Here is a 59328-nt window from a genome sequence, read left to right as displayed (position 1 = left end):
CCTCACTTCCACTCTCCCCTTACCATTGCTGGAGACAAGCACAGGATACAGCAGGACTGCACCTTCTGCATGCTTTGATGAATATAGATGTATGTACACACACACACACACACACACATATATATGTAGCAAGTCTGTAATAAAATCACACTAACAAGTGTTAATTCTGTTCTTTCAAGGGGGTGAATGAAATAAATTCTACCAATAAACTCCTGGAAACTCCTGATGAGCACATCAGTAACGCTTTCCTCATGCATTAGCTGCTGCTACTCAGGCCAGGCAAGCCTCTCTCCAGCCACCCTACCCCATTATACCTGGAAAGGTTAAACCTGCCCCCTGGATTGCTCTCATATTCCTCTTTAATGCTCTGTTTGATGTTCAACTGCAAAAAAAAAAAAAAAAAAAAAAAACCAAAAACAAACTAAAAACAAAAGCAAACCCACAAAACAGTGAGTGGATGAGATTCAGGTGATGGATTAGAAAAAGTTTGGAGGAAGTAGGAGAACTTGCCTTTGAAGACTAAACAAGGGTCCCCACTGAGCTCAGGGCTCCTGTGTGCCTCAGCCAGAGAGATGAGAGCTCCCTGCGTCCAAAAACCCACTGCACCCCAAGGCTGGGATGGCGGATAAGAGCATCTACATGACCATATTGTCACCCTTGACATGGCCACCTCAATGATAGCCATGGGCTGGTGGCTGCAGGGTGGGAGTGGCCTGACACCCTCAACCTTTTCCCATGGATGGAGGGCTTTTGGAGATTAGCAAGGCTGCACTGGTTTGGGGCAGTTCGAGAGCACACGAAGGGGATGTGTTTTGTGTGGATCTGGGGAAGCCTAGATAGCTCCTGATCCCAGTCCTGTACTGGCTGTGTGGGGACAGGGAAGCAAAGGAGCAGGGGAGGACAGTTTAATGGTGAAGAACTACCCTCAGGCACCTGATCCATTCCTGGCAAGCTCCCTGTCCCCTCCCCACTGTTGGGATGACCCCTACGACCATCACCCACTCCACAGAGCCAACACTCTTGGCAGTTTCACCTCCTGCCTATGTGATTTGCAGAAAACCTGAGGGCTGGTCTGAGCAATGAAGAACACACTGTAAACAGAGATGTGACATGGCCTTGCAAAAGCCACCACATATTGCTGCTCAGTGTGGAAAACCACAGGAGCCACCAAACCCAGTCATCTTCAGGCACTCAGCAGTTTCTGCAGTGCTGGCTTTGCAGTTCAGCATCGAGAACCTTGTCACCAGTTACAAGGTTAGGAAACAACTTCTCTTACTTTTCCCGAGGTAGGCATTGCTAGAAAAGGCAGACAGTGACTCCAGATGTAAGTCAATGCTGAGCATGACAGAGAGTGTTCACCTCTTCCACCACAGCTTTTACTGCAGCTGAGTGGGGGGAGGGCAGAAATCACCTTCCCTGAGCAGTGAGGCTTCCTGTACTTCCATGTACTTTTGGCCCAGACAGCTGCTGGGGCTCCCCAGCTTCAGCACAAGCTGAACCCCTAGACTCACTCATGTCCCTGACCTATACCTAGAGGATGTATTTCTGTCACAGGGAAGGGGGTTTTAACCTGGCATTGCTTCCCTCTCCACTCTTCTCCATTTGGTTGAAAAAAAAATCGTTTAAGTTTTCAGTAAAGTTAAAGCTGTCACCTCAGAGAGCAGACATCACATGCTGCTGTCAAAGCCTCCCCACACCCAGGATTTTAATTACAAGGAGCTGAATTAATTCACATTCTGTACACACTTGTAAGGTGCATCTTAGGCCATGGTTTGTGTGTTGCCAAGCATTTAAGGAAAGCAGTTTGCAAGCATAGCGATTGTTGGGAGGGAGCCACCAGTGATTTGGGCAGACTCCTTGTCACCTGGGGAGGCTGATGGGCAGCTGAGACTGTTTGTCATGCTTCTAATCTGTCACACCACTCCCCCCACCTTGTCTGACTGGTAACCTTTGAACAGGAGAGAAGGATCAACAGACAGCAACCTCTGAATACCACTGGGTTTGTGTGAGGGTCAGCATGGGAACAATGCAGAGCTTTCTTCAAACATACGTGCAAGAAGTCCCCACCAGCTTCTTTGCAAGACACCCACTAAAGGTGGTGAACACCTTGGTTTCTCTGCCACCATCCATGATGTGTGGACAGCTTGCACGTCTAGCCACTGCTGGGAAGTCTTGCAGGATCTCTATCTCATCACATGGAAACAAGAGGCTGCATTGTGCTACTTTCTTCCATGAACTGCAGCAGCACAGGGAGAAAAGAAAAAAAACCCAAAAGCTGTTCAAAGATGACAAACCATTCAGTTGTCTGAATTTATTCATTTATGTTTAATGTCTTGGTTTTCAGCATGCTTTATTTGAATGGGTGTTATCCTGAATTCTCCCATATCAATCACCCGTGTGCTTTTCTACATTCCAGACATAATATTGCTGGTATTGGTATTTATATTTTTTCCAGATTGGATTCTTCCCCTGGTCTGGACATCAGCATAGTTTTGTGGTTGCCCATTTGCATGGCTACTGTAAATTTGCATCACAGCCAGGCATGTGTGTGCAGGTAAGGAGCCATACATGCTTCTTAAGTGCAAAGCAGCATACAGACTCTTGTGCATCTCTAAACCAGCCCTGAAAACAAAGACAAAAGCCAAAATTTGCAACTCCTAAAAGAACTGATTTTTACATATAGCATGATCAACCCGGGGTGGTGCTGGTTTTCTTTGTGCTCTTCAATGACTGATAACTCTGTAAAAGATCATTACTGCTGCTTTGTAAGTTGTGGAACTTTCTTCATTGTATTAGAGGGGGGTTAAAAAGAAACAGGTTTTCAGCATGCCCTCACTTCCTGCCTCATAAGGCTATAAAGTATTAGGGTGAACTATTCATGAGTAAAAGGCCATCAGGTGTCCTTTCAATACAAACTATAGCCAGCCTCAAGAAGTTGAAGCGTTTGTCCAAGTCCCTGTACCTTTCCTGACACCCTGCCAGAAGTAGTAAATTCTTTCTGGGTGGTTCACCAAACAGTTTTAGCTCCTCTCCTGTTTCACTCCCACAGGTGCACCTGCAAAGCCTGGGTGTAGGGGGATGGCTGTCTATTGTTTTATCTGCGTATTGTGCTTTAAAATTATCAGAAATCTTGATCCTGCAGGTTCTGCACTTGTAACTTCTGATCAGGATGAGAACAACATCATGGAGGTTTCCTTGAGGATCTCCTAATATATCAGCTTAGAGTTGGTAATGGAATGACTAGATGCCCCTAAAAGAAAATATTTTAGGTCAGAGAGGAAGGTAAAATTTGGTGCTGTACCTTTGAAATCTGTTCCTTGTAGGAAATTTCAAGTGTTTGTGAGCTGGCGTGGTACCGATGCAACGTTAACACTGTGCTAACCAGCAAAGGGCACAAGGGTAAGAATTAAATTTGCACACACAAATGTGATTGAGTCACCATAAAAGAAAAAAGCTTACAAAGCAAAATATATGACCTACAGCAGGATGACCTACAGTAGGTTTTTAAAATGCAGCTTCTTCCCATATCCCTTTGGTTCAACACCAAAAAAAAAACAAGGAAAAACAATCAAGAAGAAACTGCAAACAATATTGTGGAGTAGTAAGAGCAGCCCTGATTGTTAGATGTCCTCTGTATTACCAAGAGCAGCCTCCTCTATGGGAGGACACCTGGGGAGCTGACACTTGGGTTATGTCAGTCAGGGTTACAGAACAGCAAGCAAGGGGCTGCCTAAGAAGGAGGATGTGCTGGTAAAGAGTTTCAGGGCAGACTCAGTACGTGCGCACTTGATGTAGCATGTACTTTACTTTTGAAATGTCAAACTGAAAAGGAGCTTTCTGATCATTTTTTTCAGTGTAATTTCTTTTAATTAAGGATTTGCATTATGTAGTAGGGAGGGGGTTTTGCACATTTCCCTACTAAGTGCATACCTTTTGATGCAGAGTATTTAAATACTCCTATTTTTTATTTTTATGTCCAAGACCTTTTAGTGAGGCAAACACAAACCTTATAAAAAAGCATGTACACAACAAAAATCACACACATTAATTTGGGAAGAGAATGTAGAAACTGCTTTAGGTCTAAAGTTTACCCTTGTGCTCCTATGTTAGTTATCATTCCAATACTGCATCCACAATAGCATCCACAGCTTAGTTCTCTAAGGTGGTTGGGCTTTTTCCAGCAAAGCTGACCTTGAATCTTGGGAGCGATTTGTGAAGTCCTTATTCAGCACCATTCACAGTTGAAATGCTCAAGAGACTGGAAAAGTCTAGGGCATGTAATCAAGGATTAATTGTTGCCAGCTTTCAAAGAAAGGAAGGGAAGGGGAGGGGGGAAAGGAGGGGTGTAGTAAACACACCAAACAAAACAAATCAGGAATTGAAAATAGAATGGAGCATCTTAGAGGAAAACTATGAATTCTGCAGCTGCTTAAAGTGTCACTGTGTTTACAAGTGAATCAGCAGTACTGAAAAACTGAAAAGTCATCACAGGTATTATCTAACACATGCCAGCACAGTTCCTCAAAATCTGAGTTTCACTTGAAGAAGCTCCTTAAAATCTTCAAGAGCTTTTAGATCTCAATGCAGGTACGGCACTGAGTTCATCAGAATAAGCTGTGCAAAACAGTATTTTTGTGTACAAACCCCCCCACCCTATTGTTTCCTATATAAAAATAGAAAGACACCAGTAACAGAAATATTTTTTTCCCTCTTTCCTGGCCTTAATTGGATCTCACCCACAGAACCACATATATTCTTAAGTGTCTAAGAAAACCCAGTACCTGCACAGTAATTGATTTTGCTTTTGTATAACTAAGTCCTCTTGTCTTTTCTGTGTGCTAGCCTCTGCTGAAAGTAAGTGGTCCAAACCTTAAAGATCAAATAAGGTTATAGCCTGAGCTACACAAATGCATAGCAAACCCCACCTGATGAAAGTCAAGACTTTAAGGAGAGCCTTTGTGGTTTGTGGTGAAAGGTGGCAGTGGGGTGCACAGAAAAAGTGGCATACAGGTCAGTCACTAGTTTAAGTATGACCTGTGTGGTTTTCATTACTACTAAAAATCTAAGCTTAAAAATGTTTGGATCTTAACAAAAATGTCTCTAAACACTATTATCACACTCACATTCAGTGTATGCATCAGTTTCTATGTAGGACTCAGTCATCAACTTTACAAATGTACTAGGAATAATGGTCAGGAGTAAGACCAAGAGCCCAGCCTTCTGACTTGTGCTAGTAGTGGCAAAGAAATCCAAAACCCAACACAGAAGAGAAATACTCATAGTAAAATTTCCCTGATTACTTCATCAGCTTTAAATCACAGTTGCATCAGGAAGACAAACCAAGTCTGACTTAGAAAGGTCACATTGTTTTCACATTTTAGCAGGGCATCCAAATGGTGCTTTGTCACATTTGGTTTTTAAATACACCACAGGCTTGATGCTGCACACCTTCCATGCTCTCAACCTGTAGAAAATACAGATTTTTAAATAAATAATATAGCACCTGGTATCTGTCCCAATCTGTTACTTTTTACAGAATCCTCACTTTACACTGTGTTGAGGATGCCATTTGGGTTTTCTACAAAGAGAGGTATTTAGAAACAGTCCTAATTCACACTAAGGTTGGTTACAATTTGTTGCATACTAAAGAATTACTGATTTGTAAGCAGGTTCTCCACAAAAGCAAACTGGCTCATCAGTTACTTATGAGACTATGCTTCTAATTCCTGCAATGCCTTCCTGAGGGGGAGATTCATCATTGAAACCAGCAGACTAGGAATACATTATACAGGACATAATCTAGGTGAAACAATATGATTTATAGTTTTTGGTTTTTTTTTTTTTTTTGTAACCTTGTTTTTTATTCTCTTCAGCACTGGAATTAAAACTATTTCCAATGATTTCACCAGAAGCTGCTCTCACTACTCTCAGGCACTCCTCTAAGGTCAGGCAAAGAAATTATCAAATACTCCTGTGCCTGGAACACACATTTGCTCAGCTAATTGCAGATTAACCCTGTAACAACAGAGTGTAATCCAAAATTCCTGGGGACATGCTCTGGAGTAAGTAAACAGCTATAAAAAAGATCATTTTCTAAGAAAATGGACAATGATGCTCAGAACTACAGGTTCTTTAGGGTATGAGAAAATCTGTTGTAATGTTGGTCAAGAATGCTGACAGAGACCCTGGACTGGTCACCTCAGCAGTTTTGACCTAGCCCATGAAATTTAAAGGAAGGTGCCCACACTCTGCCATGGCTCCCATCCAGCTGTTACTCAAGGGGATGTAACAAGCAAGGCACAACATCACGAGCTTGTCCCTTCAGCCATGTGTAGTGGGCTCAGGGATGCACTGTTTGGGGATCACACTTGGACGTCGCAATGTCAGATGCTGGGGAAGCAAGAGCAGGAAAACGAAACGCTTCAGTGATAAGCAGAAGTACATCTTATCTCCTGAGCACCTGTGTCTGGCTTCATCTTTGCTGAGCAAGACTTATACACAGTGGATGAAGCGAGTTTGGGTTTCTTGCCAGAGAGGAAACCTTAATGAAAAGGCTGCTCATTTCCTGAAGACTTCTGATCTAGTAGAACATGACAATTTTAGAAATGCATCACAATCCATCTGGATGGGACTTGTACAGAGGAAGTATTTTCAAATAAGTTGCTACCATATATGCTTGGAACCATTACTGAAAGTTTGATGACCATGCCATTTTAATTAACCATTTTGAAACAACAGAAAAAAAAAACAAAAAAACAAGACAACCAACCCCAAAGTCACACACACGATGGACTATTTACCTGCTAATTCTTTCTTTCATTGAAGCTGATCCTGCATTACAAAGGCATAACAAAAATCCCCATACTGGTAAGGACTAGTAAACATTTTTCTTCATTTGCAGAAACAAGTAAACCCACACAAATGAAAAGACCAAGGCTTATCTCTGGCCAAGAACTAGTTAATCAGTTTGATGAAACTATGTTCAAGATTTCTTGAAATGTTTGTCTTTCAGCCACACAATATTGTTTAAAAATGTGCTTTTTCAGTTCACAGGGAACAGTAGTGTAAAAATAAATCATCCATAAAGCATATCTCTAAATTTTATCCTTTGATAGATCAGTTGTTTGAAAATCCCTTAACAACCAAGGGAAATAATGTTACAGGGCTCACACTTTGAAGATTGCTGATTGTACAGACCAAATGTTGCTAACCCACAGGAATATTTATGGGCCACTTCTATCATAATTCCTGTTAACTTGCAATTATCTTTATAGTAGTCTACGATGTTGGTAAACCATTTCACTGCTTTCTCACACCTTACTTTTCTCTAGCAAAAAACAGCTGTGATCACTCAGCAGGTCCTAAAAAAAACTAAGTCACAGATTTTATATTCCCAGGGGACAAGAATGAACAAATAGCACAATTTGGGTAATCACTCAAGAGCACATTAGTGTCAGTTTCACTACACTTCATGTTGGATGTGCAGGTTGCTTTAGGAATTAAAATTAAACTCAAAATCTACTTAAAGGAGCTTAGCAAACCAAGGGCTGACTGAGGTGGAGGGAGGTGGGGGAGAAATCCACACTTAGTGAGTTTGGCAAAAAGAACCTGCTTTAGTCTTCAGCTACACTGAACAGTGAAGAGCAAAGTGTATTCAGCACAAGGCTGCTGCTGAATACATTGATCATTTGCTCACTGCAATTAAGTGTGCACTTTCATGGACGTGTTCTGCTTTTAGGAGGTGGTGAGAGTTGGAATTTATTATCAGGGAATGAAAACATTTCACTAACTGTTCAACATGCGAGATTTTTGGGATGGCATGAAGGTTAGTTACATTTCCAACAGGATTTCAAAAATACATTTTGCCCCTTCAGCTCCAAAACCTAAGCTGGATAAAAGGCTGAAAGGTTTAAAGGACTAAGCAAAGAAACAGAAGTCAGAAAGACAGTAACAATACAGCACCTGAAAATGGGTGATTCACACATTTTTCACATTTGCATAGACAAATATTTTTTTTTCTCCCAAGACAACTCAGCTCCAGAAAAATCAATCTTTAATTACAATTCAATGCATGTGTTCCATTTTTTCCCCCAAAACACCGGGGTGTTTTGTTTTTTGAAGTGCTACAAGCCCAATAGTTTTATGAAACTATCATCCCTTGGGAAGGTTTTGTTTCCTCCTTTGGGCTGTCAAGTTCATAAAGTCAGGAAGCTGAACTGCCTTCAGTTCTTACAAAACCTCCAGATGTATTATTTGTACCTTATTCTTTGTGGCCCTACCCTGCCTGAATATCCATAAACCTGAAGGTACTTTTAAAGCACACAAACTGGGAACTAATTCCTCAGTGCATGTCTGCCTTCTAGTCATATTTGAACATCAAAACTGGTACACACTAGATCAACATGAATTTCTGCCCTTCTAAGCCCTTCATCCTCACCCTGCTTTCCACTGGAAGAAAACCTACACATGCAGACACGATGAAGTTGTAGGGCTCTCCCAGTAGTGATTGGTGACCAGAACAAGGAACCAGTTCTCTGCATTTCACAGCCTGACATGCATGCAGCCTTATGGAGCTTCCCTGAGGTCAGCAGGACTTCACTTTGACCCAATATCCAGATCTAGAAACTCTCTGCAGAGCCACAGAGATGCTTGCCGACATTAAATGTTTTCCACTGTGATTATTTCTTCGGAATAGTCGTTTAAAAATACGTTCTGATTTATTTGGAAATGATTTACTAAAATGCAGTGTTCCTGTTAAAGAACAGGAAATTGCCTTGCCTGTTACAGAAATCTTTGAAAAGCTGGACTGACAAAGTTGGTTTAGGTTAACAATCTAGATTACATTATAAAAAATGTAAAGTTTTCTGTCCTGGTTTTGGATGGGATAGACTCAACTTTCTTTCTAGCAGCCAGTGCAGTGCAGTGCAGTGCAGTGTTTTGGATTCCGTATGAGAATAATGTTGATAGCACACTGATGATCTAGTTGTGGTTTAGTGGCACTTGTCCTAAGATAAGGATTTTTCAGTTTCCTATGCTCTGCCAGTGAGGAGGTGCACAAGAAGGTGAGAGGGAGCATGGCCAAGACAGCTGACCTGAGCTATCCAAAGACCTATTCCATACTATAGAACATTATGCTCAGTATATAAATTGTGAGGGAGTTGGCCAGGAGGTGCAGATTATATGGTCCTGCTCTGGCAGGGAGGTTGGAGTTTCAGCTCTCCAGAGGTCCTTTCCAACCCCCAACATCCTGTGATCACTGCTTGGGCACTGGTCAGTGGGTGGTGAGCAACTGCAGTGCGTATCGCTTGTCTTTTTCTTAGTTTTAATTTTTTTTTCCTTCCTCTTTTAATTATATCCCTTTTAATTACAATTACTAACATTTAATTGTTATTATAATATTTTAGTTTAGTTATTAAAATGTTCTTATCTCAACCCATGAATTTTACTGTGGGGTTTGGTTTTTTTCCTTCTCAACTCTGCTCCCCAACTCATTAAGAAAGGGGAGGAGCAAGCAAGTGGTTCCACGGTGCTTAGTTGCTGGCTGGGGTTAAATCACTGCAGTTTCAAGAGTCATAACTGAAGAATTACACCGATTTAAAAAAATAAATAAATTCCATTACATATAAAAATGACTTTAATTGGGGGCAGGGGAGGGATTATACATGGCTTTAAAGTTAGGTCCTCTATAAAGGCTTTTTACTAATGTAACCATGTGTTAATGAAAGAGTGATGCTTTGCTGAAACCAGTAATCTTTCTTACACAGAAAAAAATGAAAGACATTACTTTCTTTCCACTGAATTAAAGGTATTAAACATGGTTTGAGTTCCATAAGTTAAGCAATACCTTTGAGTATATTGGTAAACTCTTCTCAGTTTTAGGAATTCATGTTCCTACTTTTCTATCTGACTGTAAAACTATTCCATATCCACCTTTTCACAGTAAGTTCTTCCAACTTCCCTTTTCAGGTGCTGATGAACTAGCTGAAGACAGGGTGGCAAATGTTTCAGAAGAATAAAATGTCACGTGGGGGGACTAAAAAAGCGAACCAGATAATGTTTGCTTTCTGAAAATCAAACTTACACAAGTCTGCAAACCCCAATGCCTCGTTATTTCCAGTTTTGTTCCAAGTGGCACAAACTACACCTTCCTGAACCCTCTTCCAGACAGCTGTGTAGACAGATTGTTTTAAATGCCTTTCTTTTTCAGATCTCAGTTCTCCTGGTGTGGGCAAATGCCCATTGCTGCATCATCTCCAAACCACTGAAGTTTTGCTCATTTTGGTTTACCCTTTCCTTCACTGCTGGCTACTTGCTACCCCAACAGACCTGCTGCCTGAGCTGCTTCCTAGACTACTTCAATGCAGGCCAGCTCTGCTGGTAGATGTGAGAGAGCATCAACTGGTCAGGGAGGGAAAGGAGATTGTGAGAAATGGCCTGTTCCTCCAGCACTGACTAATTTGGAAAAGCACATATCTGTCCACTGGCCTGTACACACTGAGAATGCAGACTATTCACCTGCCTAGATGCTAGAAGTGCAAGGATTAATGCACTATTAAATATGAACCATGGTAGCTGAATAAAAAACCCAAACGAGCCAACAAATATCATCCACTATGTAAGAGAAACTGTGGGGTGATGAAGCACTTCAGAGTGAAATCTAAAAGAACTAAAAAGGAAAATACAAAATCTGTCTCTCGGTTCTAGACACCTCAGGTATCCTTTGTAGGAAGAGTGGGTTGAACATTTCCAAAGGAGCATGATTTGTACATGATAGACGTCTTTTAAAATGTTTTGGGATCAAAATGGATTTCACAGTAGCCTTTGACATAGTTATGACACAGTTATGTCAAAGCCTTCCTAATTAGTTTTTTTCATTATGTATTTACTATCCTTTTTAACAAACATGGCATATTAGTGGCAAATCAGAGAAGTTAGAAAAAAAGGTTCTTTAGAAATAACCTCCCCAGCTGGAGAGGTAATTGCAGCATTTGAACTAAGAAGCAAGCTCCTCAGCCAGGAATAAGCAAAAGCCATAGCAGAAACATCACTTGTGTTGAGTAAAGTCCAACACCAATTTTTTCAAAACAGCTACTAGCCATTGGAAACCAGTATTATTCTCCAGGTATGTATACGCCAAAGGTACAGAAATTTCTTTCTGCAGTTGTTCTTTACACCAGCTTATACTTGACTTGGAAGACAATCTATAAAGGCCAGCTTCCAACCATTGAAACATGTTGAAAAGTACATGCATTGTTCCAACTGAAATCAACGGGACCTAAGCACATGCCTGAGTGCTTTGTGGAGCAGAAATAAAGCAATTAAATATTTGCATCTGTCCAAGGGCTTTGTACAAATACAATGTCTAAAGATCCTAAAAGCTAAGACCTTTTCTCCCCTGTGACATTAGAAATGTGACTAGATTTGCCCTTAAAGCAGAAGGAGTTCTGGCTTTGATCTCACCCAACATTGTGACAAACGGACAGGAGGGAAATATGATGTTGAGCATACCATGAGACTCTTGGAATCTGTTATTTATACTGAACAGTGAGAAATACAAAGTTCCAAAAGTAAGTGTTTTGGATAAAGAGACAGAGACTCCAAGCTTTGTGGGGAAAAAAAAAAAAAAACAAACCAAAAAAACCTGTTACCAAAACCCAAGTGCCTTCAACACTAGCTCTTAGTTTTTAAATGAAACACCAAAGGATGTTCTATTCTAATAAAGCCTGCTGTATATTCTGGTAGTGACCTTCACATTTGAAGAAATGTTCTATAAATCCATATTTCTTTTTGTACTAGGGGAAAATAGTTCAAATGTAATAAAACAGCTGAGTAATAGCAGAATTTGTGACTGTATAGTAGGCAACTTTTCATTTTTCAGATTCAGTTGTACAAACTAATACCTGGAAAAGTAGTGGGTGTTTGAATTTACTTACCTGAATACTCATTTAGCAAACATCTTCAGATACAAGTCTAGATACAGAGTTAATGTCATTTGAATATTAGTTTACACATAATATAAATCAATGTTTGACAATATCAAAATCCCATTAAACAGTGGGCCCTTCTTATGCTGTTATCAAATATAGTATATCACTGTTGGATAGCTGAGAATCATAGAATGCTAGCACAGGCTTGTTTATTAAATTTGGTCAGTTTTCAGACCTTCCAAATAGGAATACTAAACATTATTTTTCCTCTCTGGAAATTATTAGGTTTTTTTTTTTTTTCTTTTCCTCCCTCCTGCTTAATACAGTCATCATCCCAATTCCTAGTGAATTTATAAAAATATTTTTTATCCAATAACCCCATCAAGGTAAAAATAGGAGTTTTTATAGCAAATGATAAACAGGCTCACGGACTATGAGAGAAACTAAACTTATTTAAATTGCCATACATTCGCTACTGGATCACACATCAACGTTTTCTTTTTTTTATGTTGTGTTGCTGTCCACCTCAGACTAGCAGTTTTTAAGGTGCAGAAGCATCTTTCAAATATATGCATCTAACTTAATGATCAAGTTCCAAACACTAGTGTCACATGCTTTAAATTTACATCACCTGCCCATCAAGAGCTGTGTTAAAATACAGCACTGATGGAAACTGCAGAATTCTTGAGAAATTGCAGCACTTCCAATTCAAAGACCAAAGGGGTGCTTATGTGGTTCGTTATATTACTAGATATAATTTTCAGAACTAAGAAACAGAAATGAAAAAAACAAAAACAAAACAAAAACCCCCCACATTTGAAAGAAGTTGCTGCACCTGGAAAAACACTCTTTAAGCTTACTATGGAAATACAAAAAAGTGCACCCTTCTATATCTACATATAAAACATATTAGAAATAAAACTTGTGTAAAATGTTTGCTGTGCAAACTATAAAAACAGTCAGTCAGTCCATTTTTTTTTTCCCTAAACATTTTGTCACACTCTCTTGCTTCCTACTGCAGAGAATCACTGTTATCCAAGACCAGCCCACTGATATTTGTTGTTGAGAGATCTCCTCCATCATCTTCACCGCTGTCTACAGACTCATCCTCACTTTGTCCTGCCATCATAACTTGCTGGACAGCCAAAGTAGCACCATCAGATGACAAAGACTGGAGACTGTCTACATTCATGTTGACTGGAGCTGTGATTGTTACAACAGCACCTGGAGAAGCACAACCAAGGTACTTTAGCACATTTCTTGGTTTCTAATTTTAAGTAATACATATTTATATATAATAGAGTTTGTTTCTAATTAATAGGAAGAAAACCTAAGGAACCAAATTAAAATTTATATAAGCTGTCAAACACTTAAATATCAGGAAATGCAAGAATTAAATTGGCCAAAAATCTTAGACTTAGCTGTGTTATGCACACCCATTACACCAATTCTCCAATCAGATCACCACAAGACCATTTCTGCTAAGTATTCCAGCTTAAATCACTGCAGAAATATGGGCATGTTCTTGGAGATTTAAGGTGACTTAAATGGATAAAGCTAGATCCAGTGGGCACTGAGGGAAAAGCTGCTACAAACTCAAAAGTAATAAAGCAGTAGGCAGCAGGACAGAAAGGATGCTCCTGAGATTAATGTAGTTATCTTTCCTGAGTCCATTCGTTCCTTCTGATGCGAAGGAAGTTACTTCAGTCAATGTCTCTATTACATTTCTCTGCTTCTCTGCAACTCAATGTTCAAAAAGGTAACTCATGCTTCACTGAGGAACATACAGAACTGCAGATGCCCAGTCCCTCCAGCAATCACAAAACTGCAATTGCAGTCCAATCAAACAGAGTGGTACTGATGCTCACACACATACTGAGAGAACTTACTTGAACATCTAACCTTTGTTCTGTTCTGTCATAATTTTTTAAACAAAAGCAACAGTCTCTCAACAGCACTTCCAATAAAACATCCCCCAAAACAGACAATTTTTAAGGAGGGAAAAACTGGCATATTTTTGGTTTGTTTTTTTTTTTTATATGAAAATACCAAGAAATTCCCCTCCCCCTAAATGCATCAAACTCTCCATTTCCCTGTTACAGAGAAACTAACTTTATTATCTGTGATTTAGCCATTATTCCTTACCATCTGACATTGTGAGTTCATTAGATTGCTGCTGAGCAACTCCTGAGGCAATAGAGTCAGGCCAGAACCTCTGAACTGGTCGGTTCTGAGCTGTTTTCTTCTTTGTTTTTGGAGTTTCAGAACAACTGGAATCCAGCATCGGCTGAAGAATTCTCCTTCTAGCATTGATAAACCTAAACACAGTCAAAGGTAAGAAGGACTTACAACCACTCGGCTATAAATTCTCAGATTTACAAAGTATGCAGTGTGTGTAGAAACAATAGAAGAAAAAGAAAAATCACAAAAACAGGGAAGAAAAAATTCTTGTCCCTCTCCTCTTGGCTTGACATTCATTTTGCTGTGTAAAACTGCTCCTAGAACACCAGCATCCTTTGATTTTGACAAACTAGCTAAAAAAGTACTTCCATCATTCTGCTGCTAGCAGCACTTTTTCCCACACCTCAGAAGGAGAAATTCTCCAGGCAGTATAACAGATGTGCACTTCAAAATCTTATTAAAAATAGAGCACCAGAAAACTTGCTGACAGAACAGCTCAGAAAGCTGATACTTCTCTCATTACAGTTCACCTAAAATCTGGCCCCTGCCTAACCTAATTTGTTTGGTCTGGTTTCATTTACTTCCTTAAGCTCCTGCATTAATTTTCGTAAGGCTCCTTGGCTTTCCAAGGTGTGGTTTCTGATTATTGTAGCATGCTAATTGCTACCCTTCCCCTTTCCACTGTCAAAAAAGGAAATAGTTAAACCAGGTCTCACTTAGCTACCAAGTAAAGCAAATCAATTTCAATGTAGCCAGCTGTGGCAAGATGCTACCAGTAAAAATATTATCCCTTGCTAAATCTGACAAAACACATCTAGGACCCTTCTTTACCTGCAACTGAAGAAGTAGCATGTAGCTGGCAGGTCCACATAGCAGAATGCAAAGCTTTGCAGAGACATTAGTCAGATCCCTCTATCATGTCACACAGGCATAACTATGCTGCTCCAGTTTTGGAACCAGTGTACTGATGCTGTCTTGAATATTTCCCTACTGGACCCCTCTGCAGCCATGCAGAGTGTCATCTTTGAAACCTGAGGAAGATCCCTATTATACTTAGCTACAATAATTTTAGAAACCAATACCACAAGCAGAATAGGATGAATGTTGGCACCCTTGCTCCTCTCTCTTGCAGGAACGAGTGTACTACCTTAAATATCTAATGAAGATAAGGCATTCCAGAAGCAAATTGAATCATGAACTAGAGGAGTTGAGCTACTGACACTCTCCATTCAGACATCAGTGCTCAGAGGAAAGCAACCTTTGATAAGAGAGGAGAACTAATACCTGTTGCCAGAAACTTCCTAAACATTTGTAACCATGATCACAAAAAAGCACTTTTCACTACACCTTTAAATGTTAATTTCTTCACTTGCAAGAGAGACAAGAGTACTCACATCTTTTTCAGCAACAGAACAGAATGTAAGTCCTTAATGCTGCAAAGTTTTCTGGTGTCCTTATACATTTAAATGGCACAAGAATTATTATAACTTACTATAAAAATAATACGCTTTTGTATCAGTGCATAAGTTTTGTCTTTTTATATGTATGTGGTCACATATATAATGTTAAGTTCAATTCCAGGTTATACTCTTAACTATTTCTCTAGGTTGTAAGCCTGTAGAGACAATGATAGACATTAAGTAAGAGTTTTTACTCTTACCAGTTGTTAACTTGGAGTAGTGTCAGATTTGTTTGTGCTGCAATCTGTTTCTTCTCATCCTCTGTTGGATATGGATGCTAAACAGAACAAGAAAGCAAACAAAAAAGGCCTGAGCTTGTTTCATCTCCTCATCAAAAATAAGGACTCCTTCATTATAACTGATTAAAGACACTAGATTAAGACCATCTGACTCATTAAAACCCAAACTTTAGAAACAAACTTTTACAGATAAAAGTCATTTAACAAAGAGTGCTTTACTACACAAAATTTATTTTATCCTTGAAAGTGTGTATGATACCATTAAATTGCTGATATGTAATTCAGAGGAAAAAGCTTCTTCTGGCTGAAACTCTTTATTAAACAGCATGATCTCTGGGCAACACAGCATGTGATATGATTTGATTAGTTATGCTGCCTAAAGGCACTGTCATGTGAGAGTACTGAGATACATTTTTTAGTTAAATAAAGCTACTTTAACTAAACAGACGAAGAGAGTGTATGTAACATAAGAAGAGTACATGCAGTTTCCCTATGTCATTTGTCAGTTGTGAAGACAAAATACCAATCAACTCAACACTCTGATACAACTTCAGACCCGTTTATCCTTTCAGGATATGTATTTATGCAAATCAAATCAACTGACATTAGACTGTGGAACCACTCCAAATGTCTTCAAGGAAAACTGAACTGAGATTACACAAATGAAAACAGAGTAAATTATTCTTCTTTATGAAGCAAAATCACAACAGACCACATTTGAGCTACATAAAAACCTGTGACTGCGGATCATGTTCAGTCCTTACCCCTATGTGCTGAAAAAGCCAAGATCTCATCACATTCGTAGCATGCTTGGGAAGAACTCCTCTTTTATTTTTTGATGAGCCATCATCTTGATGCAAGATGCCTAGATCTTGGTTTAATTGCAACTGAAGCTGCACATATAATTTTAGAAGAAACAAGGCAGTTAGCATAGTAACAGCAGTATTCTGTATCAGTGTGTGAATAACTCATTTACAGAAGGGAATGAAAAGAAGTTAGGCTTGGGGTATGCTGATTATAAAAAGCTACTTTAATTGCTAGGGAAAAGGCTGTATCAGGTTTCTGTAGTTTTCACATTTCATGTAACTTCTGTTTTAAGAATTACAGCTATTTTCAGGCTGTGTATGTGATCCTGTGACAACAGCCAAATGTTGATTTGCTGTAATTTAGAAATCCACCTATGTAGCACTTGTCAAGTTAATGATACTCTGCACTAATCTACACCACTCTAGGGATCTGATTGCCTTGCCACTCTATGTAGTCATTCACACATGTGAAGAGCAATTGAAAACCATGATGCTAAATACACTGCATGCAACAAACCACAGAAGCTGTGAAATAAGTGCTGATTTAAACACTTAAAAGTAAAATTCATTATTTTAGTAGAGGTGCAAAAAAAAGATGCTAAAAGTCCTGCTAAATAATAGCATCTAAATTCTCAAATAAGAAGAAGGTATTATCTAGTACCATCCTTAATTCATTTCACAACTCTCTTACTATAATTTTCCTGAAGGTTCACATTTCTTTTTCACTTCCTATGGATACATCAAATAATTTGCACATCAGTTATCTGAACATTAGGGAGTATCTTCTTAGATTCTTACGCAGAGATAAGAAGAAACAGCTATCAACTGCACACGAGAATATTTTAGACACCACTGAAATAATTCTAAATCAGGTTTTTCAGACAATACAGAGCATTTTTTTCAAGTCAGTCACTGTGACTATGTCTTGAATGAAACAAGTCTGAAATGAGGTTTAAGCTATCAAATTACAACAAATATATATTTGAGCATGTTTTTATTTCCAAAATAATGACTTACATTCCAAATAATCTACTTGTATACAGAGGCTTTATAATGAACTTTCAATAGCTCTCCCCGAGTATTTTTCCCTACCTCACAGCATTCTGAAGCCCTGAAAAAGAATTCGGAGAAGAATTTCTCATGGGTGACAAAGAATACATATCCAAACCTATGTATAGGTGGGTTTGGACTTTCCTACTAACATCAAGAACAACCACAGGTGTGTGTATATATTATACATACATATATTATTTATTTTATATATATATATATATACACACACACACATGTAAAATCAAGTCCTTTTTTTTTTTAATTTATAGCTACAGGCATTATTTTCCACTCAGTTGTTTGGGGTTGGTTTGTTTGGTTTGTTTTTTATATCTGAGGTATAAAAGCTTTTTTCTTTAAAACCATTTCAGTCTAGGCCCATAATCTTGCATCTTTCTTTCTGAAAGGTATCTGAGGACAGAACCACTTGCATTCTACAGGAGAACATGGGTAAGTACATATATGTTACAGACAATAAAAAGAAAAATAATAATAATAATACTCTATGCATACTTTTTTGGTTAGAAGGTCAGAAGGGAGAAGAGAAGATGAGTCAATGATTACCAACAGATTTTATGCTGTGGAGATGTCAGCTCCTCATTTACATTTTTAATTGACTCCAGACTCCTTGAATATTTGATTTACTGCTTCCTGACCCAAGAGAAAGCTAGGAAGGTTCTCCATAACTGAAGATAGTCTAGTTTTCATGTTTCATTGTCTTTAGTTGCTTCATTGAGCTCTCTAAATCTAACTCTTAAGAGACTCCCCAAAAGAGCATTGGCCCTTACCTTTATTAGGGTATGATATAACTGAGCCCAATGTGAGGAGCTCTCAGTCTCAGCTGAGTACTTTGGAGTTTTTATGGTAAAACGCTTCTCTAAATACTTAAATTCTGAAATATGTATAGGTCCACAGTACTGATGGTTGTCATCATGATAAAAAGTAAAATTTCTGACAACAGTAGTGTGACACTATAATGTAATATAGTGCATCTATCCAGTCATAAGCCTAGTTCAACTCCTACAGCAGTGCTCATGCAATTTTATGTACGTTATTATACATGTGCACACAGAGCTCATTCTGACAGCCTGTCAAAATTAAATCAAACCTCTTAAAACCAGTGAGATATATCTGAACCAAGAATACTACCTCACGAAGCCCATGAAACAAACCTGAGAGTTCTGGATCCGAATAGTCCCAGGTGACAGTGCTTGTGTCACCACTTGACCTTGTGGAGTGACTACAGTGACTGGCTGATACACTGTACCCCCTTAAAATGAAACAGCAACGAAGATTACAGGTAAGTAAAAGACCTTCAAATATTGTTCTCTTTAAACACACAAACAAATCAGCACTGTAGACAACAAAACAGTTTTTGTTATATCAACTGCATTTTTCTAGTAAACACTTAAGATGGGCTCTTTGCTACACTTTTTTTATTCATTCACAAAAACCTGTATGAAATTAGCTTGTTTCCCTCTATTTTAGGCATTCTAAATCTATTTCCAAAGGAAAATGCTATTACTGTCACGCTATAACCCAGCTGATTGTTCTAACTGAGCTAATTCTTCAGCCAAGAAGGGTCCCAACATCAAAATCACATCAATGTGTGTCAAGCAGTTAGTGCAGTCAGCTGAGTGACACCTATGTGTTCGGGGTCAACTAAGAATCTTGGTGAATGACATAGAGGCACCAAAGCCAAAAAGCACATATTGTGTCTCAGGATAAACCCCTCTGCAAGTATATGCTGAGAAGCAGACTGTATTGCTTTGCTGAATTTGTAGTCAAGGCGTTTTTCTGTTTGTTTTAAAACCTTGCTTAGAAACAAGATAAAACACAGCAGTTCACACACCATCTCCATATAAGAGGAGAACAACTTCTACATCAAGGATTTCACAGATTTGTACCTGTGGTTCTGAACTCCATAGAGCATGAAACAGCTAGCAAATGCAACAGTTTAGACAATGCATGCTTTTGTCAAACAAAACTATCTTTTTGAAGGAAAAAAACAAAAACAACCCCCCCCACCCTAGTCTTTGAAATGTCTTTACAAAAGCAGAATTGCACAGAAAGATCTCTTAATGTGTAACCTCACCTAACATGCATACTTGGTACACACATCAGTTAAACATTCAGAAACCAGTAAGGTGTTTGACTCTGTAGCAACAACTTTAACAGTAGAGTGAAAATGCATTTTAGAAGTATTTGTGTATTTTTGGTAACAACTATGAAAGCAAACAAAACAAAGAGCAAGGTGCCAGTTTTTCTTTTCTGTGTCATACCTGCTACTGTTGCCATAGTTACATTTCCCTGCTGCAATGCTGATGCTGGCACCATAATCCCTTGGGGACTGAGTGTGCCTGCAATGGCACTTGGAATTTGCTAGAAAAATAAAACAATTAGTTGCTTGCATTTTCCTTAATTTTTGGGTTTTTTTGCGAGAAAATAAAGCATGCTTGTGTAATTTTGACTCTAAAAGTACATTTGGAATCTAATCACAGGATTAACTTCAAAGAGAAAAAGACTTCATTAGAGGTTCATCATTACCTACATTAACTTTCTCATTATCACCAACCATTACCTTTGAAAACCCTCATGAAAACAACTGTTAGAAAAGACATAAAAGTGTCTTGAGAAATTTTAGGAGAGAAATGATTCTAGGTATGTAAATACTAAAAGAAACAGTTTCTAAAGGCACAAGGGAAAAAGAACCTATGAAATGGACCTTTGATGCTCTTATTACAAGCATCAAAGCTTTAGAATTTTAGTTCCTGCCTTAATTCCTTCAATTTCAAAATGATGCATGGTATGCTTTATTCTGCTCAGGATAGTTTCTTACTCAACCCTGACCATGCAACCTCTTACGCATTCTGTAATACATATGAATAAACTCTATTGTTACAAAATGCAAATTCAGTCCCTCCTGTCTCTACAAATGCCTGTAATGGACACACACCAAAAAAAAAAAAAAAAAGTGGAAGTTGTTTTTATTTGATATTAGACTCTCCACACTTCAGGAGTCCAAACAATAAAGTTTAAAAGTCACTGAGGCTTTTCAGAATAAATAGCATCAAACATATTAGTATGACAGAGAAGGTCCATCTGCTAAGACCTAGTACCCAGCAGGTACTCAGATGGCGAGGCTCACTTTCCAGCATCTAACAGCAAAAGCATCAACCCTAATGTAATCACTGTTGTTAATTAACTGCTGATAATTTGCTACCAAAAAATGCAATTGGTTATTGTTTTTGGGTAATGTCAACCATACATAATCTGAGGTTCACATGTACAGAAATGGATACTGTTCACAACTACATCTCAAATATTGCAACTCTAATCCACCAGACATTGTCTCTTTGTTCCAGAATACAGACTGCATAAAAAGCATTAGCCATCTCAACAGTTTAATGAAGCAGACTAGACTAAGGAGACCTTCCTAACAAGGAATTACTGTTTCTTCTCCTTTGTTTATTCTGTTTTCTAGCCTTCATCCAAAAGAAAGAGCAAATCCAGACTATTCTGAGTATCTCCATTTGCTGTACCAAGGGAAAATCATAGAAGACAGGCAAAGAAAGTGACTCTCTGTTCTGGCACATTTCAACAAATTTCTCCACACAGGTATACACAAAAAACCCCACAGTTCTTTCTAGTCTTAATAACTGATTTTGAGAAAGTGAAAGACACTGCAGAAACTCTGTTAGTAAACTAATAGCAATAGAAATACAGTATAACTTTCTAAGCTAAAAGCTACTTTTTAGTGTATTTGAAACATACCTGAGATTGCACAGGTGAATAAGGACTTCCAGGCTCTCCACTTAATAGAGTTTCACTGTTCATTTTTGTCTTCAGGCAGGCAATATAACGACTACAGAAATCCTTGCAGAGTTCATTAACCTTTTCTAGCTCAAGTAGATGGATACGTAGAACTTGGATTGCTTTTACCATCTAGAGGGAGAATTGGAAAATAAAAATTAGAAACAAAGTAACTGCTAATTTAAAAACAGTTAATGTGAGATCTAAGCAAATGCTAATTTACAGAAACAATGACAATCCAATTAAAGAAGAGTTACTAACTGCCAAGTGGTGACTAGAGTTCTTTAGCTCTGACTGTTATGTTCCTGAAATGCAAAAGGAATCTGTCTGTGTATACATTCTGTATCCTTTCACTGCACAAGAAAACTACCATACAGGGAAAACAAACATGACAATATAATCTATAGGAACATAAGAGTATAGTTACCGTGCACATGGTACATGAAGCCTGTGTGTCCATCTTTATCCCATCATACAACTGTGGGTCCTACACCACACAAGACCAAAAGGGAAGGAAAGTAATCCCATCTACACATTTCAAAAGCGTGGTTGGAACAGGCTTGGCAAGCGATAGTTGTCCTGAGCTACGTATCAGAAATACCAGGTTCAGTTCCACATTACACCCTGACCCAAGAGAACCAGAAGTGGACAGATGAATTTGGGATACACTGAGAAGACTCTCCTGTGACCTAGCATAAATATATCAGATTGCTACAGAGGGTGAAATGTACAGGAAGTTGCCTCACCTACAACAAAACCACAACAGATTTTACTTCTCTGTAAAATTAGAATAAACAGGTTCCAAAGTTCATCACACTGTTCAACAAAGCTTGAAGTAATCAGAGTTCTTCAGTCCTAAAGCTCTGAAGGTCCTCTGCAATTGTATGACAGAGATTAACAGCTCTGGGTAAAGTAATTTAAGAACTTTCAGGTGAGAAGACCATTTCTGAACTAAAAATCTTTAAATAAAAAGCACTAAACCAAATAATGCATCCATGCTTAAGCAAAAATTTAAGTACAGGAGACATGTTTGCGATAAGAATACTTATCATGCTTGCTGAAGGAAAAAGATGCAGAGGCTTGGATAGCTAATGGTATTACACACTGCATAAAAATAGCCTAGGTGATTGTAAGGGTCATGGCAGAAGACCAAAAGCGAAAATCAAATCCATATGGTCTGAATTTTCATGAAGCAGTAACAACTTGAGGACATTCAAATACATACATAACATATTGGCAAAGTAAAACTTTAATACAGCACGTCATTCCCAACATTTTCTTGCTATACTAGATCTCCAAGAAAAATATCCTCCAGTTTCACCAGACTGGATTATAATTTTAAAACATGGTTTAGAGATTGATTTTAGCATTATTTGTAAAAAAATCTGTCCTGTATGGAAGTTCATTTACCTGGCCAGAACACTAAGTTACTTAGCTTATTAAGCAATCCACTTACTAATTCTAACTGAAAAAGTCAACAGGGACCTGAAGTTGTCTTTTTTTCAAAGCACCTGAAGGAGATCAAGGCAGGCAAATTCCTGTATGTACTCTCTACTCCCCACCACGATGACTTGATCTTCTGTTGTGACAAATCTTTTCCCTCTTTTTTGCAGTAAAAAGACAATTTACTACTCCATTGCAGGGATATCAGATTATACAAAAGGAACAGAAAAAAATACCAGCGTATGCAGCAGCAGGGGAACAGACAGAATGTGAACAGCCTGTGGACAGTGCAAACTGAAACCTTAAGGGATACATCCCTCCCTGGAAGCTGGGTGAAAAACATGGAACAGGAAACTTAACAAGCTACAGAATATACTTCAAGTCCCATAAGCCCTGGCCAACCCCTTCCTGCCATGCAATGAGGATGATGTTAGCATGGTGTAGAGTATATCATCCAGCTGGCACTGTGCCACTGCAGGGGGGAGAGGGAGGAAGAAATAGCCCTGCCCCTTCTAGTGGGGCCAGTCAGTCAAAGTCAATACATTATCTGCCCCTTATTCTATACCATCATGCTCAGCAGCAATTAACATCATACAACATACATTATTTGCTGTCTACTCTCACCCCAAGTAAGATCACCTCGAGATTTGTCCATCCTCCTGCATCACCCACCAGGTACACCCAGGTCCCTGGGCAAAAGCAATCCCATGGGTTCGCCTTTACCTGAAGCAGGACTAACCCAGACCTTTTTGCCTAAAATATTCATGTGAATCATGGGAAATCTGTCTCTTTCTACAGCACATGGCAGTTTGGATCAGGCAGGGCCAGCTCCATTAGTAGGTCCTCTGGAGTTAACCAGCCCAGTGGCTTTTGCTAGATATGCATCCTGGTTTTTAAAGGTCCCTGCTCTGACTGCTCTGAGGATGGTTTTTAGCAGGTTGTTGTAACGTTCAGCTTTCCCAGCAGCTGGTGCGTGACAGGGGATGTGATACACCCACTTGATGCCATGCTCCTGGGCCCAAGTGTCTATAAGGCTGTTTCAAAAATTAGTCCCACTATCTGACTCAACTCTTTCTGGGGTGCCACGCTGCCATAGGACCTGTTTTTCAACGCCTAGGATGGTGTTCCAAGCAGTAGCATAGGACACTGAATATGTCTCCAGCCATCCAGTAGTTGCTTCTACCACTGTAAACACACAGTGTTTGCCTTGACAGGTTTGTGGCAGTAGGATATAATCAATCTGCCAGGCTTCCCCATATTTAGATTTCAGCCATTACACCTCATACTGCAGAGGCTTGGCCTGTTTGGGTGCAGCACTCATTTCACATTCATGGATAACTTGTGCACTCCTTGATCTTGAGCCCATCTGTATGTTGCATCCCTTCCTTGATGGCTCCTTCTGGTTAGAAGGCCCCACCAAGGTAGAAATAATTCACCTCTATGTTGCTAGTCCACCTAAGCCACTTTAATCTTAGCAGCTTGATCTACTGGATGGTTGATGTTGTTGAATGGCTCAACTCTTGTGTACGTGGGTATCCACATGACATACTTTGACCACCAAGTTCTCTGTTTAAGCAGCAATAGTTTGCTACAATTCAGCTGCCCAAATGAGTTTACCTCTGCATTGCCAGTTGTTTTCCTTCCACTGTTGTAGCTACCCCCCACAAAGCATTTGCCACCAGCCAGGAGTCTGTACAGAGATAAGAGTGTTGGCCATTTTTCTCACTCAGCAATATCTGAAGCCAGCTGGATGGCTTTCACCTCTGCCAACTGACTTGATTCACCTTCCTCAGCAGCTTCTGCACCCTGTCACGTGGGATTCTATGCAGGGGTCTTCCACCTTCAGTGCTTTCCCCCAATGCAGCAGGACCTGTCAGTGAACTGGTCAGGTCGCTTTTCATTTTATGGTGGGGCCTCCTCAGCATGTGTCACCTCAGTTTCCTCTGGAAACATCTCAAAAATCTCTGCCTTCTGGCCAGTTTCTGATGACTTGTAAGATTCCCAGGCAGCTAGGGCTTCCTATTTGAGCCTGTTGTGTCATCAGTGCGATCCACACAGCTTCACTTCCATGACGGGTAGAGGAGACTCTTCCTTTGAACATCCAGCCCAGCACCATCAGTCAGGGTGCCAGAAGGAGCTGTGTGCTCCAAGCCCTGGCCAATCCCTTCCTGTCATGCAGTGTGCATGATGTGAGCATGGTGTAGAATACACGATCTAGCTGGCATCTCCCAGCCCTCATCCCTTCTAGTGGGTCCAGTCAGCTTAAACCAATACAGACAGCAAAATCCTTTGATACAATAAGCACAAAGCCCAGAGGTATATAAAACAGCAGTCTTCTAAAACTGCCCTCAACAGTGCTTGATGTTTAAATTGTGTTTAATTACCTTTAAACACAACCTAGTTAAACTATGTAAATTTAAGTGGATTTTAACACAAAAGATATTCTGCTTCTGAACAGAACAATTGTTCTGTAGTACTAAAATAGCCAGAGAGTTCAGGGACAAAAAGAAAAAAAAAAAAAAAAAAGCTATAATTATGAAATTCATCCCATGTAGTAGACCAACACAGAGCACATTTATTAGTTAATGCCTTAAACATTCAGCTAGAACTTTAGTAACAAAACTATGCCTTTGGTCACATAATATTTGACCAGATTAGTAATTAGTTTTGCTCAGTCAGGAGTATTTTTTTTTCTTTCTGAAATAGCTATCCAAATTGATATTATTTATCAGCATTTGTTTGGAGGAAAAGCTAAAAATCCTTCCTTCAGTGTAGATTTGGTTTCAAACTGATCGTTTATGCTTGAAGAGAAAAACTAAATTACATTAAAAATTGACCATAAACCAAGAATTAGTAACACTTAGCTTTCTGCAGAACCACACATAATCACACTACTCTTACAGGAAGCTGTGCTACTGTGGTTAAGGTGGCAAACAAAACTTTGTAAATATGCCATGCCTGTCACCAGGACTGACTTACTCATTTACAGCTACACTAATTGTGGCCATATGGCTCCTAGTCTCTTGCAGCATGGATAGACTGAACAAATTTCTTGGAAGAAGCTCAATTTTCAGAACCATAGAATCACCCAGATTGGAAGAGACCTCTAAAGGTCATCTAGTCTAACCCCTCTGCAGTAAGCAGGGACATCCTCAACTAGATTAGGTTGCCTAGAGCCCCATCAAGCCTCCCCTTGAATATTTTCAGGGACGAGGCCTCAACCACCTCTTAGGGCAACCTGCTCCAGTGCTCGACCATTCTCATTGTAAAGAATGTTTTCCTAACATCCAATCTACTCTAATTTAAAACCACTGCCTCTCATCCTACCACTGCAGGCCTTCGTAAACAGTCTTTCCCCAGCCCTCCAGCACCCCTTCAGGTACTGGAAGGCTGCTATTCAGTCTCCCTGAAGCCTCCTCTACTCCAGGCTGAACAACCCCAGCTCCCTCTGCCTGTCTTCACAGGACAAGTATTCCAGCCACCTGATCATTTTCACAGCTCTCCTCTGGCCCTGCTCCATCAGGTCCATGTTCTTCCTGTATTGAGGGCTCCAGATGCAGTACTCCAGGTGAGGTCTTACCAGAGCATAGCAGAGTGCCAGAATCACCTCTCTGGATCTGCTGGCCACGCTTCTTTTGATGCGGCCCAAGCATAACTGGCATTCTGGGCTGCAAGCACACACCATCTACTCATGTCCAGCTTCTCGCCCTCCAGCACCCCTAACTCCTTTTCCTCAGGGCTGCTTTCTATCACCTCCTCCCCCAGCCTTGAAACTAATCTAAAAATCAAGAACTTAATAAAATCACCCATGTTGAACAAAAGTAATGCAAAGAAATGTTTCCAGACAGATCACATCAACAGTAATATTTCATTCTTATGTTCTTAAAAAGCACACCTTAAAAATCTGAGACAACCATGTTTTTATTATTTAGTGCTACTAAGTAGAGTGTGCCACAGGACAATGATTTTTTTATAACCCACTCAATTCAGCCTTTTCAGCTGTAGAAATAAACCTGGAACAGCATTTCAGAGAAATGCAGAGACAGAAGCAACCATGAGATATATTGTGGAAACTGTTGTAAATAAAGGTAATGGTAGACTATTAAACAGAATCATTGAAAAATATCCAGTTCTTGCTAAAACTGCTGTCCAGAGCATATTCACTTCTAAATATATCATATATTAAATCTGGAGACATCTTTAGCCCTAAGAATTCTTTAGACTGTGCCTGCATCCTTTCTTTTTGGTGCCTCAAGCACGTGATGCAAAAGGTACAGAGCATACTAGGCACTACCTTAGTGAAAATCCCCAGCTCACCTTTGTTTATCTAAAATATATACCCACAATTTTGATGGATTTCTAGGCACGTAACATGTGGACAGCACATATGAAAGAATCTCCATATACTGAAATATAATCTCAGGAAAACGACTTCTCATTTGCACAAAGACCCAATTAAAATATATACATTTACAGCTCACCTACCTTCCTGAACAAATCCTTCTGGGATGATTTACATCTTCAGAGGAAGAACACAAACTCTGGGAGATGGGTAAATTTGTTTTATTTGTTTTGATTTCACAGCCTCTCCCCCCCCAATTTTGAGACCACAGCTATGGGACACAGATAGGAAAGGTATGACTAGAGGTTTATGAGACAGTTCTGCACATTACAGTAGTAAGAATACTTTTCAAGAAATACATAAGCATGGCTTGCTCACTCAAGAATATTCAAATGACATCAGCTGACTTCAATACCTCTACAACTTTTCCTAACACAACTAAAAATTCAATAGGACAATCTTTGAGAAAAGGGTACTGAATCCTTACCCCAAACGAAACAAAAAACTCGGGGGTCTTCAAAAAAGGCAGTGTCCTGTTCAAATACAAAAGTGAGAGTATATTTAACACCCCATGTTTTGTATTGTTTCTTGACTTGAAAAAGCCCTAAGTAAACCTGCTCTGACTTTGCAGCTAACCCTACTTTGTGCAGGAGGCTGGACTACAGGCCTTTTGAGCTTGTAATTCAACCTGAATCATCCTGTGAATGTTGGAAAATGAAGAGAGCCACCCATAAATGGGAAGCATTAGGTCTAAACAGAAGCTATACAAGAGATAGGAACCACTCCAAGGCAATACAATGTTTTTGCAATGGTTAACAGTAAGAAATAAAGAAGTGCTGAGCACTGAATGTCTTAAGACATATCTCTAAAATTTATCTGCACTCATTCTGAACATAGACATAGAATCATAGAATCAGTCTGGGTTGGAAGGGACCACAAGGATAATCTAGTTCCAACCCCCCTGCCATGGGCAGGGACACCTCACACTAGATCAGGCTGGCCAAAGCCTCATCCAGCCTGGCCTTAAACACCTCCAGGGATGGGGCCCCAACCACCTCCCTGGACAACCCATTCCTGGAACCTGCCTGTGTAAGTCAAAAGTACAAAAGGATATAACAGGAAAACAAAGAGGAGTTGATTCATTGGTTCAAGATCTATCTGCAAAAATGAAACACAGATGGCAAAGGGTAAAGGGTAAGAAGCTCCAACAGATGATACTCCATGTTAAGGGGATATAGCTGAGCACGCCTCAAGAAAGAAGCATGTGCATTTGGAAACCTCTGCTAGGAATACAGACCACCAAGATCTGGGTCTGAACAACAAACACCTCTTCTGGTACAGATGCCTGATACAAGGACTAAGGTGTATGCAGAGCAATTAATTAAAAAACAAGAAGGGAGTTAACACTCTTGGAAAGAAAGTGCACTTTAGTACAGTAAGTAAAACATGCGCACAATCCTTCAGCTTCCACTCCCTTCCCACAGGAAGCAGGATTTGAGAAGGGAAGTACTTCTTGTAGCTAATCAGCACTTACACCACTTTCAGAGAAGGCCAATAGAGATAGAGACAGCATGAGTTACCAAGAATTAGAAAAGAGAAGAAAATTGTTGACAATCAGAAGATCCCTGTAGAAGACATTCCAAGACAGAGGATAATTCTGGCTCAATAATATGTTGTGCCATGCATATCCGTAAGAGCTGCGTATTTATTGGAAAATATCATGAAGTGGTATTTCTTTTACCTCCCTGAAGAGTCTAAACTGTGTGGTCAGAGGCAATGAAGTTGGAAGAAAAAGTTTCAAAGTTCTGTTTGCACCCAATAGTTCTTGAAGAGCAAACATGTAACTAGCACAGAAAAGCCCCTTTCTTTGTGCATTTATTAAGGATAGCCTGGAACTCCTGGAAGAGCTTCAGTCCAAAGACAACCTCTTCTAACTGGAAAATAAATCTACATTAAAATTAAAGACATACCTAGAATTTCAAGACTTCCTACCTCTCAAGGCAAGCTGATAAAACCTGTCCAGGAGCTAACACTGAAGCTTCTTAGTTTTCTTTCAACATACTAGAATTGAACTTCACATTTTTCCGCATTACACTTCTCCTTGGAAGGAAAAGAGGCATCTTACACACCTCTGAAACAAAGGAAGAGACAACAATTGAAACTTCATGCTTCATGGAAACCATAACACGCTTTTGGTATTTTTTTGTTTTAGTACTGCAGATACTGAACACTGCTGACTATCACATGAATGTGCATCTAGAAAAAGAACAGGAACATGCTTTGTCCAGATCATTTCAGAGAGTACCTTAAACTTTCACTCAAAGGGAAAAAGCCTTCTACACGAGAGTCTAATTTGTCCACCTCTTTCCAAATTCTTACCATCTCTTGCTTTTCTAAATATGCTTAATACCAGAAATTCTGACCTGATCCGGAGCCATCAATATTTAGAGAAATATTCTCATCCATTTCACTGCAAACACCCTATTTTGATAATGCACTTGGCAAAGTCAGCCTTGGGAAACGAGTCTTGCCCTGGGTTAACACAGCCTACTCTCTCACAAGCTCCCCTCCCCCTGCACAGATAGGAGGGAAAGTAACACACAAAAAAAACCCTTTGGGTTGAGATAAGGAATTTAATGAGATAATATGATGCACAATTACTTTAGCCTACTTGCAGAAAAATGCAGGAAAAGCAGAAACAGCAGCAGAAGGCACCACTAAAAGGGTTCCCCCCAACCAAGCGTCCAGCAGCCAGCCCAGTGGAAAAGACCAACACCCCAAAAAGGGAAACCAGAAGCAGCAACCAGGACAGGAAGCCTTTCATGTCACAATCTGACCTTCAAGCCTCATGATACTTTGCTCCAGCCAGCACTTTTATTTTGAAGCTGGCACAACAGCAGCACGGTATTGAATACACAGCAGCAGATTCAACTCAACCCATGACAGCACTGGAAAAGTAAAAGGCCTATAATACAACTTCTGGGTTGACCCTTTGCCATGGCACTTCATCAGCTGTTGTTGGAGTGGTTAACTAGAAAGAACAGAATACATCCACCTAGATACTAAAAAACGGACTGAAATTTGATTTACAGGCCAAGCTTAGCAATTTATGGATATTCTTGAAATTAAGTTTCAGCTGGGTGCTATCTGAATTTCCCAGTGCTGAAATCCTTTATACTACTACTGCAGGAAACATCTAATTAATTTAGAATGGGAAGCATAATACCAAAGTAACATGATAATCTAGACTACTCAAATTAGAGGTAACTATACACTGCCTCTTGCAATCCTGGCAATGTTTCACATTACATACACGTTTGAAATGCTTTGATTATTCTAAAGCAAAAGTTTGGTTTTCACATGGAGGATCACAGAATGTTAATTCTGACATGAGGTTGGTTCGACCTGGCAGGAAGTTCATTAGGGCAGTGTATGGCTACTTCTAACTTGAGTAGTCTAGATTAATTAGATGTTTTCTCCAGTAGTAGTATAACGAGGCCCTGCAATCAGTATCTGTGACCCTTCACAATTTAATCAGCCTACAAGCAGCATGGAGCCTGGAATGATATTCTGCTGGTTTGGAGCTCCAAGTTTAGCTCTGGCTCCAAGTTAAATGACTGCTCCCAAGCAAGCATTTACAAATCATTTGATTGACTGTGTTGGGGCTAGATAACAGCACAGATGAGAAGCAAGTAGTTGTCTGGCCTACTTGCTCCACCCTTCTGGCCTGTTATAATTAGTGGTCATCACTAGCTTCTCTTTTAAAGTGGACTTAAAAAGAGAGAGACAGCAAGAACACAAGACATAACCAAGGTGCATAATATTAGAATCCCTCTCTCTACTCAAAAGAGATTTTATATATATAATTTGTATATAGATTAAAGTGTCACAAGGCAGAAAAAACAGCAGAACTACTGCCTTGTCTGTGCAAGCACCAATATTTCAAGCTGAGGAAAAGACTGAAAAACCATATTAGCTATTTCACATCTTGACAGAAACTCTCTTGCTCTTCTTCTCATTGCCCTGACGAAATGAAGAGCTTGTCAGAATGTCAGCTGTTCAGAGTCTCCAGACTTCAGGACAGGTAAAGCACAACTCACACTCAGATTTCATTTGGCAGCTAGTAATAGAAAGTCATAGCTAACAATATGACTACAGAGCAGGATCTCAATGCCAAAGATTTGATTTTGTTACAGTGTAAGACAGTGTTGACCTCAGCAGCCATGGAATACAAGACAAATACTTGCTTATCCATCTCAAGCAAAATCAGTCAGATTTGTGGAGCCCATCAACAAAAGTGAATACCGCATAAGCCAAGAGACTTTGTCACTGCTAAAATCACAAAACAGGTCAATAGGCAGGAAGGACTATTTGAACACAGCAGACCTAACTAGCACCAAAGCAAGCTAGATGTGAGAGCATGTTTGTGCACAGTCAAGGCATCTGAAGCAGGTCAAGGCATGCTGGATCTTTGGGAAAACAGTCTTTGAAGGATCACAGAAAACAGAGTAATTGAGAGGCTGGAAGGGACCTCTGCTCAATCCCTTTGCTCAAAACAAGGTCAGTTAGAGCAGGTTGCTCAGGGCCATGTCCAGCTGGCTTCTGACTGTCTCCAAGGATGGAGATTACTACAGTCTCTCTGGGCAACTCAATCATCCTTATGGAGAGAATGTTTTTCTTATGGAAATTCCTTTCTTTCAACTTATATTCATTTCCTCTTGACCTTTGACTGGACACCACAGAGAACAATAAGAATTTGTCTTTGTCTTCTTTATTCTCCCATTAGGTATTTGGATGCTTTGGTATTGCCTCCCCTCCTCCCCCACCACCAAACCTTCACTGATGCAAATTAAACAGTCTCAGCTCACCGAGCATTTGAGAGATGCTCTAGTCCCCTAATTATCTTTTTGGTCCTTTGCTGGACTCACTCCAGTATGTCTACATCTCGTAGTGGGGAGTCTAGAATGGTATCAGCACTCCAGATGCCTCTCACCAGAGTCAAGCAGAAGGAAAGGACCGTGCCCTTTGACCTGCTGACAACACTTTTCCTAACACAGCCCAAATATGTTGATTTTTTTTTTGCTGTAAGGATGTATTCCTGTTTCATATTTGGTTTGGTGTCCACTAAGAATGTCAAGTCCTTTGGCACAAAGCCTATTTCCAGCTGCTGGCCCCCAGACTGTACTGGTGCATGAGGGATTATTCCTCCCTTGGCATTTCCCTTTGTTGAACTCCAGTTTCCCACATACCAATTTCTACAAAAGTGACAACGTATCTCCGAGTGGTGGCACAGGCATCTAGTCATCAGCCACTCCTTCCACTTTGGCAACATCTGCAAACTTGCCAAGGGTACATGCTGTCCCATCATACAGATCATTAATGAAGTTGTTGAACAGTATTGGTGCTACTATCGACCACTACCTATGACCAGCCTTTAACTGTACTTCATGTTATTGACCACAATCCTCTGAACCCAGCTCATCCAGCTTGCAGTCCATCTCACTGCTCATTTATCTAGTCCCTATATTATCAATTTTAATGAAAACATTATGGAAGACAATGTTAAAAAAGCCTTACTAAAGTCAAGATAAACCACATCCTTCCTCATCCTCTGAGCCAGAACTACTACCTTCCAAATATTACAACTCAGATGTGCGTCTGAGAAGAAATCAGGATCAGAGTGATAAGGGTAAACAGCATATTTCTGTTGAAATCAGAGTTACAAATGAAGAAAACCTGAGGCAGACCTGCAGAACTAACTAATTTGAGATTCATGACTCTTAGAGCTAAGTATGTCCAAGAAAAGTCTTTCTCTGAAGAGGCATGAAGTATTTTATTGGTGTCTTCAAATTCTCATCCAACGTGCACGCAGCACATCAGATGCGAATTTGCTGATTGCAATAACAAGACCACAAACATATTACACAGTGAATGAGATAAAGAAGCAATTCCAAATTTTAAACATTCCTGCTCATCAGCTTTCTAGATAACTGGGTCGAAGGTCCTGGTATTGGTATGGTATTTGGGGAATTCTGTGTGCAATTCATTCTGTAACAACCAAAGTTCCCACAAGACTTTGTACATGTGCAAGTTAGCATCTGTGACAAACCACCATTTTAAGCCTGGTATTTAGTCTTTCTAAGAAACTAATGGCTCTTTAAAGTGTTCAGCAACTTTTCTCTCAATAATACACTTTTTCTCCCTGAATCTGCCAAGTGCTAAATGCTAAAATGCTGGGACCAAAGGCACTCAGTCTCCAAGGATTTCTGCATGGTGATGGAACAGTCATTCTCTTCACAGACAGACCATCTAATTTTAAACCATTCTAAAGTACTTATTTCTGCTTACAAACATAAGACAATCATTATATTTTACCAATGATATTTTATAAATATATTATTACACTACTTACATTAAAAACAAAAAAATAAAACTAAATCACAGCACCTCATACCCCTGCTGCTCACACTAGGACAGCAGCTAAAGAACAGAACTATAGTTTATTTCCCCATGCCTTTATTTTTCTTCTTTCATGTTATATTTTTCATTTCTACAGTGACACCAATTATTTTGTTAAAAGGTTTTTTCATGGAGCTGCTTTAGTAGGTATGCCAACGCTTCTTCGCACTTACAAAATTAAGTTGCTCTCTGTATCAATTAATATTTCTCAGGTAAACTGTATCAAAATCTGCCCACAAATATCTAACAATTAAGATACTAAATGGTGATTTTGAGTGTTCAGTTCTGTTCTAGTTGTAACTTTGGTCAAAATGGTCAATGGCTGGTCTTCATTCATAAACTAACATATTATGTATCATACTATGCATCTTCCTTTAACTCATTTCCCATCACTCTGAGGGGCATTGTTTTGGGTCACCTTCTAACACAAAAACCTTATTTGTACCTCCAAGTGTTTCCAAACTGAAAATAAAAGCTTCTGTAAGAAACAGCTCCATAGTCAAAAGCTGTAGAACTTTCCAGAAGTACTCTTCCAAGTGAATTAGTGCAAAGTAATTTGTGTTAATATGACCTATCCTTGAAGAATTTTCAATCTAAGGTGATTTTGTATTTGCATAGACTAAGATCATTGACACAATGTATTAAGATTCAGTCCTAGGTGCTGTACTCTCCAGCTAAAAGGATGTAACAAGCAGCTAAGAAAGTAAGTTTTCATATCTTTCTAGCTAGAGCTCTAAATGCTTGCCTCACTCTAGAATAGATTGTCTTCACCCTTCTTTACTCTCATGCTGGTCTATCATACATAGAGCTTCTTGTACTTGTATTTTCCATGACACTATTTAAATACTATCCTCCCAGAACTGAAGTCAACTAATAAATGGTCATAAAAAGCTTGGAAAGAAATCAAGCTATGCAAAAGCAGTTAGAATTGACCCCATTGTGTTACAGTATGTGCCCCTCCTGTTCACTGCAACACTGCTGTTGATTCTAAGCAGCATCTCAGTTTTGTTTCTTGTTTAAGCCTTGATTTTGTTTAAGAATTTTCTCCAGATGTAGCCTCCCACACAAGATATTATTTGCCCACATAAATATTTTTAGATACCGGCTTTAAAGCATTACTATTTCTGTTGTTCATGACCTCCCATCATTTTGTTTTATTTGTGAACTTTCATACTTTAAGTAGCCTTTTCTGCTATGAGGTAGGCTTGGGCATGATGACTTGTTCCATTATAGGGTCCTCTTAAAGGAGCAGGATTTCAAAAATGAACACTAAACACTTAACCTCTGTAATTCTAACCCTCTTGAATATGACAAAATCTAGTTGCAACATGACTCAAGAGATGTAGGCAGGTAGACAGTTTAGAAGCTAACATGCCAGTAGAGATGTTTTCAAGAGATGTGATTCAATTGGGGAGACTAAGGGACTGAGGAAATCACAATTTCACCACCGGAAGCACTTTCAGAAGCCTAAAGTATACACTTAAGAAAAATACTGTATATGTGGAAGAGTTTCTAAGCTCATCTTACAACAGCTCTTCTTCACCTTAACTAGGTGAAGCTTGATTAAAAAAAAAGCTGAAAAAAACTTGCACTGATTATATGCTTTTGCTAACTATATGTTAAACACTTGACACCAAAATTGATTTGTGGAGTCAACCTGGGTGTGGCAAGTATCTGTTTGTATTCATCTCTAATACACTGATCTTAGCCAGTTTAGGATGAGAAACAGCTGTCAAGGGGTGAGTCTAAGTTTACAGATAAGAAAGAAAAAACAGGTCAGAAGTTGTTTTAAAAATGTGTAAAATGTGTCTCAGCACTAACATAAAGAAGAATCTCTTGTACAAAGAAAAACTTGAGAAACTATAAGCACCATTTGAGAACAGAAGTTAGAAGAAACAAATGTTATGGTTGTTTCAGAAACAAAAGAAACAGCTTATGCTTACCAAATTATCAGTTTCTGGGTCTTCACAGAAAAAGGGTTTTCCTTCTTTCTCTTGCTTCCTTACAAAATTTTCAATATCTACATCAAAACTAGCAGAAGTTGTGCCTTCTGAGCCTTGTGTAGATTGTTCACATTTTTCAAATAATAGTGCTAACAGGGGAAATAGGGGGTGCCTAGAATAGAAGTTAGGATACATGAGTAAGTACTTCCACTTGTGTACACAACTGAAAAGTAAGACATCTAGCTCACATTAGGTGACAGTCACTTATATAAGAAACAAAGTAAGTCTTGGAAGACACTGAGTAACACCACTGGCTATAACAAAACACAGTGGAAGTTTATTTTTCAGTTTTTTTTTATTTTAGTTTGATTTACCACACAATGTAGAAGTAAGTAAACAGTAAAACATGTATACTTAAATAGAAAAGAACAATCACAAGCTGAAAAGCTATTTAATTCACTGTAACTGAATGGCAAGAGATAACATTAATACAGTGCATTAGAAATAAGGAATGGGATGTACAAATAGGAAGAATGAAGTCTTAAATCATGAAAAAACAATGGATAAAATTCATTATTTTTCAATGTGGGCCTTATTCATACATCACAGATAACGTTATAGAAGTGAGAAAAAAAATCCCATCTGTAGTCAGAGGCCTCCTATGAAATCATGCTCAGAGCAGATGATTTTCCTAGTCTAAGTCTGTAAATGAGCAGATATATCTTTCTGCTTCAGGTTTTTGGTTTGGTTGTTATTTTGGGGTTTTTTGGTTTTTTTTTTTTTTGGGGGGTGGTGGTTTGTTTTTTGTTGTTCTTTTGTTTTTGGTTTTGTTTTAGGGTTTCTTTGCATATGTTTTGTTTGTTTGTTTGGGTTTTTTTTTTTAGTTGGTTTTGGTTTCGTTTGGTCTTTTTACTTGCAAACTTGCAAACTGGTAATAATTGTATCTTTATAAAGCACCTGAAGTGAAAGAACACATAACCTCATCAAGACCTGCTTAGCACAGCTCTTAACACTGGAAAATCTCAAATTAGCGTGTTTATACATCAACATTTAATCCAGTTTGAGCTAATTATTAGGCAATAATACATCAACAGTTAATCCAGTTTGAGCTAATTACTGGGCAATACATTGTTATCCCTAAATAAAAAGGAGTAAAGATCAACCTAATTACAATAAAATCTTGTATTAAAGATAAAAACTATAGTAGAACAGTGACCATAGTTCAGCAGTCTGAATAGCTTTCTAAATTTCACTTTTGCTTTAAAGGCAGCCATCTAGACCATCTTTTAAAACTGCTGAAACTGAAGAATCCCACAATAAAGGGAAGGTTTTTTGCCTTGGCTGAAGAATCAGTCTTCTGATCATCTAGACTCACAGAAGACTGACAACGACGCTCACCTGATCTCATTCTTCCCCTGCAAACTCCTGAGACAGTCAAGAGATTATCTGATTTTACGATATTTGTTATTATTAATAAAAAAAAACCCAACCAAACCAAAGCCCTTTATTCTTTACCCTTCAAAAGACAAAACACAAGCCCATTACTACCTGTAAATGGCCTGCTTGTCTGCATCCATTGGAGTTTGAGATTCTACAGGGGCAGGACTCACCCCTTCCGCATCAGTTTCAGAGCAGTTGGGATCTTGTTCAGTTTTTAACTCTGTTACAACTTGCATCTGTAGAAAAAGAATAAGTTATAAGTAAATCTGCATGCCTGATGTAAAATAAGTGTACTGTTTTCTAAGGAAATAGCAATGCAAAGGGCTACTAAATTGCCAGAAGGTTCGTATGACTTGGCATTAACCCAAAAGGGCATAGCAGCAACAAACCTCTTTTAATCCTTGACACTTTTTGAAGGCTAGTGTAAAGGTCACTTCAAGTTTCAACTCAGCTTCAAAATGAGAACTAGTAACTTGTAAAAGCACTTTGTCTCTGAAGTAACTATTTTTAGAATAAGCTAGCAAAAAATAGGATTTTTTTTTTCCTCAAAAAAAAAATGTATGGGGATGCCTGTATAAAATACCTTTAGGATGAAAACAGAAACAAAAGTTTCTGTTTGTAGACATTTTCTTTTCTGTACATTATATGGAGATACTGAAAAAGAGATCCTGAAGTCTTTCTAGTCCATAATGTGCACATTTTCTTACAAAGAACTGAAATATTCTGCATCCCTCCAATCTTTCAATTATGAGGAGCAGAACTTACCCTGATTACATAAATTTACATATTGTAATAACAAATTATTTTAGAAATATCCAGCTACCAGAGAAGAGAGCAGTAACTGCTTCTACAAATCCACTTAAGAGGCAGTTACACAATCTGCCACAAATAGAAAAACAACATAGAGCCACAGGCTTCTACTGAGCACCTCCAAAATTGCACTAGAGCCTGCTAATGTCCTTGAGGTGCTTTGAAGGTGTTCAAAGTGGTTTTCCCTTCACCTCCAGCTAAGTACCCTTTCAGAGTAAAAGGTCTTCAAGGAACTTGTCCTCTGAAAGTCATAGTTTCTGCCTCTCAACCCAATCGCATTGCTTTTCTCCACTTCAAGCACTAGTAACATCTGTACAAAGAAAAGAAACCACTGCAGTCATCTTTTTTGTACTTCAACCCTACTAAGTTTTATCTTGGGTAGAGGAGAGACACAGGCAGACAGAATGGACACCTGCAGAAAGGAAGCATGTAGAATTCAATCCTCTGCCATCTTTTCCTGTGAGATGTATGCAACACATCACTCACAGGAACCCTCCAAAAAGAGAGCTGGTCTCAAGAAGTTATTAGAGAACCTGGCTATGACAGTGTTTATAGTATTTCCACACAACAAAAAGAATTTATACTATGCCTAACAAGACAACCGAGAGAATCAAAAGGTTTGTGCTTTATTATGTTAGGGCCAAGCCACCTCCTAGCAAAACCAGAAACTGAGAAAATGCCTGTCTGTCCTACATAACAGAGCAGAATGCCTTGCAAAAAGCTTCCACAGCCAGCACACATGACTTTTAAGCCAGAATGCTTATAAAAAAAAAAAAAAAAAAAAGGCAATTAATGAACTAATTTCTTAGCTAATGACAAGAAGGAGGAGCAAAATAAAAACAGGCGACTCATACGAGTGATTAAAAATGTTTAGCCACACATCTGCAGAGTCTGAAGGGAGAGAGCATATTCAGTTAAGGTTCTATATCACTAGAAGGATGAAATAGCTCACTTAAAATTGCAAGCTGTTTTCTCTGGGGCCCTTCAAAACTACAAAAGCAGAAGGCATCCACATTTACCTGTCTGTCATGGTCATTTAATGCTTAAAACACAAAACAAACAAAGAAAATCTCCTAATTTCTTCTTCATAAACCCGCATTATTACTTTCATTAACATGTCACAGCATAGAAAGGATTTGCTGGAGGAATAAAGATGTAAGGTAGGTGAGAGGGGAGAGAGAAATCACAATAAAACAGAAGAACCAAGCAACAACAAAAACCAGTAATCCCAGATTGCATTCAGATAAACATCGTTTTGTAAGAGATGTGAAATTTTGCAGTTTTTCTTCTGACTGCTCGCCACTGTTGCCATCTGCTGACAGAAGTAGTTGTATTTACTGCTTAGGGGTGCATAGTCATGTAAAAATTGGTCTTCAGAGCACAGGCCACTGCATGACTTGTCTCCAAGTTAACAGTATTTTAATTTATCAACCAAACTGTTGCAATATACAGCCTGCTGTACAAAAAAGAAACGTCACGACCAGACACACCTGAGTATGTTGCATTACTCTAGCCATTTGTTAACTGAAGCATGAAACTGGAAGCCTACAGACAAGCTCTCTCACTAGCAATTTTAATCAATAATCTCATTGAAACTAATTTAAGACTATGAATTTCAGCCTGCAGCATCAATACATAAATTTAAGTGTAGTCAAAGTAGCATGTAATTCTAGAGAACTAAAATTGTCCTTCACTTGCTCAAGATCAACAAGTTTATGTCTACGACAATGTCACCTATCCATCGGAACTGAAGACACAGAACACCACCAAAATTTCAAATACACGTTAAGGATGCCCATTTGACTTTCCTAAAAATAGAAACATTAGAGTCCACAAACAATCTACAGTAGATTTGGAAGAAAATTCTTTATCTAACCATTCTTCCAGAAGTGAAGCAAAACCACACAAGAATTAGCCAAGCCATTAGTAAGCACCCAACTATTAAAGAATAGCAGCTTATCACAAGATCTTGTTTTACAAACAAAGGCCAAAGCAGGCTTCTTTTCTCTTGCTAACTATGCTAGTTCATAGAGAAACTAAAACACACCTACCTGTTGTCCATCTTGATAGTTGTCTATACTCAATGTCTGTGTTGCCATCATGGTTAATAAAACACAAGTTTACTTCAAATCATCATAAGCATGAACAAATATTCTTAAAAAAAAAACAAAAGTCAGTTACAAAAGTGACCATTTCAAATTCAGTTTGAAAAGATGAAAGATTTATGCATGCCTCCCCCCAAAAAAAATCAGTGGGTTTATTGACAATGATAGTCACATGCATCTTCTCTCCAATGAACAAAAAACAACCACACAAACCACCCCAAAATCCACAACAAGCCCAAATCAATAAACCCAAAAAAACCCACAACATAAAATGCAAGTGGTTTCATTGGTAGAGTTCATTGTGTAGTTTTATATTTTAACTAAAATTTTTAATGAGGTTGAGATTCTTTTACCTTCACAATCTTCAAGTACACTTAATCATTGCACTACTTAACTAACTTACCCTAATGTAGAAACAAGCAAAGATTTGTTTCTGTGTCTTAAAGCCAACAACACATCGAGCATTATTGTAACTGAAATAATAATGCTCTACAACCAATGAACTAAATGTACAAAGTGTTAAGGAATATCTTCTTAAGAGTATGAATTTCATATCCTGAAATTAATTTTAGAAACCAGCCTCAAATCACTTCTGACATCAGTAATCTACCAACCAAATCATTTAAGGCTCAACTAAGAACAGAACAGTATCGAACGCCTTTTAAACAACTGGAGCATGTGATTATGTAGTTCCTGAAGTGACACAGGAATTCAGAGGTCTCATTTTCAGAGACATTTGATACTTTGGGAAATAATTTTAATAGGATTTATAGATTTCCTTGTGTTATGCATGTTGTTCCTTCTAAGCATGAACTGGAGTTTGGTGCCCTGATGAGCTAAACTTTCTTTTTAAGTTAGTCATCTAGTAACTAAACCCAATAAAATATTTAGCATAGCACCACAACAGAGTTCATACATGCCAGATTAGCAGGCATTACAACTGCAATGGCATAACTCCTTGAACTATAACCATTAAACATTACCATAAGATTTTCCAAATATTTTCAAATCTTTCCTTCAACATTGCATACTACTACAATATATGACCATATTGAAGAGCAATTTTTACCTTCTGGATTATTTCCTCCTACAGATTATAACAGCCTCAAAGTAAATGTTTTATTTAGGAAACACAGGACAAATGTCAAGATTCCCTTAACACCTTCAGGCACAGAGACAATCCTAACTCCTCAGAAGGCAGATCTCAAGCCTTACTTTGCATCAGCTTCTACTAAAAGAGTGATTCTATCATAAGCACTCCTGCCATTTCTTTTCACTTCTAGAAAAGCTTTAAAGACCAAGGAAGTTCACCAAGATGACATAAGCATGGCTTCCTTAAACCAGGTTATTGACTTTCAGGTTCTCAGGCTGAAATGGAGCTGTTACTGTTCGGAGTCTATGCTATTTTATGCAGACAAAAGCATCTTGGGAACCACACATATGAGCAGACCGAGCAAATCTTGATTCTGCATGTGCTTGCAGAGCTGAAAAGGTTTCTATCTATTGACAACATGTACATATCATCTTAAGCAGCTTGTGGAATACAAGCTAAAAGCTAGGCTACTGTTTGGGAACTCCTATGATAAAGTACGTTTTTCTTAAGAATACAGTCTGCAGATGAAATGAGTAAAGACTGCATTTAGAGATTTTTCTGACAGCTTTAAAGAAAATATTTTCTAGGCCTAGTTTGCCTATCTGTTTTAATAGAACATCAGCATCTTTTTCTTCAAACAGCAAAAATACTACTGATTTCTCCACCAAAGTAAAGGAAATAACATAAATGAACTCACTCTCAGAAGTACTTTTTCTTTTTTGGTGATTATGAGTTACATTACATTTAAATTAACATTTGCCACAATAGCAAAGTGAGGCATCTTTCAAAATACTTCAAGAGGACACATTCTAAAACATCAGCCTAGTAAGTGTTTGCCTTATGTTTAAACATTTATTTTCTTTCAGAAAATGGTAGCTTACAACTGGGGCAGTAGTGTCTTTCTGTACTTATAGAGTGAGTGGGCACATGCAAAATGCTGCTTTACTTCCTTCTCAAAAGGCACACATTTAATTTCTGACTGTAATATCCAGAGCACAGACTACTCTCAAAATAGAATTATAACTGAACAGCTTGACAGAGTAAGCATTATTTGGTGACTGTTTTAGAAGCTGAAGAAGTTCGTCACAAAATGCTGTTAAAAAAATTGTTTGGCTGTGGAAAAAAGATGAATTTCTTGGTCAGAAATGAGGAAATAAGGGGTAAAAAGTCACAGAAGAGGAAGAATATCTTAAGAGTTAGCAAGGATGTGAGATCATACTAATGACACAAAGAACAACATGGAGAGTGAAGAAACAAAGATAACCCTGGTAAACTGGTGAAGACAATAAAGAATTTCTGGAGAACTGGACAAGCTGGACCAACCCTTCCTTCCAGATTTCCATAAGGAAGAGACATTCCACATTGGGAAATCCCTCAGGCCGCACAAAGGAAGAAAGAGCTGCAAAGCTTTGAGCTAGATCCATAGATTTCAAGAAGGACTTTTGCCCTATTCTCTCCCAGGGGACCAGCTGGAAAGGATTCTACAGTGCTTCCCATCTGACTTATAATTACAGTAGAAGATTAGGCAAGATAGGAACTGATGAGATTTAGTGAAGACAACTACTGCAAATCAAGGAAGAACAAATTGAGCTAATCACATGCTGAAATTGAAGCAATTAACTAAGGAATTACTGTGGTTCGCTAAAGAGAAATATCTCCTCATTATCCAGTAGCAGTAAGAAGTAAACTACGTTAAACTTCAAGAAAAATAACTGAAATGGTATTTACACATTTGGCTTTTACAACCTAATTTAGAATACAGCATCCAGTTCTAGCTAGCAGACACGCAGCCTAAGCAGATGTTCATTCTGCAAACAACGATGCTAGATGAAGCTGGTATCGCTCCCAGATGTTTATCACTGCCACCCTGCCAGAGCTAATTACTTCCACAGCTCTACCACTGAGCTCTCAGAACATGTGAATTATTTCTGATCCTTTTTACATGAAGTCAGCTAGGCTAGTTCAACTCACTGTTAAAGGTGGCTATGATATAAACCAGCTGACTTTGTCTGAAGCAAATTGCTGTGCACTCATACAACCCCTGCTCTTGGCTGACCTATTAGTGTGGTAATTTCTGGCTCTTGTGTGGTGATTACCAACTCACAGCAGGACCATCTTTAACCAGAACAGCTATACCAAATACTATACGGCCTAAGAGCCTAAGAACATATGACTTCTGGGCAACCTAGCTTTAAAAACACCAATTATTCTTTGTTAATAAAAATAAAACTGAGTAAAAGGAAAACTGCACATTTGTGTCATATTCAAAGAGTAACAAATAACAAAAATAAGCAGAGGCTTGAGACAGCCAGCCACTCGTTTCATGTTTCAGAATTCTATTGTTCTTGTTTTATTTATTTTGAAGGCAAAGTGTGAGAAAAACCCAAGGAAGTTTTTAAGATGACGCATAAATTGCCTTCAGTATCTCCATTGATATCTGTGGTGAAAGGGGACTCTGTGTTCTGAAAAACAGAAAGAAATTCCAGCCTAGCCTTTAGCAAAAAGAAGTATGAAACTCACATAGAGTAGAAAAGAAGCTAAATTAAGAGGAGTAATCATAATTAGAAGTATGGAGACTTTGTGCAAGTTAAGGAGTATCTAAGAACAGATTAAAAGTGAGATGAAACATACACAAAGTGATCACTTAACATACATCACTCCTCACCTGCTCTACTTACTCCTTCACAAGTAAGAGCAAAGGGACCACCCAGTAATATTAACATAAGGTGCAAGTAAACTGTTGGAGTTCAGTAATATCATTTTTAACATACACAAACTACAACAGATGTTTATAAGAGATATAAATAGTTATGCTTCAAGGCATAAACTAACCACTAACTGTCTTAGGGTTGTGAAGAAACTACCCAACAGTCTTGTTAACAGCTAAGTGCTCCTTCTCATTTTCCCCATACACATTCCTTTGAAGTTCTTCAGAGAGAAATGGAGGACAGACAGTCTCAGCATGGCTGTTTGTTCATTCTTATTGACCTTTAGTCCTGACTCTTGCTCTGTAGCATACATCCTTATATTCAAATAAAAAGTCAAACAAAAAAATCAAAATGGCAAGCCCAACTGACATATGATAATCATCTAGAATTGGCTTTTCAACAAAATACATAGGTATTTGCTTCCAAGGGACAGTGCTTTCTAAGGGAGACAAAAATACTGGCCATGAGAAAGCTGCTCACCCCTTTCCATCAATGGGTTGAAGATGACATGATCGTGTTCCAGCAGAGTTATCCCACTGACGTATAAATGTAGAGGACAGCAACCTAAAGAACAACAGAAATGTTCATGAAACAACAAAACAGAATGTACTTTCTAAGACTGAATATGATTAAAGAAAATATTTTGGTTTATTTTGTGGTTCCCTCCCCAGTTTTAACTAAACTGACAGGATTTTGCACATTTTGCAAATAATTTTTTGTTGCATTTGTAATACTCTCTAACACACCCATTATCCTATGCTATTATTCGAACTTTTCCTCATCTTATTCCTTTAACTATCAATATTCCTTTGTCTTTGTTGACACTTTTAACAGAAGGCCACATTTCAAATGCTAACTTGCTTACTGTTCAACTATTTCACTTTTTGACTAAGTGCCTGTCTGGTTAGACTAGACAAGATACATGCCCAGAATAAAACTATGAAATGCAAATAGGAATAACTCATCAGTGTTCTAAAAATTTGACATGAAACCAAGAAAGGTGAAAGTCTTTTTAAAATTTACATCTTCCTCATAATCATGCTTTGATTTTACCATGGAATGCATTCTAATCATGGCTATGATCAAGTAATCTACTACATGGTAAAACTTAAGACTATAGGAAGGGGTTCAAACCATTGTTAGGATCATGTATTCTGTGAAGATGGGTTCTGCTACAGGATTACTTGGCAATTTTTAAAAGCTTTCAAAAAAACACCACTTAAAATTACTTTAATTATATTTAATAGCATCTGTTTGATCTATTAAAGCTACTTTTAAAAAAGTATTAACAAGTGTGAAAGCAAAGCAGCAAAGACTGTGAAAATGTATTTAGAAAATACAACTGCTGAAAAGCATTTTTAAAGCCTGCTAAACTATCTCAAGGGAAGTTCCAGACACTGATGTTGCACAAAGACCACCTGAAATGATACAATGGCTAAACACACATTTGAGATCTCGATCAGATTGTCTCTGTTTCTCATAAAGTTCTTATATTCCTGGTTTTGCCAACTAGCTATCTCTGAAAGAGCAGGGAAGATACTCTGAAGAGTTGCAAGATATTTAAACTTCACCCATTGGTTACAGATTAAATAAATACTGAGCTAGAAAGAGCTTCAATCCAAAGTGATCTACCTGGTCTTGAAGTCGCATGGGACAAATGACGTCAACTTCTTAAGAATCACAACTTCTTAACACTTTCTCTTAAATTGTCAAAGAGCTATGTCCCAAAACCATGAGTTTTTCTCATTTTTGAACTACCTTCATTTTGCAAGTGTACCCTCTTACTCCTATATTTTTTTTTGCACACCATTTATCTTCTGTAATTTTGGTAGTAATTTTTACCCACCACTGACTGGGCTATTTTCAAATAGAGGATTTCTCACTATTCATAGCATCTTCCAAATGCAGATCACTGACAGATAAATTGGATCAATTATTCCTTGACTCTGCTCAGACATAAAGAGGGACTATTTCCTCATTGCAAATCTGAAAAACCTGCTCCCTTCATTCATTAACAACTGCAGCAAGAAGTGATTGTGGCATTGCTGCTAGACCTGGCCAGTCAAAAACACTTAGTGTATGAAGAAGTAGTCCTTGCCTGCAAAGCCATCAGTTGAAACTCTGGAAATAGTCAAGTTTCTATACAGTGTATGAGAGATCAAAGGCAGAAAGAAAGATGTACTGCAAAAAAATGCAGGCCCAGTGAAAGATACTGCAGAGGAAAAGCTTTAGCTTAGAAGGAGCCAGGGGACATGGCGGTCATATTGCCTTCTTGCAAGAGACACCTGACAGCAATTAAGACTAGAGCCTACACTAAAACTTCTACCAGGCAAGAAAACAAGAAAGATCTGAGCTTGCATGTTATATTCTCTCACACATCTCAGTGTGGGCAGGAACAGGGAGGAAATAGACCTATTAAAGGACGGGGAAAACACCAAGACACTGTGGAGCCTGAACTTGGAATTGCTACTGCCAATTTGTTTCTTCCTTTTATTCCTCTTGCAGACAAGCTATAAAGTCAGGTATTTTCTTTATTATAATAACATAATGATGAAACCAAAAGCAAGGGCAACTTGCTTTGTCACTTAAAGTACATCACGATTAAAGTTTTTACTACAAAGTAAAACATGACCTTGTTCATTCAAGCATAGAATTCCCTTTTCAGTCTTCTCTCATTTTGCACTTCAGCTACTAAGAAACAAGACCTATGCATACATTCAGGCATACAAATATAATAGGCATTAAGATATGTTTCTATTTTTATAGATTCAAACAATAATAATAATGAACCAATATGTACAGTATATATGACAAGATGCCATCAGGGATTCATTCTACCTCTCAGTAAAATTAAGACAAACAAATCGGTGTGAAGTAAATGTACACAAGTTTATTAAAACTGTGCTCAGTAAAAACATGTTCCTCATTCAACAGCAAGGTGTCTTCCATTTCCTCTATCTTATGCACTCATAAAGCATAGTCATTATTTAGAATATTATACTTTTACAAAGATGGTGTTCCTGTTCAGGAATACAGTACCACCCTCAAGGAGCTGTACCATACAGATGCAGCTAAATAGTTCTTACACAACAGCTATGCCTGTCAATTTCCTTGGAAGACAAGCCCTAAAAAGTCACAAAACCAATCTTCAGCTACAGTAAAATAAGATTTACTTTGTTTCACTTTTTTCCCTTTATTGTTTGGTGGTGCAATAAAGTTATTTATATATTAATCTTGATGAATATGAGATCACATAAAAAAACGTATTATACTTTAAGTAAATTGAAATCTACCACTGAAGTTAAATTTCTTCAGAAATATGCTACAAGCTACCATCATCCTTTCTTTGCCTGGAGAATTTTCAGCATATATACCATGTAACACTGACTTTATCCAGCAACACCTCTCCAACACTATACATACTGCCTTGTTGGCCCATTAACCTTTCATAGAATCTTGTTTTCCCATCACCCCATCTTAGAATTCAACAAGCCAAACTATTTATAACACAAACTATCTTCCAAGCATCATCACACAATGTCATGAAGCAAACCAACCAAACCATTTCAAGAAAAGATTTGCATTCCTTTAGTAATTAATTGTGCAAACTCTGCTTTCAGTATTCTAAATGAATTCTGTAAATTCTCCTATTTGCAGGTATCAAATATGAAAAAGGTGTTATAAAAACATGCCAATTTACAAGCTAACATTACCTATGCAGTAACTGATAAAATGGTTATTAAAGACTTGTAAGGCAATACAAATTCCTCAAGGCACAACTAAAGTCAAATTAAGAGCATATGGGTCTTGTGAAGAACTTCATCTCCTTAATTCTTCATGCATCCTTTTTGTTTACACCAGTATATTTCTTGGGAAGCATGCATAACCATGGTTCATGTGATCATCAATTTACCACAGTGTTTCTTAAAAAGATGAGAAATCCTATCCAGTCTAGTCCTGAAATAATGTCACCTCAGTATGCTAGGTATCCTGTCTCCAGGTACTCTTGGCACTGCAGAAGGAAATCCTCAGGTTGCTCTTCCACCTTCTGCAAAATGAAAAACTCATTCTTCTAACTATTAAAAGCATCTCAGTTTCCCCTACCCGTTTCACACTGTAATTTGACTCTGCTTTATTAGCTTCACAAAGTAATTGTAAGGAACTAAGGAGATTAAACAGAAATTTTGGGAAAAGGAAAACAAAACTTGGGGGAAAAAAAAACACCTTTAACTGCTCCAAGACTCCCAAGGGATTACAATATGAGGAGCAAAACCATTTCCCATCACTCCCTCTTCCATCCCTAATATTCACATAGTAAATGAAGATTCCCGTATTTTTAACACTGCAAACTCAAGGACTTACGGTTCTTGCTTCTGAATCCTAGCAATCTTCAATACATCTACTTGTTACAGGACAGTATTTACCCAATATGCTGTCGTTGTAATATTTTAGACCCAAAATCAAGAAGGCAACATATTATCTGCCTTGCTGCCATCGTGGTAAGAGGACTGCATTAGAAAGACTACCAAAATGCCCTTACATACCAGAGGACATGTACCAGCAATTCTACAGCTGGAACTGATTCTGGTAAAAATTTCCTACTTAATAACATTTAATTACTTTTTCAAAAACAATTGCAGAGAGGGAACTCCACCCTTCATATTCCCCCACATGAATAAACAACAAGTTTGCATATGTGCTAGACAAAACTCAGCTCCTTTGCCATTGAAGCCTTTGGACTATCCACACAAGCAGGGAGTGAAATCTTTTGCTTCTAGAGACACACATTTTTTCATATTCTTCCAGGCAAATTAAACCAAAGCAACAGGAAATCCTATTTTAATCATTACTTGTATCAGCAGCCAATAAACTATGACTGAAATTAATCTTGTTTTGTATTTATACTTTGTGGTTTCATAGAGAAGATGCAGAATAACCACCAGTCTCACTATGCCTTTATTGCTATTGAATATGGTACAGTGTTAGCAAGCAGTTTATGTAAGTATATGTAAGTTTTCCAGCATTTATTATAAAACCATTAAAGTTTCTAATGATTCTTTCTATGAAAGACTGAATTCCTAATGTTACTAAAGCATAGCTGAAGGAAGAGTCTTAACTATTAAATGCATTTAAAATGGACTTCAGCTGTTCAATGCATACGAAAATCCCCTCTACACCTTTTTGGCATTTAAACACTTCATCAAGATTAAGATGTTCCATTGTCAATTGTTTCTATGTCTTTTACAGCTCCAGAAATAACTCTGTCAACGAACCACACATTAACTTAGACTAACCGAACAAACTAAAGCAACACAAAATCTTGGTCATGCAACCCTTCATCAAATCAGGTTCCAGTTGGTTAGTAACTTCTCCAGAATATTCCCTCTTTGGATTCTAGTATTTGGTCAAACATAAACAACTTTGTTTTGCTACTAGTTTCTTTTCAAATAATGATTTAATAGAAATTCTTCCTTTCCTGCTCCACTTAGTCCACAGCTCTTTAGTAACAGTGAACTAGAAGCAATCAATTCAACTATTTTTTGTGAGGAAGACGTGCCACATTCTAGCCACTTCTGTTCCTGCTGCTAAGTCTTTGTGCTCCCTTACTTTTCTATCAATTTTCTCTCTGGTCTTCAGCCAGGTACTGCCCTTCTCCATTGTTCTCTCCAGAACAATGTATGGATTGTCCTCTTTCTCACCTCTTGTCCCCTCCACTTCTGATCATTTGTAATTTTACTAGTACCATCCTTTTCAGGTTCCAGGCCTACTGCATTTCCACCAAGCTTCAATCTCTCTCCCCCACCTCTTCCCAAATGCCAGTCTTCATCCCTCCACAAGTAAGACTGCTGCCTAGGCATTCTGGGGTTGGAGGAGAAGCATAGAGAAAGACTATTTAGGATTAAACTTACCCATCACCTACTCCTGTGGGGTGCACCATGCTTAACTACTTGGTCCAGAAGATGACTGCACAGTCAGGTGACATGCAAGGACCAACAGACAGAAGATACTCATGTTACATGGAATATTCAGATAATTTACCTAATAAATATTTGCCAAGTAACATGCATGAACCAGTTTCTCAAGAGCTTATAATTTGTTGAAGTTTCCCAAGGAAGAGTCATATGCTCTGTGTGAATCCTTACATTCTCTTCCCCTCTCATCTCTCCAATGATGAATTCCAGAACTCTGGTGTTGTAATACTCTTAAATTAGCTAAACTAGAGTTCCACCTCCCTTTAAATGAACATATTTCCTTTCTCTAAGTAATTTTCAAAATCTTCAGTCATTTTAGCTTAAAGTTTTCAGAATATACCCTGACTGAACACATTCATTATGGCAAATTTCAGCATGACTACAAAATAACACTATTGAAAGCAACATCTTGAAGTAAAAAAAAATATAATCAGGTAAACTAACTCCTGGCACTGTTACTATCTCGGCTCAGAACACACAAAAATGGGCTAGAACATGTTACTAAGCAATGATAGACTGAGCTGGAAGTTCAAGTTTTTCACTTATAAAAACATACAACATGGCATGTTTTCATTCCCCTACTCTCTAGGCATGTTAAACATGTATTAAGCCCCAATTTCTGTTCTACAATTGCCTCTATTTCTTTTTAATATAAAAGACTTGGACATTATTTTTCAGTAATAAGTATTATAATAACCTTTTCCCTTTGTTTTGTTTGCTATGCCATTAGGAAAAAAAGCTGAGAAGGATGTGAAGTATAACCGTATTTCCTAACTTCCTCTGTCCTCAAGAAAAAACAGACAATTCCAGAAGCTCATAAACAAAATATAATTTAAAATTTAGTGACTTTAAAAAAAAAAAAAAGGATCTTTCTTTCAGTACACCACAATATTCTACATTTTTGCCTGAATTTGCTGTCAGCTGCATAAGAGGCCCCACAGGTATAGCAGGGTAAGGGACAGTACACATTGACCACCGTCAGTTAGCTCCCATTTTCAAAAAATACCTTTTTTTTTACTGCCTGAATACTTAAGTAGCCTTTCTTTTTAACAGCAAATACCTCTTCTATACTCATATGTAGAAAAAAAAGAACATCATGACTGGAATGACTGCTATATCAATAACAAATAAGCATGTTCATATAAAGGATGATACACAAGTATGTGACAACCAGACCTAAATTTTATTTCTACTTCTCGCATCGTCTTCCTTTTTCCCCTTCAGTACCATACACAATTTGATACGCCCACGCTGCTGGCAGGGGAACCAAGCTGTTGCCCTTTACCAAGTTTATAAAAGCATGTCAGTGCTGTTAACAACAACGATTGGTGTTTCCAGATTCGCAGTGGTATTATTTTCTACCCCGCCCTCAATTTTGTTTCATCGTAACTATGTTCCACAGTTAAGACTCAAAACAATCTTATGGAACAAAGTAAAGAACCTGCCGACAAATGTGAACACTCCAGCATTCAGCTGTCTTGGGGAGAGTTATACTAGCCCAAATATAATACTTCAGTAGTATCTGGTACCAAGTAGGTAAAGGAAAGAACTCTATCAGCAGCATTCTTCCTTGCTCTTGGAAGAACAGTAAGTCATTTTATATTTTGTACAGAATTAAGTAGTGGTAAAATACCTCCCCCACCGCAAGACTTGATATTTGTAAGCTTGATGATCTTTTAACAATTGAAACTGAAGCAATTAGCTGCTGCAAGGGAGAAATAACACTTTTGAATGTTAAGTTTCACACACACACACAAAAAAATTCAGTCTTACTTACACCAAAATGAAAATATTAGTCTGCTTTAAGCTTTTGCACGTGCCACTTTTGCAGAAGTAAATTTGGCTCCTAGACCACTACATAATATCCTAAAATACAATTTGGACTACATCTCCCTTCGTTTGGGACATTAACAGAGGCATTAGAACAAGCAGTTCTATCATCACAGCAGTGGTGCTGAGGATCATTCACCCTTGGCGATTAGTACAAGGCTTAATAACAGCAAAAGAGTTTCTCTTTTCCGGGAAATTGAACTGCTCCTAAGCACTTCTAAACTTGCCGTGGTAGCAATCAGAATTATGATGACTTTATTACAGCACTGTTTTTACACTACAGGGAAAAGCACGAGGAAAATACAGCTTCTAGAAGACATACTCATTTTATAAGACTGAAGTGTTTAGAACAAGTGTGTATTTCTTTCAGTCTAAACTCCTTTCTGCTGCATTAATAGAAGACTGCAAGGACTTGGTTTTAAAGCGTTATTTTTACACTCAAAAAATAATCTGAATCTTTAAAATTGCATCTTGATTGAGTACAAATCAAGGCTGTAAGTTTAGTATTAGACTAACATTTTACATTCTGAAGTGGAATTTCCAAACAAAATAAATCCCCAACCAACAATAACAACAGTAACACAGAGAAAGTTTCAATTCTCAAGTTTTTCTATTAGCACATAGTAACAAAATTAATTACAGTCCAGCAAAGCACATTAACTACACAATAGCAAGACCCACTTCAGATATAACACAGGTATTAGTACTCAATTTATGTAGAGGATACACAGACACAGATTAAAGAAAAAGCACGCCCCAGAATCGATCAGGAAATCCATGAGAATAAACTGAATCAAAGTCTCAGTGCAGTGCAGTAGCAGTTCACTGCCTATCTTTACCCTGCGAATGAAGTTAAATGGAGCTATGCATTTCACGACTTAACCAAAGCTTAAGAAAACAGTGAAACCTACTCTGAAGTTTTCTGTGAATACTTCATAAAATGACAAGAAAATCAAAAGACAACAAGAAAACACGTTAAAACGGTAATATTTGACAATAAAAAAATAATAAGAAATACACTTCATAAAATAAACTCAAGGTAGAACACAGGGTAAAAATAATGTTAACTTATTTTGGATAGTTTAAAAAAACCCAAACCTGCATACTAAGATGTGTGAAACTGCTTCTTCAGACTAAATGCAAAAATTTTCAGGTTTCTCCCTCACAAGTTTTTGACAAATACAGTAATTATCTGTGGCTACACAGAGACTCACAAAAATGATAATTCTGCAATTTTGTTTTACAGAGCTACTTAGAAAATGCATTTGCTGTTGCTTGATACTCTACCAATGACACGGTCTGGAAATACAGAGAAAGATTTCTTCTAAAATCACACCAGCTTGTTTCCTGGTTCAGTACAATCCATAAAACTTGTACATACAGCTAACAAGGACTAACCAGGACCCTAAATTCTTAAACAAGGCTTCAGTGCTTATCCAGCTGCTGAGGCTGAATCACTTTAACTACACATAACTAAAAGGATATAACTCCACAGCACAAGCAGGCTGTAAACAGTTTATATTCCATAGAGGAAAGGGAACAACCTGTAAGTGTATTTATGGTATGGAGAATAGTGAGTAACATAAATTTCTTAAGCTATAGTTGTTACAGTTCCCCTAATCAAGCAATCTACTTTGGTGAAACTCTGCAGAGGATGCTCTAGAATAAAATTATGAATAGCATTATGAATGAACTGTAAGTGCATGTTTTTGTAAATACTATGAATTAATTCTTTAGCTTTTTTAACAAATAGATGACACATTTTGCATACAATGATCCTGCTATCCTCCAAAGGATGCTGGCTGAAGTGTTTTCCAAAATCGCAGACCAGAACATATTGTCCATCTCCATATTCCTGTGGTTTGTTTAATGGCATGCATGCTTTCTATTCCAAATAGGGGTAGGGACGAAAAAAACCACCAAACAACTGCATGTTGCCTAGATAGCTCTTAATTGTGTGTGACAAACAAACAAAAAAACTCTTCATTGTATGGCATAAAAAAATAATTTCTAAGGGCCTAATACCTGATCCAGTCTCCTTTTCCCTCTCAAAACCATGTTAGTAATTTACTTAGATGTAACTGACAAAAAGGTGTCACAAACTGCAGCAGACGAGTTTAAAAAAATAAAAGTACTATGTCTCATTACATTACGTATTCCCATGTAGGACAACAGAAAATATTTAAGAAACAAAAAAAGGAAGACTGTGATAAGCATCACATAGATGTGCTAGCTACTTATATTGCTGATGAACCTGGTCCATACGGCTGGTGTTGTGGGAGCGAGGGAAAGCTATCGACTGCTCCACAGAGACCCGGGACATGTGGTTAATTGAGGCAGTATTTCAGGATAAAACCAGCACTTGATTTATTATTGTTTACACACATCATAAGCAGGGCCTCTGGGCAATGTCAAGTTTCAGCTCCTAATTGCGGCTATGTAAACACTCAAGAAGCCTCGGTCTAGGTGTCAAGAAGCCTCTATTTGTAACTGAGCCAAGAGACAATGAGGTCACGTAATAAATAAAAAAAAAAAGTCAAAAAATTAAAAAAAAAAAAAAAAATCAAGAGAAACCACCTCACGCCAGAGCTGCGCATATTGCCCCAAGTGCCTACCGCTAACTGAATCTGCTTTCTATGAATAAGAGCCGGGGCCGAAGGGGGGCGACGCACAGCCGAAGGCGTGCCAGCTCCTGCTCTCCCAGGGGGCAGGCCGGGTTCTGTCGGACCGCTCCGCCACCGAAACAGCACCAGAGGCAGCATCTGGGGGTCACCACCCCACCCCCGCTGGCGCCCACGGCGCCGGCACAGGGCCCAAGAACAGTCGCTGCGACCAACTGCTGTCTGCACCCCCCCCCGCCTCCTCCATCCCCCCCGCCAATCCTCGCCGCACCCGGCCGCGCCGGGGCAGGTGCGGAGGGAAGGCAGCTGCTGCGGCGGTTTGAGCCCCGCCACAAGCGAGGCCTTCACGGGCTGGGCTGGGTCAACAGCACGGCGGCAAGAAGAGGCGGGGGCGCGGCAGACCCCCGAGAACCCCTGCCCGCCCCCCAGCCCCCACAAGGAACGCCTGCCAACACGGCGCTGGCCCTTTAAATATCACGTTGCCTCCACCCCTCCCGTCGCCTCCTCTCCCTCCTCCTCCTCGCGGCCGCCGCCGCGTCCCTTCCGCGCGGCGCCGAGCAGCGGCCGCGCTCCCCTCTCGCCCCGTCTCCCCTGACCACGCGCGCGCACGCGGCGCCTGCGCGCCCCCGATGGCGCGCGCCCCCGACAGACAACGGTTACACGGCGGCCGTTCCAGAATTTTCCTCGCTCTTCACCCCCCCTCCTTCCCCTCCCCGCGCCTGCCCGCCACCGCCCCTAACCCCCCTCTGGGTGAGCTGCGGAGTGCGGGTGCCCCCTCCCCGCTGTTCCGCGTTCTCGCCCCCCTTCCTCTCCCCTAGCTCCTTCCCCAACCACTACCCCCCCCACCCCGCCTCCCTCCCCGGTCTGGTGGTACGCCTAGGCCCGGCCGCCGGCGGCGGCGGGCGCGCCGTGATGGATGGCTGGCTGGCTGGCTGGGAGCGGGTTTGAGTGACAGCGCTTACCTGGGTGCCAATCTTCGTCACACTGACAAGCGGCTGCAGCAATCGGGACCCGCACCGCCGCGACACGCGTCACCGCGCACACACGCCCTCGGCCAATCGCCGGCTGCGCAGCTCGAGACGACACCACGCCGCGCATCACGCCTCATCAATATTCACCGCGCGGGGCGGAGCGCGCGCCGGCGTAGGGAGGTGGCGCGCGGTCGCACCGCCCCGTCGATGTAGCGGCGGGGGCGGGGCAACCGCACCCCGCCTCCCTCCGCGGGTGTCTGCGGGCTCGCGCTAATGAATATGGATGAAGGAGGCGGGGAAGCCCAAGCCGGTCCCGGTCACGCCCCCTTCCCCGCCTCCGACCCGAGGGAGCTAAAACCACTTCTCGGGTCGGGGGAGAGGGCGATACCAAGTAGACGGGAGGATAGGGATGCGGCTGTGAGGCTCTCGCCTCTCCTCCTCATCCGCTACCCGCTGGGAAGAATCGTGGGGCCGCCTCACCGCCTCAGGGGGTTCTTGTCTCGCCTGGCACGGTCCGTGGGGGGCTCTGAGGGGTTTGAGGGGGGTGTCCCCTGCCTCAGCCGCCTGCCCTTGGCTTGTGCGTTACAGCCGGCCCAGGGTCAGGTGCCCCTCGGGGAGGGTGGTGGAGCCGCCTAGGGTGAGCGGGGTTTCACCCTCCACTCCCAGGAAACCGCGAGTCTTGGGAGTCTGAGTGGAAGCATTCGGGAGCTTCACTGGAAGCCTCCCCGAAGGCTGTACAGGTGCGCGTCCCAAAAACGCAGGGGCATCACTTCCACCTTATGTGTGGTGCAACTGCCTGGAGAAACTGCTCGGCAGGTCCTTTGCCATGGTGTTAGTCTTCCTCCTCTAAACCTGTCCTGTCTTCTTCCAAACGTTGGTCCCAATGCAGGCTCTTAGTGAGGGTGGACCCTCGACTTCAACCACTATGTTCCCAGGACCTCAGGATCCTGCCCTGAGGTCCTTCTGTGACCCAAAATAATGGTGCTGGGTACAGATGTTGGTTGTTTTTTTTTGGTTTGGTTTGGTTTTTTTTTTCTGAAACTCTACTTCTTTTCTCCACTTGGAAAAAACATCACTACAACAATGCTTCCCTCATGTTTTATCCCTCTTATATATGCCCGGCTTCCCTAAAGCATTCATGAGCAAGGAGCAGGAGAATGGGAGAAATGTGGTTTGTGACAGACAGTTGCATTATTGCTTAGACATTCTGCTATTTGGACATTTTAAAGGTTCCTCTCTTGTAGGCTCTGATGTGCAAATGGACTTGAATCTTTCTGTTGGGTCACTGAGATGATTTATCATCTCTCCCTAGCTCTTCATTCTTAAAATATCAGAAAGATTGTTTTAGCAGCCTCTCCCTGGGGGCAAAGATTATCAAGGAGGGGGAAGAAGCTGATATATACAGAGCAAATCTCATCTTAGGAAGCTCAGCTCAAAACTCAATCAGGTTTAGTTTCAGGTTTTGTAGTTCCTCTCTAGTTCCACCTGGGAATCTTACTCTATTATCCTTTACTTTGGTAAACTGGGAATGCCCTGCATTTTTCAAGGTCCATGCTACTCTTGCTGCCAGTATAACAGTAACAAGCTGCCTAGTTTGATACAACACTTTCCTGGTCCATGCCACTTAAGATCTGGCTAACAGTCTGGCACTAGAAATGGCTACTTAAATATTTCTGCGAGTCAGGTCTGCTTTCACTCTGCTGAGCATAACTACTGTGTCAGGACTCTGCTCAGCCAACGCAGTTGCTCTTGTTCTTCAGGAATCTTAAGTCACTCTGTGCACACTGCCACCATTTGTCCACTGACAAAACAGTCATTTCATCCTCTCCCTAGACTGCCTGGAGCCATTACAGGAGTTCATTTTCGAGCCTTTTTTCCCCTGTATAGACAAAACTGTATGGATGTTGGGCTTGTACACCTAGCAGAGAGTCAGAAGGAAAATGAACTATGCTAATCCATAATGCTCGGATGTCTGAATCAGGTCTCAAAGTCCGTGTGAATGGCTTACACAAACAAGATTTTTTTTTTTTTTAATAATACAGCTCTTAGTTTGTCTTATTCACAAAAGCTTCTTTCTCTATTTCTGCTCTTGTCCTGTTTAACAACACCTCTAATAGAGTTCCTGTGGCCAGGCTGGCTTCTTCTACCCCAAGTTTCATCTCTCGCATTATCTCTGACACATTCATTAATGACACATTACTAAACAGTGCTTAAAATTAAGTAGCTCCCATGCCCAGACCTGCCTCTTCTTCAGATGTGATTCTCCTTGTAAATTCTTTTTTTTGTCCTTCTGCCTTCCCTGTACTTCTTTGGATAGTTCACTGATTTCTTCTAAGAAAGTACAGACTAAATTCAAACTAATTTAGTTTTTGTTTAATTCCTTTCCCAATGAACTTCAACACTTTTCTTTCCAACCTGGATTTCCCCCTCTCCTCCTGCTTCCCTTTGTTTTTTCTTTTCTTCCTGCCTACCACTTTCTCTTCCCCAGCTACTCCCTCAAACACAACAGGTATAGAAATTCCTCATCTGCTGCCTTCCCCACAACCCAGTAATCCCATCCCTTGGTCTCCTTTGTAATTAAGGTTGCTCCATCCTTTACTCTCCTCAGCTTCTTATGCTTTTCAGTATATTAATAAATGTTCTAAATAATCCCTTGAATTTAAAGGATGATACTCCCAGCCAGTAGAATTAAGAAAGCCTGGTTCCCCATGTTTGTGCATCATGGTTTGTTAACTTTAGGGTCTAAGGTGCAAGATTTAACTGAAATATCTTCCAAAGTTGTGATGTATATAAGGTCCCTCTTTAGCAATGAATGCTGTTGCCTAAAAGCTCCCGCTGCAAACTTTCCCTAACAGCTTTAATCCTGTCTGGATTAAGTCACTAGATTCAAATGTTATTAAACAACATGGATACACCACCAAATATACCTGTACCAGCGTGACATTACCATGTAAACATCATTTCCATAGGAAAGCAACCTAAAAGTCACTCTTGATCTAACTTGTGCCTTTCAACTGTTTATCTCTAAACTCACTTGATGCACTATTCCCAATCACTGACTGGTCATTGCTTTTCCTTATATTTTGAGTTCTTTCTGATACAGCCTCTGCAGGGTTGAAAGCTAAGTTTAATTTTTAAAATATCATGGCTGAAATGATTTTAGGATATGAAGATATAAAAGAAGCACTAAAAATTACAGTGCTTCAGAGGGAAGCCTTCAACATTTGGAAAATAGAGATGGGAGGAGAGGAGCAGCAGGGGAAAAGTATGAAGAAGTAACTGAGAAGAGTGATTCAAAGGCAAATAAACAAAAGCAAAAGGGGAAAGGATAGGTACCCTTTTCTTTATTTCTTTCTTTCCCCACTAATTGCCCAAAGAAGCTGCTTTGTCCCTCATCAGTTCTGCAAAAAGACAATGGTCCAATACACAAGACAGAAGACAGTAATCATGCTGAAATTCTCCATACTATACTTTATAAGGATTATTACCTAACTGATGCAGTTTTACGCTATGAACTTCCATTGGTATGGGTGTACACATTTAAATGCAACAGTGAGAGGGCTGTGTTTAATTTTTTTTTTTCTAAAAGAGCAAAAGCTACATGCCAGGGTGAATGTGATGCCATTTTAATATTTTCTAGTTGCAAATTACCAGTACATAAAAGTGAAATTCTGTAGTATTTAGGCTTGTAACTGCAAATAACAGAATACTCCAGATACTCAAACTTCTGTTGTATTATACGTATCAAATACACTTATTAAGTATAGCTCATTACTTAAAGCATGCACAGGTATGCACAGGATCTCAACTTGGTTACTGTCAACAGTCCTGGATATTAAGAGCATTGCTCACAGTTGGACCAAATATTTGCAAACACTAAGGTACAAAGGTCCCATCTTACCAAATTAAGAAAAACGTCCTCTCTCTGAAACACAATTTCAGTTGCAATTTAGTGATAGTAGGATTGTGTAAATGTATCGGAGGGCAAAAACTGTATCCCATGTACAGTTGCTAGGCAAATTAGGCTTACTCTGACATCCTTTAATAATTTCCAAGTTCTGACTATTACAACTGTGTGCATAATTTCACCTATTCAGGAAAAAAAAAAATAAACT

The 59328-nt window shown here is 39.3% G+C and overlaps 1 protein-coding gene across 2 annotated transcripts; it reads right to left on the bottom strand.

Moving 5' to 3' along the window:
* Nucleotides 1-12226: 12226 nt before the first annotated feature.
* On the bottom strand, nucleotides 12227-55250 carry PKNOX1 (PBX/knotted 1 homeobox 1). 2 transcript variants are annotated; one of them, XM_054390494.1, is made up of 12 exons: nucleotides 55205-55250; nucleotides 44300-44383; nucleotides 39965-40067; nucleotides 37212-37339; nucleotides 35664-35835; nucleotides 21438-21608; nucleotides 19946-20045; nucleotides 18836-18933; nucleotides 16572-16700; nucleotides 15769-15845; nucleotides 14073-14245; nucleotides 12227-13151 (listed from the first exon to the last, which is right to left on the bottom strand). In XM_054390494.1, exons 3-12 carry the CDS (start codon nucleotides 40013-40015, stop codon nucleotides 12940-12942), a joined length of 1311 nt encoding a protein of 436 aa, XP_054246469.1. In that variant the 5' UTR covers nucleotides 40016-40067; nucleotides 44300-44383; nucleotides 55205-55250; the 3' UTR covers nucleotides 12227-12939. The 2 variants fall into 2 exon arrangements, with proteins under 2 accessions (XP_054246469.1, XP_054246477.1); XM_054390502.1 differs by lacking the exon at nucleotides 55205-55250 and adding an exon at nucleotides 47792-47829.
* Nucleotides 55251-59328: the final 4078 nt, after the last annotated feature.

Source organism: Indicator indicator, chromosome 1 (assembly GCF_027791375.1).
Source record: "Indicator indicator isolate 239-I01 chromosome 1, UM_Iind_1.1, whole genome shotgun sequence".
In the NCBI taxonomy this organism is placed as follows: Eukaryota; Metazoa; Chordata; class Aves; order Piciformes; family Indicatoridae; genus Indicator; species Indicator indicator.
The sequence above is the reverse complement of the archived record's forward strand: the minus strand, read 5'-3'. Positions and strand labels throughout refer to the sequence as shown.

Excerpts from the sequence above, each read along its gene's own strand:
- PKNOX1 (XM_054390494.1), bottom strand. The coding sequence starts at position 40,015 with ATGATGGCAACACAGACATTGAGTATAGACAACTATCAAGATGGACAA. Across the intron at positions 20,046-21,437 it reads ATTCACCTGTGCAATCTCAG|CAAATTCCAAGTGCCATTGC; the intron begins GTATGTTTCAAA and ends TTATTTTTCTAG. Across the intron at positions 14,246-15,768 it reads CTACTCCAAGTTAACAACTG|GTTTATCAATGCTAGAAGGA; the intron begins GTAAGAGTAAAA and ends GACTGTGTTTAG.